The sequence below is a fragment of the Mustelus asterias genome, unplaced genomic scaffold, assembly GCF_964213995.1.
Source record: "Mustelus asterias unplaced genomic scaffold, sMusAst1.hap1.1 HAP1_SCAFFOLD_192, whole genome shotgun sequence".
NCBI lineage: Eukaryota > Metazoa > Chordata > Chondrichthyes > Carcharhiniformes > Triakidae > Mustelus > Mustelus asterias.
The window spans coordinates 734,627-806,715 of NW_027590185.1; the positions used below are offsets into that span (position 1 = coordinate 734,627).

The 72,089-nt window shown below is 43.9% G+C and overlaps 6 non-coding genes across 6 annotated transcripts; 3 read left to right on the forward strand and 3 right to left on the reverse strand.

Annotated features, from left to right (window-relative positions):
• Positions 1-11,385: 11,385 nt before the first annotated feature.
• On the reverse strand, positions 11,386-11,458 carry trnat-ugu (transfer RNA threonine (anticodon UGU)). Its single transcript has one exon. It is a non-coding gene; the product is annotated as a tRNA-Thr (tRNA).
• Positions 11,459-15,381: 3,923 nt separating this feature from the next.
• trnak-cuu (transfer RNA lysine (anticodon CUU)) lies at positions 15,382-15,454 on the forward strand. The gene has a single exon. It is a non-coding gene; the product is annotated as a tRNA-Lys (tRNA).
• A 3,749-nt stretch (positions 15,455-19,203) lies between these two features.
• trnac-gca (transfer RNA cysteine (anticodon GCA)) lies at positions 19,204-19,275 on the forward strand. The gene has a single exon. It is a non-coding gene; the product is annotated as a tRNA-Cys (tRNA).
• A 22,941-nt stretch (positions 19,276-42,216) lies between these two features.
• Positions 42,217-42,306, forward strand: trnap-ugg (transfer RNA proline (anticodon UGG)). The gene is given in 2 exon segments: positions 42,217-42,252; positions 42,271-42,306. It is a non-coding gene; the product is annotated as a tRNA-Pro (tRNA).
• Positions 42,307-49,945: 7,639 nt separating this feature from the next.
• On the reverse strand, positions 49,946-50,017 carry trnaq-cug (transfer RNA glutamine (anticodon CUG)). The gene has a single exon. It is a non-coding gene; the product is annotated as a tRNA-Gln (tRNA).
• Positions 50,018-60,760: 10,743 nt separating this feature from the next.
• Positions 60,761-60,842, reverse strand: trnal-aag (transfer RNA leucine (anticodon AAG)). The gene has a single exon. It is a non-coding gene; the product is annotated as a tRNA-Leu (tRNA).
• Positions 60,843-72,089: the final 11,247 nt, after the last annotated feature.

Sequence of the window (72,089 nt, forward strand, 5' to 3'; positions counted from 1 at the left end):
TGTACCTTTAAGACCTGGCTGGCTTTAGAGATTCGCATTCTAATTAGTTTTCTGTAACTTGATTTCTGTGTCTGTGCACTGTTTGAGAGCAGATATCCACTCCATCTGACGAAGGAGCAGTGCTCCGAAAGCCTATGGTATTTGCTACCAAATAAACCTGTTGGACTTTAACCTGGTGTTGTGAGACTTCTTACCCTCTATGACACCATGTCGAGGTAAAATATATTTTCATTAGGCCTGATATGCGGAGGTTTTTCTTCTTGGCTGCTCCACGGTACAGGAGTTAACATTGCCGCCTTACAGAGTCAGGGACCCAAGTTCGATTCTGGTATTTGGTGACTGTGGAGTCTGCACATTCTCCCTGTGTCTGAGTGGGTTTCCTCCCATAGTACAAATAAGTGCAGGTTAGGTGGAGTATCCGTGCCAAATTGTTCAATAGTGTGCAATGATGGTTAGGGACCACCTGGGTAAATTCTTGAAGTTATGGGGTTACGGCGGGTAAGGTGAACCGTTGGGGATTCGATGCACACTCGATGGGTCGAATGGCCTCCTTCTGCACTGTTATTCTATGAATCCAATGTTTGTGAATCTTTAAATTTTTTGACATCTTGTCCTGCGAATGTTAGTGTGCTTTTCAATCTGACACCGATGGAAATTTGGACTCTAAAGGCAAAGAAAATAGTGTATCCACCGAGTGCGAATTTGTTCTTTACGCTGAGTATCAACCACTACCACATAAATAGAAAGGACCGATTCGGTGGCCCATTTCACCATTACTTTTTTTTGTTATGATTTTCCTTAATTTTACAGCCCCCGACCATATAAATGGTTATTTGTGATTTGCAAAATGCTTCTATTGAGTTATTTAATGTGGTCAGTAAGTGTGTGTGGCGCTAGCTAGCTCAACTCTTTTTTCATTGCCCGGTCGTAATTTCACATTAGGAATCGTTGGAAAACCGGCTCCTGAAAATGCTCCAGGCCGTGCGATGCAGGTAGGTTTCTATGATTCTATGACGATTCACAGTGCTGTTAAGAATGGAGATCAAGGATTCTGACAGCCACAGAGAAAGAACGGCTGTATATTTCCAAGTCTGTCACGTCATGACATTCATTGCTCTGGGCCAAGTGCCGGTAAATGGGATTAGGTGGGAGTTCAGTGCCACCTCTCCTACACTGTATGATTCTCAGTCGGGAAGGCATCTGGAACTTTTCCGTTGCTGTGCCCAGGTGTACCTTCTGCCCTTGTCCCTCGAGGTAATACATGTCACAAGTTTGGAAGGGGCTGCCGAAGTGCCCTGGGTGATTTCGGTTTCACTTATTCGATGGATTGCAGTCAATGTGAGCATTGGTTGCAAATCCGCAGTTTACTTAACCACAGATTTGAGAGTCTGGAGTTACAAAATTACTTCAGATCTCCTTCCATAAAGGCATTGGCGAATAAAATGTCATCTGGTTTTGAAAATGGGATTTAATAAGAATTGTTGACTGATTTTGAGGTCATGATCTTCTGAAATAACGTTGATTCCACATTTTTTCAATTAATATTTGAACAAATGCATCGGACTAAATTCCACCAGATTTGATCCAGGTCGACAGAATTTGCTCAGCATTAAGACTCCAGTGGCATTAAACCTCCGCCATTGCTTTGCCACAGTAAACCTGGTCGTGAACAGGACCACTTCCACCGTGAGTCTGTGGTGAGTGGAGCAAATGCTTAAGAAGGTGACCGGGTGCAGATGCTTTTTCGTGGCCGAGTGGCCTGAGATACTGTTTCTTTTATTCAATCATATAAAGATGTGTCTGATCGAAGCTTAATGCTGGCAGATTGAGTCACTCCCTTGGTAAACAATTCGAAACAATGCCATTGCTGTGCAAGTGAGATACCAAAATAATGCAGTAAGGTTTTTCATTGAGGTGGGAGAAATGACATAAAAGGCACAAGTCTATATGGCTGAAGTAACAGAGAGAAGGGAGGATAGGGTATGGAAAACGCACTGAATTTAGGATAACTTGGCAAAAAAAAGAAGTAAGCGCGACTTCGCAAGTAGGGACGTGGAACTGGAAAGTATTTAAATGGCATAAAACAAATGGAGAAGTCAACATCAGACTCACCATGAGCATGGCTTCCAATTATCACTCGAATTCCCATTAGAAGGATTAGAGGGTCCAGTAAAGTTTCAGGAGAATGTGTTTGGATGCCAAGCTTAATAAGACCATAAGACCATAAGACATAGGAGCGGAAGTAAGGCCATTCGGCCCATCGAGTCCACTCCACCATTCAATCATGGTTGATTTCAACTCCATTTACCCGCTCTCTCCCCATAGCCCTTAATTCCTCGAGAAATCAAGAATTTATCAATTTCTGTCTTGAAGACGCTCAACGTCTCGGCCTCCACAGCCCTCTGTGGCAATGAATTCCACAGACCTACCACTCTCTGGCTGAAGAAATTTCTCCTCATCTCTGTTCTAAAGTGACTCCCTTTTATTCTAAGGCTGTGCCCCCGCGTCCTAGTCTCCCCTGCTAATGGAAACAACTTCCCTACGTCCATCCTATCTAAGCCGTTCATTATCTTGTAAGTTTCTATTAGATCTCCCCTCAACCTCCTAAACTCCAATGAATATAATCCCACGATCCTCAGACGTTCATCGTATGTCAGGCCTACCATTCCTGGGATCATCCGTGTGAATCTCCGCTGGACCCGCTCCAGTGCCAGTATGTCCTTCCTGAGGTGTGGGGCCCAAGATTGCGCACAGTACTCCAAATGGGGCCTAACCAGTGCTTTATAAAGCCTCAGAAGTACATCCCTGCTTTTGTATTCCAAGCCTCTTGAGATAAATGACAACATTACATTTGCTTTCTTAATTACGGACTCAACCTGCAAGTTTACTTTTAGAGAATCCTGGACTAGGACTCCCAAGTCCCTTTGCACTTTAGCATTATGAATTTTGTCACCGTTTAGAAAATAGTCCATGCCTCTATTCTTTTTTCCAAAGTGCAAGACCTCGCACTTGCCCACGTTGAATTTCATCAGCCACTTCTTGGACCACTCTCCTAAACTGTCTAAATCTTTCTGCAGCCTCCCCACCTCCTCAATACTACCTGCCCCTCCACCTATCTTTGTATCATCGGCAAACTTGGCCAGAATGCCCCCAGTCCCGTCATCTAGATCGTTAATATATAAAGAGAACAGCTGTGGCCCCAACACTGAACCCTGCGGGTGGTTAAATTGCATGAAAATGGGCACTTATCCTTGTCTCAGTGAAGCTGCGGGGTGGATTTGTTCAAAACAATAAAGAATTTGGACAGAGAAGAAAGGGATTTTTTTTCACACGGTTGGACGTTTGAAGAACAGATAGCCGCGGGTGATTCGGTTCACAAAAGTAGCAACAGTGACATGAGTAACATTTTTCAGCAGTGAGAAGTTAGCATCTGGGCTAACTTGCCTGAGAGTGTGATGGGGAAAGACCCAAACATGGATATAGATGTGAATTGGACAATTATCTTAAGAAAATGGTCAGGTCTACTGGGATAAAGACAGAGGAATTAGACATACTGTACTGTTCCTTTGGTGGTCAGAGTGAACGGCCTCTTTCCATCCAGTATCCACGGAAACGTTCTGACATTCCATGAATTTATAAGAGTTCATTTGACAATAACAGGCAGTGTGTAATCGCAGGCGAGTTATTATACACTTGGTTACAATTCATTTCAGATCACAGCACTTTCGGAATACATTCCTCATTTTATTCCGAATTAAACAGTGCACCAGTGGGATTATTTGTCCCTGCGATTGTGCCGTAACATCCCGAACGCACCTTCACCTTCTCATTTACATTCATCGACAGGCATTCATGATACTTGAGATCGAGTCAGTATAAATGGGACAAGGTTGTCGACACTTTAATATGTTGAGTGTCTGTACATCGTTCGGCCTCGGACACTACCTGGTTAAGTGCCTGTTAAGTCAATGTAGTTCAATTCCACGGGGGAGGGTGGCGTGGGGGAGGTGGGGGGAGGGGGGTGTGAGGGCGGGGTGTGGGGGGGGGGGCGGTGTGGGGTGGGGGGGCGGTGTGAGGGGAGGAGTGGGGGCGGTGGTGACCGAATTCTACTATTGCATACGTTATTGCTATTGGTGATGTAAAAAATGCAATAAGATTGTACAGAGAAAATTAAAGACTGAAAAACCAAATCATGTCTGTAATTTTTTTCGAGGATTATATTGTCACTGAACAAGAATAAACCTGACAGCCCTGGGTTGTTTTGATCCAGTAAGTAAGGCAATAAACTCATTTCGGCAATACATTTGTAAAACTAGTAAAGCAAACTAAAATACCTCGAAATGTTTGAACTGTTTACACTGTTATCAGTTCCAACGGTGAAGATCAAAGTTGACTGTAAACTATCACATAAAGCGACAGATTATTTATCACCAGCCTTCAGGAGAAATTGAGCATTCTTTTGATTTTCTGCAAAAGAGTAGGTTGACGGTCGGCTTATTAGAAGTGACATATTTTACCGCTGTTTAGACAGGGATTTGCGATCATATTTTCAATCAGTTTCACGTTTGCATTTGCTGACTCTGCATCAAAAAATGATTCCCTTTTAGATGGATAAAGAGGTAATGTCCATCAAGAAGTAATTCATCATATCGTTGTTTTGCATTTTCTGCACCAAATCATTTGTTAAAAAAGGTCTCCTAAGATGACAACAAGTATTACTGTTCAGAGATACTGCATTCTGTTTTAAAACGTTCAGTTGTGTCCTGGTGTTTAGATTAGGCACTGTTCAAATTTGAGTTTTTTTCAAATATTCGCTTTCCCTGCCTATATACATTTTTAATCTTAAGGACTGTGAAGCTAATCTGTTCCTTCCAAGTTCAATCCCCGCTGATTTATTTTCTGTGCATCGGGCTTGGTCTCTCACTCTTTCAGTGATTCTTATTCTGCCTCTGTCTCATTACATTTCTGTTGTCTATATTTTCCATCATCTCTTATTCTGGGTGTTGCAGCTGACTCTCTGGGGCACGTGTTTGATGTGGACTTCCAGTGGCAGGAGTAAAACTGCTTGGAATTGCTGAAAGGACAAACCATCTAGATACCTGTGGATGCACATCAATTCGATGAAGACATCACGCAGAAAATTGACGTTGTTGAGGAGTTCTTCTTTCAATAGTGGATGCAATCTTAATGAACAGTAATGCAACTATGAAATTAGATAACTAGAGGGCAGTTAACTTGACAACAGATATTGTGAAAGGGACAGGGCACCTTACTGAGGAAGTATCAACATTGCATTTCGCTCAGAAAAAAATAGTCAACCTGGCATTCCAAAGGGTTTTATTCTGCTTCTTAATTACCACCCATCCCCCACCGTCCCCACCACACCCTCTCCCCCCGCACTTTCATATTATACTATCTGTTAGTTCAAGGGAAACAAGTAGATGACATTTCCAAAAGTTAGTTGATAAGCTGCCGTACCGTCAGTTAAGATGCAATATAAAGGCTCATTGACTCGGACCAATATATCAGCATGGAAAGATGACAAATTATTTAGAACAAGCACAACCTAGGTACATGTTACATCTTCAAGTTGGAAGGCTATGAACAATGACGTGTATCGTGGATCAGTCCCTCTTTCCCAGCTATTTGCAGCGTATTTTAACGACTGACACGAAGAGGCAGAATAAATCTTTGCATTTTTCTGATCATGTCAGGTGAGGTGAACTGTGGACTGTAAACCGTAAGAAAGGCCCTAATGGCTGCAAGGAAACATAGACAAGGTAACTGAGTGATAAACAAGGTGGCACCTGGAGTATTATGAGCGTAAGTATGAGCGTATTCTGTTCTGCCCTGCTAATATGAAATCAAATATTTTAAAGGCCGTAAAGCATCAAAATATTGATACTTGGAGAGACTTGCGTGAGATTTATAAGTAACACGAAAACAGACTTGCAGTGCTGTTTACAGATTATGACTGGTCGGATACCCACTTGGACGTTGTGGGACGGATGGAACTGAAGTTTATTTATTAGTCACAAGTCGTCTTACATTAATGCTGCAATGAAGTTACTGTAAAAACCCCTAGTCGCCACATGCCAGCACCTGTTCGTATACACAGGGAAAACTTCGCATGGCCAGTTCACCTAACCTGCACATCTTTGAACTGTGGGAGGAAACCGGAGTCCCAGAGGAAACCCAGGTAGACACAGGGAGAACATGCAAACTCCACACAGACTGTGACCCAAGCCGTGAATCGAACATGGGTCCCTGGCGTTGTGAGGCAGCAGTGCTGCGCACGGTGCCAATGTGCCGCCCCAACTGTTGGTGGTGGGGGGAATCAGTCTTCCTTTATCATCACTTATACCACATATTTAGACAAAACTATCGTCATTCATTAGAAACATGATGTTGAAATTAATGCATTCATCGCAAGGCTCTGCGTGGCATGTTCAAATTGAGTAGGAGGTGAGTGAAGAGTGAAGAAATTGAGTATTCTTCCGGAACAACCAATCTAACACGTAGCTTGGTCAAATATAAGAATTTTATTTGGCTTTACAGCACATTCCAAAAAGTCCAACAAAATAAACACGTTCCATGTACTGTCTGTTCAAATTCGCGTTCAATAAGACTTCATAGCTCACTTAATATTTCTCCTTGATGTATTTCTCAACACTATTTTTGAATTGGACTCTCTCCTTCACGTATGGACATTGATGTCTTATTGGGCAGTACAGATCCGTGGAACTATTCGGATGGATTGAACCAGCAAATGGCCGCTTTGTCGTGTTGGTGCTTCAGTGAGCATGAAGAGCAGACGAATTCCATCCTGAAAAGAAACAGATGAGAGCCAGCACCCCGGTTTGTATCTGCCAGTTTCAAGTTGAGTTTGTAAACGTCTAAAATAATGTTTGTAGAGATATAAAAGAGTTGTAAAAAATGCTGGAGGGAAAGAAAACAGTCATTTAAATGCTGTTTCTGAGTGCTGTGCGAAAGTGTAGAGTACACACAGACTCCAGGTTGCAACATTTGTTTAAGGCAGTGGTTCCCAAAGGGTGCGGTGCGCCACACTGGTGCGGCGAGAGAGGATGGCAAGTGTGGCGGGAAGATTCAAGGACAATCAAAGAAACATTTAAACTTGGATAGATATTTTTCGAAAGTGAGAGCAAGAGCATCAAGTGATGCTGAGGACGATCCGAGTCCAAGTTGTCATCCAGAATCGCCATTCGAACAGAGTGCTGAAGAAGAGTCGTTTAATTCTACACCAGTAGCAGGCCCAAGCAAACCTCTAAAAAAGAAAGTTTGTCGACAATATATGGATAGCTATCTGAGTCTCGGTTTCATATGCACTGGAGATGAAAACGTACCGCGGCCTATGTGTTTGATCTGTGGTGAGAAGCTTTCCAATTCCAATATGGTCCCAAGCAAGATGAAAAGACATCTGTTGTCAAAACATGGAAATCTGGTAAACAAGGATGTTCAATATTTTGAAAGGCTTTTGGAACAGCAGAAATGCCAACGATCATATTTCGAAAAACGAATGACAGTCTCAGATAAGATGCAGATTGTATCTTACCAAGTGGCTGAATTGATTGCTCAACAGACAAAACCACATACAATAGCTGAAAAATTGATTCAGCCTGCCTGCAGCTTGATTGTGAAAACTTTGTTTGGTGATGATGCTGAGCGAGAAGTTATGGAAATTTCTTTATTTGATAATACAATTCACAGAAGAATAGTTGATATGTCAGCTAATATTGAGAAGCGTGTTTCTGAATGTATGAAGAATTCTAAATTTGCCATTCAAGTTGATGAATCGACCGACATTAGTGGAAAAGCACAGTTGCTTGCCTATTTCAGATTCATTCACAATGACGAAATAATCACACAGTTTCTATTTTGCAAGGAACTTGAAAAACATACCAGAGGACAAGATATTTCCAAACTTTGTCTGAGTATTTGGAAAAAGTTGAGATTTCATGGGATTCTTGTATTGGAATTTGTACGGATGGAGCGCCATGTATGATAGGGAATGTGAGAGGCTTGGTGGCACTCACCAAACAGAAAAATCCAGATGTAATATCAACTCCCTGTTTTTTACACAGAGAGGCGTTAATCACCGAGACCCTTGTAGCTGATTTGAAGTTGGTTCTCGATCAGACTGTGCGCATTGCGAACTTCATCAAAGCAAAACCACTAAAGGTGCAGTTATTTGCTCAACTCTGCAAAGACATGGAATCAAAACATCAATGCCTAATTTTGCACTCGGAGGTTCGCTGGATGTCCCGCGGAAACGTTTTAAATCGGGTGTTGGAACTGAAGAACGAATTAAGAGAATTTTTGGAACAAGAAGGGAACCCATTGTACCACCAACTGGATGACAATGACTGGTGTGCAAAGCTGGCATATTTGGCCGATATCTTTTCCGGTTGAATGTGCTCAATGCCAGTATGCAAGGCCGCGATGACAATATCCTCACAACTACAGACAAACTAACTGCATTCAAAAAAAAAGCTTCAGCTCTGGCTCAGAAGAGCGATGCAACATAACCTCGAAATGTTCCCACTGGTAAGAAGTTTTAAAACGGGCAATGAATTGTACGGCCTCATACAGGAACATCTTGCAACACTGGTAGAACAGATTGATCATGACTTCCCATCGTTGTCTACAGAAAAATTCGACTGGGTGAGAGACCACTTTGCGAATTCCAGCTGTTCCGGTCTGACATTGGATGAGGAGGAGGAAATGGCCTGCATTTCAAGTGATCGCACCTTGAAAATGAAACACGGGAGTATGCCACTGGACTCTTTTTGGATATACAACCAGAAACAGTATCCACCCATCTCTTCAAGAGCATTAGCTATTCTTCTACAGTTCTCCACGACATATTGTTGTGAATAGGGATTTTCAGCTCTGCTAAATATCAAAGACCAGAAAAGAGAAAGGCTTCTTTGTGTTGCTGAGGAGATGAGAGTTTTTTTTGTCTCAAATTAGACCTAATACAAATGAGATTACCCGACAAAAACAAGGTCACACCTCTCATTGAGTTTGTATACTTACTTATGGTTACATATGTAAGAGGCTCGTCTATAAATATATTTTGGGAATGAATCATGTTCTTATGCAGCTGCATTGTTTTATACTTTCTGGATGTCCCATGATCATATTATAAAGTAGTTGTGTTCTATGTTATGAATCAAGCACTGCGAGGAGTTGTTTTCTTTTTGTTTTTGAATGTATTTCTTATCAATAAAAGAATTGGTGTGGCGTGAGCAAATTTTTATTCTGAAAGTTTGGCGGCCCATTGATAAAAGTTTGGGAACTACTGGTTTAAAGGGACCAAACATCAGGCTCCACAGGTTTTTTTGCATTTTGTTAGGATTTGAGTTAAAGTAGCCAATCAACTAACAGCCAATGAGTTTAAAGTAAACACTCAGCGAAAGGAAACCTATGTGCTTTGATTTTTTTTGTTGTTGTCAGCATCAAACCAATCGTGGTGTAAGAAAACTGCGAGGTCATGGCAGGTAAAAAAGGCCAGAGGAACAGCCATCTCTAGATAATACCTTGGGTGAACATCTCCAGAGGCCAGGGCAGCCAGTCAAAAAAACATTTGTCTGTCCAGCAGTTCTCCACCCCTGCCAGATTAAAACTCGCTGAAGAAAACTATCTAACAGAAGGACACCGAGTTTGCAAGACCTTACAGACAGCGCACAACTACTGAAGAACACCAAAATCTTCTGAATCCCTTCGAGGCGGGTTGTATAATTTATTTGAGTGTGACTGAAATTCTGTTATTACAGTTTTGGTAATGAATGTTCCTCGTATTATTTGAACAGCATTTCATTCGAACTGTACCTTAATTAACATGTTACTTGATTACTTAAAGTTCTTGGTCATTTAAATATAATAGCTTGTTAATTATTTACTCAAAGTGAGTGACAAGCTTTTTTTCATTAATAAGCCTCTGAACGTTAATTAAAAACAGTTCGCAGTTTCACAAATAGTTTTTCCAGATTACGATGCGAGATAAAGGGGATTAACCTCAGTGTCATAACAGTATGGTAATTTACTGAATAACAGTAAGGCTGACAAAGTTTGGACAATATTTCACTGTTACAGAAGGGAACAAAGTAAATCTGTGTCGGGAATATAAGCAGAAACAGGAATAGCGGGGGTCCATTTTGCTTAGGGTGCTCTCAGAGCTCCACACTTTCAATTGGCAGGTAAGTTTCCTAAACACGTTTACTGCAGAAATAGTACAGGAGTTTAAATTCAGGGCTTTCACTGGATTAAATTCAATTCCCTGTCTCGATATTGTGCTAATTGTTGGAACTCACACTCAGTTACCAGTTTAAAACGAGTCATATTAGACTCAGAATCTTAACTCTCTGTCTGCTTCACATTTCCTGCAAGACCTGCTGAGAACTTCCAGCACTTTCTGCTTTTATTTTAACATGAATTACTAGCTTGATCAAACACATGAACACAATAAATAGGAGCAGGAGTTGACCACTCGGTCCATCGAGCCTGTTCCCGAAATTCAATACCGTTATGGCTGATCCTGGTTTACAACTTAGTTTTGCACCAGCTCCCCATATCCCTGAATTCTCCGAGAGACCAGAAACCTGTCTGTCCCAACCTTAAATGTATTCCATGATGGAGCTTCCATAACTGTCTGGCATAGAGAATTTCAAAGATTCACAACCATTTCAGTGAAGTAATTTCGCCTTTTCTTAGGCTGAAATGATCAGCCCATTTTCCTGAGACTGTACTGCCGTGGGTTAGATTTCCCGACAAGCAGAAGAAATCTCTCAGCCTCCACCCTGTCAAACCCAATCAGACTTGTGTAGGTTTAATGAAATCGCCTCTCATTCTTCCAAACTCCAGAGACTTTCAGCCCAATTTACTCAGCCTCACATCATACGACAACTCCCTCATCCCAGGGATCATCTGCTGAACCTTATCTGCACCGTTTCCAATGCAAACATATCCTTTATTAAATGTGAATATCATATCTGCACAGAATATTCAACTTGCGGTCTCAACAAAACTCTGTGCAACTTTAGAAAAACCTCATTATACTTGGACTCCAGTCTGCCGTCAATAAAGACCAAAATGCAATTTTCCTTCCAATCATTGCCTGCACCTACATGCTAGTTTTATGCATTCCTTGTACAGACGCATCTATTCTATGCTCAATATCGATACTAACCTTTTTCAGCTCTTCAAATATGTCCTGCTCTTTCTATTTTTTTTACGAAGAAGGAAACATCTATTCGCTTTCCAAAATTGCACCCGATCTGCGCCTCCACTCATCAAAGCTCTCTATTTCGTCTGCCAGACTCTCTTCCCCTTTCTGACAGCTTCTATCATCTAAAATTTGCCCATAGGCTCCAGCGAGAATTGAACTCGCGACCCCTGGTTTACAAGACCAGTGCTCTAACCACTGAGCTATGGAGCCAAATACTGCAACGCGCTTCTAGTAAGTGCAGCATTATCCGTGGATCGAGGGTTTGAGGATGAAGATTTTTGATGAATGTGGAAATGTCTGAGGTGGAGAGCCGGAAGTTAAAGGACAGAAGTTGAAAGTGACATGATTTGACATGTGTACTGTGTATGTACTTGACATGTATGTTGTGTGCGTCATGTGGTTCTTCTTCAGAGTTTATCGTCAATGTTACATCTCTGATTTTTCCAGCTCTGATACAAGTTCATCCAGCTGGAAGATTTAGCTTGTTGTTCACTTCACGGACGCTGCTTTTATTAAATGAAGAAATGAACAAAAATGTATTCACTCCGTGACTGGGAATCGAAACCGCGTCAGGGCGCCGACGCTGATCACGAGACCCTCAGTGACGCTGATGTGACAAATTTGCACTGAGTTGATCATTTCTGCACCTATTGCTTCATTTCCAATAACTTTCAATAAAAAAGTCACAATGAGGAATGACGGGAAGCGCACATGACAGGATTTGAACCTCAGTTAGAAAATCCCAATACATCCCCTCGGCCGGGACTGCAGTCTCAATGTTTGCAATCCTGCTGTTTATTTCGACAGACAGCCATTCAACCGGTGTTCCCGTTTGTATTCTCTATCGGAGCAACTCCACTCCTCCCAGATTTGAAAAAGGGTAATCTGGACTCGAAATGTCAGCTTTCTTCACTCCACAGATGCTCCCAGACCTGGTGAGATTTTCCAGCATTTTCTCTTTTTGTTTCCGATTCCAGAATCCACGATAATTTGCTCCACTCCTTCCACATCGTTCCTTTACCTCAACACCTGTTTACATTGCTCTGTCGCTCCTCTTTCTTCATGCCAAAAACGACACGGCACAAACTCTTGCATTCAATCTGAAATGCTGGACTTCAGCTGCAGGGACCAAAACTCAAACCCATTCTGGCAGTGGCTGTAGTTGAACCAACAACGACCATAGAGACTGGACTTTCAGCCACTGGCTTAGATTACTCAGCTACGTTACCACATATGCAGCTGTGTCCTTTACTGGTATTGTTATTGAAATTAGCAGCAAAGGAGCTGCGACAGTCCATCACTTGGCTTGAACCTGCTCGTTCACTGAATCAATTGATCCTGAACTGTGTAACAAGCAGGAATCACACCCAGTCAGAAACAGAATGAGCTGCAGTGAAGGACCAGCACCATTTAAACTGCCCTTAGCCTTGTCTGGTTCCCAATATCCTGCCAGAAATGACAGAAAAATACCTCCTGTTGAATTTGCTCAGTCTTCACTACAGGACATGAGGCGAGATTGTGTTTTATATGTTCCACCAGGCAATACCTGACATTTGTTTTTACGGTTTGGATGAGAGCAACAAATCTCCATTACCTGACCACCAATCGAAACAGCAGTGAAAGTGTCAAACTCTGACCACCAGACCAGCTGCTTGTCGCCTGTTTTACAACTTGCTTTACACACACTGCATGTGTTGCTTTATTTTTCGCGCCAGGCCAGACTACATTCACCACAAGCAAGTCTCTGTTGCAATATGGAACCTTCTGTTTCCATCCCAGTGATACATTCAAACAGTGACAACATACAACAGACATTCCACTTACAGTTAATAATTCCACTTCCGACTGTTTGAAACGAGAGAGAATCTTTTCCAAATATTTTCGTTGCAGAGTGAGGGAAAACTTGAATAATTCAGTGTGAATGCCAAAATCTGACCTTTTTACCATCCAAATGTTACCTTACATCACCATCTCAATTGTCAGCGCTTTGCAGCCTATCACTATCTTTCTGCTACTGTGTTTGTTCTTGACCTGTTGCACATGTGACGTTTCCAGCTGTGATGTAGACTTGCAAAACTCACTCGGCTCATATTAGTAGATCTACTTTCGATCAGATAGTAAATCACGTTATTTTTCAACAGTTTGCTGACAGCTATAAATAATCGTTCTCTCAGCGGGAATTGAAAACAAACAACACTGGGGAGTACTGATTACAACCCACTGGACTCCCAGGGCCACGGGTGAACTGTGTTTTTCAAAATGACTTACCATATATCCCTTCATGTGTCCAGTTTGGATGGAACATAAGTGGCTGCTTCAGCTAATGACAACACTGATTGTGTTTGCTGGGACATGAAATCGACAGTGAGGTCAAATAGTCCCACAAGATGCTGAAGTGATCGTGGTATATAAAATTCTAAACAGGATTGAAGAAAGTGAAATATTTTTTCTTATGCGCAATCGGGAACACCATGTCAAATGTATAGGTTGAGAGGTGGTAGATTTAAAACTGAGATGATGAGGAACTGCTTCTCACTGAGGGTCGTGAATTTGTGGAATGCATTGCCGTATAGCGCGGTTGAGTCTGAATCATTAAATGATTTCAAGAAAGAGACAGATATATTCCTGATAATTAAAGGGATGAGGGGATATTGGAACAGGTAGGGAGGTGGATTTGAGAACAGGGCAGAGATCAGTCATGAACTGATTGCATGATGGTTCAGGCTCGAAGCGCTGAATTTGCCCACTTCTGCTCCTAATTCTATGTTCCTAAGTGTAAATTTCAATTTTTCAAACCCACCATCTCATCACTGTGGCTCCAATGTAATCTACGTACATTACATCCACAGGTTCCCCTTCATCCACAACACAACTGAGTCCTGTAAGGGACTGAGGAATGGCCTCATTCTGTGGTTTAATTACTTTAAATTACTTTGTTTCCCTCATTTAATCTCTCCTGATTTACACCCGGCACGAGGCCTCAAACCCTCTTGTTATGCTGCTGGAAAACACTTGTTTAAAACTTCCTACATTTCTAAAAATTTCCAGTTGTTCCCAATGAAAGGTTATGGAGCTAAAATATAAGATTTGTTTTCCTGTGCACACGAGCTGTCTGGCTTTCTGAGTTTTTCCAGCATTTTCACCTTTCACTGCAGAAGTCTGAGCAGCTTTGGATGTCAATGGAAATATTTTCATTGAACAACATCCTCAGCAGTGGCTCATTGAACGAGAGGTATGACTCGGGCCTGGGGAGTAAATATCTACAAACGTGTGAACGATCTCGGGTTCACATGCCGGACTCGATCCCTCAATCAGCTGTTGTTTCATATTGGACAAGTCATAGGTTTTACAAATGTATTTTCAGTGCAAACGTTGGGATTGGTTTACGTGGGATTTGGTTTGAGAACCTGAGCACCGATAGCAGGCAATCTATCAACACAACACTCACACAAGAAAATCAAGACATTAAAAGGTTAATATGCTTGTGGCCATTCACTTGATCTCTGTTCACCAGTTTAGAGGACCCCATATTTGTTGGTTGAGACAGCTAGCTGTGTGATTATTGTTATTCATTCTTGGATTGTGGTTGTGTACCGCACTCGCTATCTCTGTTTTTCATTGTCTCTATCTTACTCCCTCAGACTCACTGACGATGTTTTTATTACGTTGACATCTTTTGCTCCTTGCTATGTCCATTATTTCGCTGTCTGTGTGTAACCGAGGTTCACTGGATTGATTTATGAGTTTCTCCTGGGAGCAGAGAATCAGTGGGATGAGTCTGTTCGCTCTGGAGTTTAGAATAATCAGAGGTGATCTTGTTGAAAAGTCGGAAACTGGGAAACAGTTTGACAGTGCAAATGTTGAGTTCCCTCCACCCTTGGCTAAATTATTAAGAACAAAGAAAAATAAGGTGAATGACGTAAGAGGAGTTTGGAATATTTGGGAGAGGTGAAGCTAAGAATTGGAAGATGTGAATAATGTAATTAATGATAGAGATGAATGGATAGGAACTTTGGGGATTCTGTCGGTGGATTCATTGCAAACTTTGAAATCAGAACAAGCTGAGACACCAGATGGAAAAACCGTATTTGTCTCCATGCATTTTAGGTTATGGAAAGCATTTGAGTACATGTGCCCGGCTAGCTCAGTCGGTAGAGCATGAGACTCTTAATCTCAGGGTCGTGGGTTCGAGCCCCACGTTGGGCGACGTTGATTTTTAAACTTTGTCTCATTCCTGAGTGATTCCAGATCTCCATTCCTCCAGAAGTGTCACCGCTCAAACTGAGTCTTTCTCCTTTCTGCGTTGTTTATCTCACAGTTGTGGGTTTGTGACTGAAAACTGCCTCCAGTTCACTGGAAGGCGGGGAGTTGAGCGCTGAACTCAGCGAGAGGTTTTGTTCTCATTTATTGTGAGATTCAAACCCAGATCTGCGAGATTGTGTCAGTGGGAACAATAATCATCTCCATTGTAATTCAATCACTCCAGCCTTCCATCCGATCAAAATACCGTTTGTTCTTTCCTCCTCTCCCTCTCTATTTTCCTTGACTTAATTTTTCCAGTTAGGGTCAAAGGTCAGCAACCTGAATCATTCACTCTCTTTCCCTCTCCACAGAAGCTGTTGAAGCCGATGAGTGCTTCCAACATTTTCTGATTTGAGGTGGGATTCGCAGCAAGTACAAAACCTAGTTTTGGATCACAGTGGTTCACTTTTCTCTGACTGAATCTTACCTGTCTGAACAGTTGAAAGGTTGAGGTCTTAAATAATAAGACACCAGAATATGTCACCCTGTTTGACATGAAATGAAACAAAATGAGAATTAATCATTTCTTAAAATGCGGCTAATGCAATATATATTTTGTTGTCAATGCCAGCATTTGTTGTCCATCCCGATTTCCCTCTGAACTGGGTATTTTGCTGGGCCATTTCAGAGGGCAGTTAAGAGTCAATCACATTGCCTTTCCTCTGGAGTCCCATGGAGCCAGAAAGGAGAAGGATGGCAGATTTCCTTCTGCAAGATGTGTTTTCATGACAATCAGAAAACAAAGCTTCATTACTGAGACTAGCTTTCACTTCCGTTTCAGTTCTAGGCTGCGGTGGGATCGTGACCTGTGAGCCGGGGCCACAGGATTCATACTCCACTGATTTTACCACGATGTCACCATCTTCCCGGAAGAGTGTAAGTTTAAATGCTTCACATGGAATCAAACAACTTAATTTCACATTGAAAACAAACATTTAAAGCAGTGTACTGTTGAAATCAGTGTCGTACACTCAGGATACCGGGGAATTGACGAGATATCTATTGCTTTCATTCAAAGACAGAACAATGTGGTGAATCCTCAGCGTGAGTGATGAAGGAGCTGTGCTCCGAAAGCTCGTGATTTCAAACAAACCTCTTGCACTTTAACCTGGTGTTGTGCGAATTCTTACCGGGCACTGAAGGGCATTTCATTTACAATTCGCAAAAAGATTATTTTTATAAAATTAACAGCTTTCAGCAAATCGCACCGCAATCACATTGCGGACAATGAACAAAGAACAAAGAACAATACAGCACAGAAACAGGCCCTTCGGTCCTCCAAGCCCGTGCCGCTCCCTGGTCCAACTAGACCATTCTTTTGTATCCCTCCATTCCCACTCCGTTCATATGGCTATCTAGATAAGGCTTAAACGTTCCCAGTGTGTCCGCCTCCACCACCTTGCCTGGCAGTGCATTCCAGGCCCCCACCACCTTCTGTGTAAAATATGTCCTTCTGATATCTGTGTTAAACCTCCACCGCACCCCCTCTTCACCTTGAACCTATGACCCCTCGTGAACGTCACCACCGACCTGGGGAAAAGCTTCCCACCGTTCATCCTATCTATGCCTTTCATAATTTTATGCACCTCTGTTAAGTCTCCCCTCATCCTCCGTCTTTCCAGGGAGAACAACCCCAGTTTACCCAATCTCTCCTCATAACTAAGCCCCTCCATACCAGGCAACATCCTGGTAAACCTCCTCTGTACTCTCTCCAAAGCCTCCACGTCCTTCTGGTAGTGTGGCGACCAGAACTGGACGCAGTATTCCAGATGCAGCCGAACCAACGTTCTATACATCTGCAACTTCAGACCCCAACTTTTATACTCTATGCTCCGTCCTATAAAGGCAAGCATGCCATATGCCTTCTTCACCACCTTCTCCACCTGTGACCTCACCTTCAAGGATGTGTGGACTTGCACACCCAGGTCCCTCTGCGTATCTACACCCTTTATGGTTCTGCCATTTATCGTATAGCTCCTCCCTACATTATTTCTACAAAATGCATCACTTCGCATTCATCAGGATTGAACTCCATCTGCCATTTCTTTGCCCAAGTTTCCAGCCTATCTATATTCTTCTGTAGCTTCTGACAATGCTCCTCACTATCTGCAAGTCCTGCCAATTTTGTGCCGTCCGCAAACTTACTGATCACTGCAGTTACACCTTCTTCCAGACCGTTTATATAAATCACAAACAGCAGAGGTCCCAATACAGAGCCCTGCGGAACACCACTAGTCACAGGCCTCCAGCCGGAGGATGCAGTGAGTTACTCTGCTGGCCTCATTGCATCAGCCCCAGAGGACGATTTCTCAAGAACACAAAAAGCTCAGCGATAAAGAGGTCGGTGGCTTCACTCATCAGAGATTACCCTAGAGCACGTGACCTTTCTCCCAAATCACACACGCCCACAATTGCTCAATAATTCTGAGGAAACCTCAATTTCCGTGTTGGTTTCGTTGACAGAATTTGTTGCTTTCACTGCAATGATCTGGGTTCGATTCGCGGTTAGGGAATGTTGATTCATTGCTCTCGTGCAACACATGAATTAGGGAGAGTGGGTATTGCTTCCTGGTCGAAAACGGGAGCGATACTTGTGGCAGGTTGAACAGGAAGAAGGAAATATCTGTCCCATTCCACAATCCTGTCAATTACCCATAACAATTCATATTTACATTAGGAAGTCTTACAACACCAGGTCTATTTGGAGTCAGGAGCTTTCGGGGCGCTGATAAAATAAAGCAAATTGATTTTATTATCGGAGCAAATGAACCAGTTGGACTTTAACATGATGCTGTGAGTCTTCTTATTGTGCCCACCCCAGTCCAACGCCGGTATCCCGACATCATATTTACATTGCAATTGCTGGTACCAACTGTCAGAATGAGTGAGTTACCTTCTACTGCATTAAATTTCACTGTAGCTCACCACATTCAAAGAGTAATGTTTGTTACATACCTTATTGTGTTAAATCTGTTGAAAAACTTCAGCTTATCACAGCTCTGCTTTCATCACACTGGAAGCTAATGTGAAAAGATTAATAATTTCAAAGCTGAACAACGTGCACAAGACAGGAAGGAGAATGCGACTGTGAATAATTGGCACTGTGCATATTCCTGTATTCAGTCTATGGGAGAACCAGGAGAATGAAATCCTGGTGGTCCAGTGCTTCGGATTTGGCGCTTTGAGGGTCATATATCGGCTTCGATATGCCAAGATTTAAAGTTTTTGATAATCCATTTAACAAACCTGAGTTGTTTCCTGATCGAAAACAGCTCTGACAGAAGCAGTGGAGTTAGGTCTATATTTGTGTCCGAATTGGAAATGTCACATGGGCAACAGTTCAAGAACAAACACAGATAGTGAAGGACAGTGATAGGCTGCAACGCGCTGCCAATAGAGATGGGGATACAAGGTCAAATCTGTGTGACAATGGGGTAGATTTTATCGATTAGATTGACACAAACATCTCCTAGACCTGGATCCAAATTTCAGCCAAATCACAAGAAAACATCTCGCTAACTCAAGCGCTGAGCTCTCCGACTTCACTCAGAAACCAGGAACTCTGAGACAAAGCGGGATGCAAGCTGACCACTGAATCCCCCTCCACCACTTAATAAGACTATGCTGGATCCCGAGCATCAGTTCACAGCTGAGGGGGCATAGCTCAGTGGTAGAGCATTTGACTGCAGATCAAACGGCCCTTGGTTCAAATCCGAGTGCCCCCTTCCTTGTCTAATTGTTATCTTAGTTTCAATTGTGACTGTCTTTCGTTGGTTGCAAAGCGCGTTGTGACGTCCACCAACCGGGAAAGGCGTTACATGCATACAAATCGGTCTTTCAAACATTACCTTCAATCCCAATTATTTGGTTACCACTAAATCGCAGCAATACTGTGGGGAGGGAAAAAGTCAAGGGGCTTGCATAGTATTGTAAACGATGTGGTCATGTTGTAGTCCTCGACTATGTTTTAAAAACAGAGAATTGGCGTTGGATATATACAGCACTCGCTGACACCCTAATATAGAGTGTCTTCGTCTTAGTGGTGGAATTCGTTATTGCGTTCGACTTTAAGCAAATGGTTGGTGGCTCAGTACCATCCAGAGGCGGTGGTTGTACTTTTATTTCTCCCATAAGCATTCATTGTCGCGCAGTTCCAGCTTGTGAACCGAGGCAAGAATAAAAATATTTCTCAAGTGTTGCCGCTCGACTGTTGTCAGGTGTTGTCAACATTATTTATTTAATGACTATTCATATCATACATATCACATGGTATAACATATATTCATTTCAAATGTGCAATTAAAGTTTAGAATTAGAGTCTTGGTTGGATGTGTTTGTGTGTCAGTTCTCCGGTGAGTCCTCATCTGAGACTGGGAAACAATCTCTCAGCATTCTGTAGGTTCAATAAGATTGTCTCTCAGTCTTCTAAACTCCAGGGAATTTCAGCCCAATTTACACAGCGTCTCATCCCAGGAGAACTCTCTCATCACAGGAACCTACCCAGTGGACCGTCTCCAATGGAAGGGTAGCCTTTTGTAAAAAAAAAAAGCATTGTGGATATCAGAACTGCACCGAATATTTCACACTTGCTCCCAACAAAATCCTGCACAAATGTAAATTGGTGTTTTTATTCTTATTCAGCAATCTGCTGGCAATAAAGACCAAAATGTCATTTCCCTTCCTATTGTTTGCTGCACCACCATGCTATCTTCCTGCGTTCCTTATACAAACACACCCAAATCTCCTTCAACATAAACGCTTATATTAGGAAAGACGATGGCCTAGTGGTATTATAGCGAGACTATTAATCCAGAAACTCATCCAATGTTATGGGGTCCCGGGTTTGAATCCTGCCAAGGCACGTTGTGGAATTTGTATTCAATAAAAAACTATCTGGAATTAAGAATCTACTGATGACCATGAAAACCATTGTCGATTGTCGGAAAAAAACCATGGAGTTCGGTAATGTGCTTTAGGGAAGGAAATCTGCCGTCCCTTATCCGGCCTGGCCTACATTGATTCCAGAGCTGCAGCAAAGTGTTTGACCCTAACTGTCCCAGGGCAACCAGGATGGGCAATAAATGCTGGCCAGCCAGCGACGCCCATTTCTAATTAATTACAGAAGAACTAGGTCATCTTTCCAAACATTGTCTGCTCTTTCTCAGTTTATGAACAAGAGAATATCTTTTTGGGCAACATGGTGGCACTGATGCCTCACAGCGCCAGGGGCCCGGTTTCAATTCCCGGCATTGGTTACTGTCTGTGCAGAGTCTGCATGCTTTCCCCGTGTTGCGTGGGTTTCCTGCGCGTGCTCCTTCTTACTCCCACAGAGTGAAAGATGTGCTGGTTAGGTACATTGGCCATGCTAAATTAGCTGTCAATTTACCCGAGAAGGTGCCGGTTCTGCCGACGACGTAATTGTCACAGAACTTCATTGCGGTGTTAATGTAAGCTCAATTGTGGCACTAATAAATAAACTTTAAACTGTCCAACCTTACACCCGATCTGCTGCCAACACTGAGCTATGGAGCCAATTCCTGCGCCCAGCGCGGAATTGGTGTATCATTATCGGTGGAGCGAAAAGGGGGTTGAATATTCAGGTGCGTGATATTTGGTGGATGTGGAAATATCCGAGGTGGAGAACAAGGAGTTAATCGAGGAGACTTGAAAGAGGAAGAATTTGACATGAGTGTCAGTGGCTTTTGTGATAAATGTCTGCCGTCTTATTCTTCTTCAGAGTTTATTGTTATTGTTACATCTCTGATTTTTCCAGCTCTGATAAAATTTATCCAGCTGCGGATTAATCTTGTTTCTCCCTCAACAGACACTGTGAGGCGTGTTTTCGTTTAATACTTGCCTCGGACTCTAACGCGGAACATGGCGCCGAAACCTGACCACGGCACGCCAGGAAAGCTAATATCAGAGATTTGAAATTCGTTAATAACCATCTCTGTCTCCACCGCTTCATTTCAGGTCACTTTCGCTACTGACATTGTCACACAGTCATTCCAACATTTTATAACCAACTGAAACAAATTATGTCTTCTTCCTTCATGTTCAAATACTTTCGACTCGAGAAACTCGGTACGTGCTGAGCAAAGTGCCGTTTAGTTAACAGTTTATCATCAATTCCGGGCTATAGCGGTGGAAACATTGACTATGAACCACTAGGCCACACAGGCTCCACTATCACTGGCTCAGTGTTTCCTTGTCCACCATTCCTGGTGTCATGTAATCCATCCTCCCTTGTGCTCGATCACAGAAATTCTTTTTTTTTAATTTCACTGAGTGATTCCTGACTTTTCAATCAGAAAATACTCGGAATACTCAGCAGGTCAGTTCATGTTTAGTGACAAACACGCAAATAATTCCACTAATCGAATCCCTCTGAAATTAAAACCGTTTGGATTTTTTTCTGTGAAGGCAAAATACTGCAGATGCTGGAACCGGAAACAAAAATAGAAAAATGCTGGAAAATCTCAGCAGGTCTGACAGCATCTTGGAGAGAGAGAATAGAGCCAACGTTTCGAGTCTGGAGCTCTGACGAAGGGTCATCCAGGCTTGAAACGTTGGCTCTATTCTCTCTCCACAGATGCGGTCAGGTCTGTTTCGATCGTCCAACCGTTTCTCTTTATGATGAAAGTGTTTCTGCAGGGATAAAACTGGGGACCTTTCGCGTGTGAGGCGAATGTGACAATCACAACACCACAGAAACATTGCGAAGCAATGATTCAAGGAAACTGGTTCCAAAACCCGTCAATTGCCAACAATAATTTACATTTGAGTTGCATGGAATTCGTGAGACAACAAAGGTATTTCGTAAATTTAATTAACTGGACATATAAGAACATAAGAACATAAGAAATAGGAGCAGGAGTAGGCCATCTAGCCCCTCGAGCCTGCCCCGCCATTCAATAAGATCATGGCTGATCTGACGTGGATCAGTACCACTTACCCGCCTGATCCCCATAACCCTTAATTCCCTTACCGATCAGGAATCCATCCATCCGCGCTTTAAACATATTCAGCGAGGTAGCCTCCACTACCTCAGTGGGCAGAGAATTCCAGAGATTCACCACCCTCTGGGAGAAGAAGTTCCTCCTCAACTCTGTCTTAAACCGACCCCCCTTTATTTTGAGGCTGTGTCCTCTAGTTTTAACTTCCTTACTAAGTGGAAAGAATCTCTCCGCCTCCACCCTATCCAGCCCCCGCATTATCTTATAAGTCTCCATAAGATCCCCCCTCATCCTTCTAAACTCCAACGAGTACAAACCCAATCTCCTCAGCCTCTCCTCATAATCCAAACCCCTCATCTCCGGTATCAACCTGGTGAACCTTCTCTGCACTCCCTCCAATGCCAATATATCCTTCCTCATATAAGGGGACCAATACTGCACACAGTATTCCAGCTGCGGCCTCACCAATGCCCTGTACAGGTGCATCAAGACATCCCTGCTTTTATATTCTATCCCCCTTGCAATATAGGCCAACATCCCATTTGCCTTCTTGATCACCTGTTGTACCTGCAGACTGGGCTTTTGCGTCTCATGCACAAGGACCCCCAGGTCCCTTTGCACGGTAGCATGTTTTAATTTGTTTCCATTGAGATAGTAATCCCATTTGTTATTATTTCCTCCAAAGTGTATAACCTCGCATTTATCAACGTTATACTCCATTTGCCATATCCTCGCCCACTCACTCAGCCTGTCCAAATCTCTGCAGATCTTCTCCGTCCTCCACACGATTGACTTTTCCACTTATCTTTGTGTCGTCTGCAAACTTCGTTACCCTACACTCCGTCCCCTCCTCCAGATCATCTATATAAATGGTAAACAGTTGCGGCCCGAGTACCGATCCCTGCGGCACGCCACTAGTTACCTTCCTCCAACCGGAAAAACACCCATTTATCCCGACTCTTTGCTTCCTGTCGGATAGCCAGTCCCCAATCCACTTTAACACACTACCCCCAACTCCGTGTGCCCTAATCTTCTTCAGCAGCCTTTTATGGGGCACCTTATCAAACGCCTTTTGGAAATCCAAAAACACCGCATCCACCGGTTCTCCTCCATCAACCGCCCTAGTCACATCTTCATAAAAATCCAACATGTTCGTCAAGCACGACTTTCCCCTCATGAATCCATGCTGCGTCTGATTGATCGAACCATTTCTATCCAGATGCCCTGCTATCTCCTCTTTAATAATGGATTCCAGCATTTTCCCTACTACAGACGTTAAGCTGACCGGCCTATAGTTACCCGCCTTTTGTCTCCTTCCTTTTTTAAACAGCGGCGTAACATTAGCCGTTTTCCAATCAACCGGCACTACCCCAGAATGCAACGAGTTTTGATAAATAATCACTAACGCATCCACTATTACCTCTGACATTTCTTTCAATACCCTGGGATGCATTCCATCCGGACCCGGGGACTTGTCCACCTTCAGTCCCATTAGTTTACCCAGCACTGCCTCTCTGGTAACATTAATTGTATTAAGTATTTCTCCTGCTGCCAACCCTCTATCGTTAATATTTGGCAAACTATTTGTGTCCTCCACCGTGAAGACCGACACAAAAAACTTATTTAAAGACTCAGCCATATCCTCATTTCCCACTATTAACTCCCCCCTCTCGTCCTCCAAGGGTCCAACATTCACTCTAGCCACTCTATTCCTTTTTATATATTTATAAAAACTTTTACTATCATTTTTTATATTAATTGCTAGCCTAGCTTCATAGTCTATCCTTCCTTTCTTTATCGCTTTCTTAGTCTCTCTTTGTTGTTTCTTAAATTTTTCCCAATCACTTGTTTCTCCACTGTTTTTGGCCACTCTGTACGCAGCTGTTTTTATTTTAATACTCTCCTTTATTTCCTTCGTTATCCACGGCTGGTTCTCCCTTTTCTTACAATCCTTGTTTTTTGCTGGAATATATTTTTGCTGAGAACTGAAAAGGATCTCCTTAAAAATCCTCCACTGTTCCTCAGCTATCCTACCTGCCAGCCTGCTCTCCCAGTCTACCTTAGCCAATTCATCCCTCATCCTATCATATTTCCCTCTGTTCAAACAGAGGACACTGGTTTGGGACCAAACTTTCTCCTCTTCCATCTGAATCAGAAATTCGACCATATTGTGGTCACTAGACCCAAGAGGGTCCTTCACAATAAGATCCTTAATTCTACCTCCCTCGTTACACAATACCAGATCCAAAATAGCTCGTTCCCTCGTCGGTTCCGTAACATGCTGTTCAAGGAAACTATCCCGACAGCATTCTAAGAACTCTTCCTCCATTCCACCCTTACCGACTTGAGTCTGCCAGTCAATGTGCATGTTGAAGTCCCCCATGATTATTGCCGTTCCGTTTTTACACGCATCCCTTATCTGCTTGTTTATAGCCCTCCCTACCTCAACATTATTATTTGGGGGCCTATATACCACACCTACTAGTGTCTTTCTCCCTCTACTATTCCTCATCTCTACCCATAATGATTCCACGTTTTGTTCCTCAGAGCCTATGTCATCCCTCAGTACTACCCTGATATTATCTCTTATTAATAGCGCGACCCCACCACCTTTTCCTTCCTGTCTATTCTTCCTAAACGCCTGATACCCCTGGATATTCATCTCCCAGTCCTGGTCACCTTTCAGCCACGTTTCTGTAATGGCCACTAGATCGTACCCACTTGTGCTGATTTGCACCACCAACTCATTTACCTTGTTCCGAATGCTTCGTGCATTCAGGCAAAGTGTCCTTATTCCAGCTTTTATCTGGACCCGCTTTGATGAGTCGCGAACACCCTCTCCCTCTACTCCCTTATCTAAATTACCGCCTTCATTCACTTGCACCCTCTCCTCTACCATTAATTTTGTAATTCCCCTTACCCCTGCATCCTCCCCCCCATCAATTAGTTCCTTGATCCTAGTCAACTCTTCTAGCTCCCCTCCCTCCAACCTATCTAGTTTAAATTCTCCCCAGTAGCCTTAGCCAACCTACCGGCCAGGATATTGGTCCCCGTGTGATTCAAGTTCCACCCGTTTTTTGTATACAGATCACCCCTGCCCCTAAAGAGGTCCCAATGGTCCAGGAACCTGAATCCCTGCGCCCTGCACCAGTCCCTCAGCCACACATTCATCCTCCACCTCACTCCATTCCTGCCCTCACCTTCCCGTGGCACAGGCAGTAATCCTGAGATTACTACCTTTGCTTTCCTCTTTCTCAGCTGTCTCCCTAATTCCCTGTACTCCCTTTTCATGACCCCTTCTCCCTTCCTACCCACATCAGCGGTACCAATATGTACCGCTACCTCAGGCTCCTCTCCCTCCCACCTCCCTCCCACCTCGCCCATTTCTAATTAATTACAGAAGAACTAGGTCATCTTTCCAAACATTGTCTGCTCTTTCTCAGTTTATGAACAAGAGAATATCTTTTTGGGCAACATGGTGGCACTGATGCCTCACAGCGCCAGGGGCCCGGTTTGAATTTGATGATACATTGATAGCACTGGAGGCAGTGGTGACAGTCATCGTGCTGTGGTGTGGGACTAATATTATGTAAGGGTGAATGTTGAAAAAAGTACTATATGTAACTAAGTATGCACTAAAATAAGTATGTATACATGTTATAGCATGACAATAAACTCTTTGTTTCATTTATTTTGTATTTATTTGCATGTAGCACAAGTCCGGGGGTGAAGCTCCTCTATTTATAGGTATTTGTTAGATTAATTCACCCACGGGGTCTAGTTATGAAAATTTGTTCACCCTTAAAAGGGTTAAACCAATTTTTTTTTGTTTTCGGGCCCCCCTCCCTTCCGGGCCCCTGGGTTTAAGCCTACTCAGCCTAATGGTTAATCCGCTACTGGGAGTGAACACATTTTTAAAACCGTCACACAGTCTGTTTACTTACTTTATAAATCTACATGATAAATGTACAGAAGATGGTAAAGGCTTAAAGTTGCGAGATGAAATTGACCCTTTCTGTTATTTGTGAGTGGAGACAGCTTATTGTCTGAGCTTCCGTACGTTCCAATGTGGAAGATGATCAAGTATTTTCTTTGATCAACATTTAACGAGACAGCGGATTCACTCAATGGTGGGTTCCAGTTCTATATCTGCGATCACAACATCAATTCAGGTCACTTCTTGTGAACCCAATATTTCTAATAGGTTGGACATTTAATCTAATTTACTTCATTTTACATTTCATTATTTTCATGTCAGATCTATTTCCACCAGAGGCAAGTCTCTCTTTCAAAATGTTCTGTTCAGGTAGAACATAAGTGATTTCTTCATCCAATGGCAACAACGATTACTGTTCGCTGCAGTATGAAAGCGGCAATGAGGTGAAACAGTCACACAAGCTGCTCATGTGTTACTCTCAATTACCAAAATTTATCAAACTCATCACTGCGGCTCCTGTGTCATCACTATACAGTACACCCACCTGTTCCCTATTATCCACAGCTCACGTGACTGCTTCAAAGATCTTGTGAATGGTCTCATTCTGTGGTATAAATATTATGTGATATTCTGCTTTCCTCACGCTCAGGCCGTGGACCGCAAAGTGCAGGCTCATTTATCTCTCCTGAATTGTACGCGATCACAGCCCTTTCCTGTTGTCATGTTTCCCAGCTCCTGGATTTCACCTATTTAAAACTTCCGACATTTCCAAACATTATCCGTTTAAATGAAAGGTTATGGAGGTGTAAAAAGAGAATCCTTTCCCTGTGCGCACATGCTGCCTGGCTTCCTGAGTGTTTCCAGCGCTTTCAGACTGATCAGATTTAGATGACAATATAAGTATCTGTATTTGAACAGCTTTCGCATCCGCAGCTCGTTGGTCTTGGGGTATGATTCTCGCTTTATTTGTCGCGATTCGCAAGGCTGCGAGAAATCCCGGGTTCCAATTCCGGGCGAGCCCCGTTGTTGTTTGCGATGGCCAAGTTTTGTTCATTTCTTTGCCGTGCACACGGCAGGATGCGTTTACCCGCAGTTTGGTTTGAGAACCTGACAATGCAGGCAATCCAACAACCCAACGCACTCACAACTAATTCAAGACGTTTTCAAAAGTTCGCTATTCTTGTGGACATTCTCTTTATTCCTAGTCAACGATTCAGAGGACCCAATGCTTGTGGGTTCCGGCCCCTGGTTGTTCATTCGTGTGTTATGGCTGACTACTCAACTCTCTGTCTTTTTATGTTTCCCCTTGCTTCTGTGTATCGAACTCAGTCTCTTTCACTCTCTTCAGCTCTCTGAGCCTCCATCTCCTTTCCCTATTTTGCTCTTATTTCTCTCTAAGCTCTCGCTGTCTGTGTAACCAAAGTTCACTGGATTGATTGCTGTGATGAGGCAGTTGCCCTTGGAGGAGGGATTCAGTGGGATGACTCTGTTCTCTCTAGGGTTTGGAATAATGAGAAGTGATCTCATTGAAAAGTCTGGAACTGCGAGTGAGTTTGACAGTGTACATGCTGAGAGATTGCACACCCCCCCCCGCCTCCCCCCCCCCCCCACCGCCCCCCCCCCCCCCCCCCCCCCCCCCCCGCCCGCCTCTCTCCCCCGCCCCCCAACCACCGGTTTCCCGGGTGGAGTGTCGAGAACAGGACTTACATTTTCCGAATGGTGTGTCAGACATTTAGGACCGAGGTGAGGAGCCAATTCTGCGCTCCAAGGCTTGTGAATCATTGGAATTCTGTTGCCCAGGGGTTTGTGGATCCTCAACCAATGAGAATGTTGAAGGCCTAGATGGCGAGATTTTTGAACTCTCAGGGAATAAAATGAAGTCGGGACGAGGTGGGAAATTGGTGTTGAGCTGGCGATCCAACATGAGGTTATTATGTGATAGAGGAGGCGCAAAGGGAAATATGACTCACTCCAACTCCATCGTTTCTGTTCACTGCCAAAAGCAACCGAATGTCTTTCCCTACTGGTAAAGTTGAGGAGTTGTCCGAGGCAATGAATTGAGGTTTTGTGGAGGCTTGGGATCCAATCTCATTGCTGTAGAAATTTCAATTGTTTTAGTTTAAACGTCATGAAATACCTTCGCTCGATCATATCATGGCTCAGATTTAATGTATAGAATGCATCATTATTCATTTTGACAACAGGAACCAGCAGAGACAATGGAAATATAAATTGTTGGAGGTAATTGATAGGATTGTGGAACGAGGCGGATATTTGATCCTTGTTTTGCAAACCGGCATGAGTACCACTCATGATTTCGATCAGGAAGTAGAGACGTAATTCCAGATAGTGTGGATAGTATGTCCAGATATGCGCATCTGTATCTGGAAGTAATTCCAGCTGCTGTTCATTCATGTGCTGCACGAGAACAATGGAGCTGCATCCCGGACTGGGGATTGAACGCGGGCCGTGGCAGTGGAAGCACCGAATCAGGGACGGCGTCTGTCTGCACTTTAATCTCACCGATCTGTGCTGGTTTTGCGCTTCAGCTCCATTTCAGTATTGTTTAATACCAGAGACGGACAAAATTGCCATGTTTCGATGGAACAGGAGTGGCTCCTTCTGCCAGTAACAGCGGTTGCAGTTACCTGGTACATGAAATGGACAGCGAGGTGAAACAATCCCATAAGTTGCTCATGTGTATCTTCCAAATTCCAAAATCCTCCAAACTCATCACTCTCGCTCCAGTGAAACATACAAGGCAACACAGAGCAGACAGGGCATTTAAATGGTCATCGGATAAACATATGGATGATGTTGGAATAGTATAGGTTAGATGGGCTTTAGATTGGTTTCACAGTTCGGCGCAACATCGAGGGCCGAAGGGCCTGTGCTGCGCTGTCATGTTCTATGTTCTATGGCAGTGAAAGGAACTGACGCACGATTAGTTTAAATTCACTACTTTCTATCTCAGAATTTTACGGTGCTAAATATGTCAGTCTGGTGAATGTTTAACCCTGTCCTCAATCTACTGATCATTGCCGACTTGCTGTGTGTGATATGTAACAAAAAAAACCGAGAACAAAAATATAAACAGCAGATGTTGTAAGTTCTCAGTCGGTTTGGCACCATCTGTGCTCACATCACTGTGCGCTTCTATCTCCGATGATGTCCCTGTATCGCTGTGTGCGTCCCTGAATCTGTGTAAGCCCCTGTATCCGTGTAAGCCCCACTATCTTTGTGTGCATGCCCCTGATTGTTTGTATGCCCCAGTGTCTATGTATGCTCCAGCATCTCTGTGCGTATGCCCCTGATTCTGTTTGTGCCCTTGTATCTGTGCAAGCCTCAGTATCTCTGTGTGTATGCCCCAGTATCTCTGTGTGTATGCCCTTGATTCTGTGTGCGCCCTTGTATCTGTGTATGCCCCAGTATCTCTGTGTGTATGTCCTGATTCTGTATGTGCCCTTGTATCTGTGTATGCCCCAGTATCTGTGTGCGTGCGCCTGCACCTGCATGTGCCCTGAGTCTGTGTTTGCCCCACTTACGCTGTGCATGCCCCTGAACCTGTGTGTGCCCCCTGTATCTCTGTATGCCCCAGTATCTGAGTCTGTGTGTGTGTGCTCCTGTATCTGTGTGTGCCGCTCTATCCGGGAGTGCCCCTGAAACTGTGTGTGCCCCTGTATCTGTACGGACCACGTTATCTTTGTGTGTGTGTGCGTGTGTGTGTGTGTGTGTGTGTATGTGTGTATGCGATTGTGTGCATTTCTGTGTGTGGGATTGTGTGCGTGTACGCGTGTGTGTGTGTGTGTGTGATTGTGTGTGTGTATGTGTGTCTGTGTGATAGTTCGTGTGATTGTGTGCGTGTATGTGTGTCCGTGTGTTTGTATGTGTGATTGTGTGCTTGTGTGTGTTTGCGATTGAGTGCGTGTATGTGTGTCTGTGTGTGATTGTGTGCGTGTGTGTGCGATTGTGTGCATGTGTGTGTGATTGTGTGCGTGATTTTGTGTGTGTGTGTGTGATTGTGTGTGTGTGTGTGATTGTGTGTGTGTGTGTGAATGTGTGTGTGATTGTGTGTGTGTGATTGTGCATGTGTGATTGTGTGCGTGTGTGATGGTGTGAGCGCGCGCACGCACGCGCACCTGAGAGAGTGTATGTGTGTGTGTGTGTGTGTGTTTTGGGAGAAAGTCCTCGTGCCTTCGGCAGAGTCCTGTCAGTTTCATGTTATAAAGTTTACTCTGGGCATTGAATTCAGCAATGTGAGTTGGAATTTCAGAGGAGCGACTATTCTCATCGTCCCACCTCTTGTTTGAATTGGGACAGATGAGTGAGTGAGTGACACCTACAGGTGGACCCTCTGCCCATTGTGGCGTCTCTGCCTGTGAGAGCATTGCTTTCTTGTGCAGTCGTTCGATGGGTATGATGCAATGACACCAGGAGAGGCATTCGCTGCATCATCTGCAATGTGATTTCGGTGGGATTTGCTGAGATTTCCTCAGTGTTTAAAATTCCACTTTCTGAGAATTTTATATAAAATGTCCTTCAGCAAACCAATCGCCGGCTTTAGCAAAACAAATTTCCACCGAGATTTGAACTCGGCACGCTGGATTCGAAGTCCAGAGTGCTCATCATTACACCAGTGAAGCCAGAACCCAGACGCCCGCTGCAAATGGTCACTCACAGCATTTGACGTTTTTCATTCAATGTGGCAGCTACGGCAAGTGTGACAACAATGTGTTGTTATGCGCTGACATTATTATGCTAAAAACTCAGAAGACACTGCCCCCAAATCAACAGCATTTCATTACATCCAAAACCGTATGAGCAGAAATAGTCATGTTTCACGGGGGCAAGTAGCCCGTCATAGTGACACAGAAACGGCTGTTCAGCCGGTCGCGTATTTTGACTTTGCTGAGCTGTCAGTTACGGCGTTCATATAATCATAGTAGGCAGACAGAGCAAAGGGAGGGCACTGGTCCCATTGAGGCTGCACCGACTTTGACAGAGCACCTTTTCAATGCAACAACTCCCTGACAGAGCCCTCGCCCCGCCGTAACCCAGAAACCGCACACATGGTAAATCTTGTGACAATGGGGTCCAATTTACCATGGCTAATCCACCAAGCGTGTACGTCTCTGTGTGAGGAAACCGGAGCACCCGGAGGAAACCCATGCAGAGACGGGGAGAACGTGCAAGCTTACTGCTGTAACATTACTGTCCAATGAAACAACCAGCCAACCAGGAAATCTGACCGCGAGTGAGCTGAACTTCCATAACCGCCTGGAAATGCTTCCAACTTATTGGGAGGTTGCTCACGCAGTCTTGGCTTAATCGAAGAAACGTCATTATGCATTGAAACATATATAAAATCAACCGCTCCCTAAGATTAAAAAATAATAATTTTTAGTATTTCCCTTGATTTCGTGCCCAATATCCATTAATATTCCACTCATTGTGAGTCTGCCCAGCCGCACGTAGAGCTCAGCTCCATGTCACATACCCTCCAGTTATTGTACGAGTGTTGAACAGGCTGTTATAGCTGTGAGAGTCAGTGCGCAGGAGTATATGGCTGTATCAGAGAGCCGCAGTTTGGAGACGGTTAAGGTAAAGATTCCACTCGAACTGTCCAGCCCAGAGGAGAATCGGCTTCGAGCAAAATCCGCTTTAATTTCGTAACCAGCCGAAAATCTGCGAAGTAGCATTTGTGGTTCTCTCCCAAGGAATTGTCGGACCCAGAATAAACTGAAGGAATTTTCTGTTGTAACGTAGATGCAGTTTAAAGTTGTAATGTCTCCTTCTGTCCTAAGCACTGTTGGACGGCGTTGGGTAACAGAGAATTCTTGACTAAAACCTGGATGAAATGGGAAACAAAGTCAAACATTAAACCGTTACTACATATCAAGTGCTGTTCACGTTTAGTTCAAAATTGCACCCAAATTAATTACCTGTAATAAACGCTCCAAACATGGCACAGATACCGAATAACCGCATTGCTGTTTGTCTTTACGTGTATTTACTGAGAAACCTGCAGACACTGGCAATATGTCACCGCTGGTTATCCCCGTAGTGAGGCTCGGTGTCTCCTCCTGTTCCCGCTCATATGTCATAACATTCAGTGTTTTTCGTCGGGGACGGCCGCCAGTCTCCTGACAATCGGACAGTAACTGATCCAATCGCACAAACTGCAAAGATTGAAATTTCAAACGGGATAATGATATTCAGAAGGAAGTAACATTTATCATTCAATGGCATCAATGTACAATGCCGCGATTCACACACTGAGTGTGTGTGAACGCACAGTCATCACGGACACTGCTGAAGATTCGAATTGCTTTAATTTAACAGCAATATATTAGAATTCACATGTACGACATAGCGAACACAGAATGTGACACACATTGATAAAGTGCAGGGAATATGTTATAAATAACGGATCTTTTATGAATGTTCCGTTCATGCAGGATTTTTAGAATCCGGGATTAATATTTTACAAATTCAAAGGGATTTATAAGTTTACAGTTTCACTTATGGACAATTCTGCTAAACTTTCAGTTAGCACTGATTCAGCAGCTTTTTTTTTTACCTTACGTCCTCGCTGTGACCATAACTTGCAAAATCAGTCGTCCAATTAATGAAATGCTTACTTTGTCACCTTTACCCGAATGAAGACTCCTTGAGAAAAGAAAGTGCACCGTTGTCAGTTTAACCGCTAACGTAATTATAAAGCGAGCTCGGGAGGTGGAGCTTCTCGCTGCTGCCATCACCTGAGATTGGCAGTTGCGGTCCCAGTTACCTCAGTCAGATACAGGTGCACATCCGGTTCTAACGGCATTTTCTCATCTACATGTAACTCCTGATAGAAACAGTGACCGAATGTAAGGATGTGTAATTCTCTGTTGAAGATGATTCATAGAAAAATGTTCAGCTCCTGCAAATCCTACTGAGACCACAGATTTCCGCTCCAAGTTCATTCTGATGATCAAATTATTTAATTCAATTTGAAGCAATTGAAAAATAAAGTGGAGTAATGAAGATCAGAACAGAGAAGGGGAAATGTTTTAATAGGGCATATGAAACACCAACACGTTGTGTAACGTCAGAGTTAGAGACTAAGAAAAGCTTTCAGCGCTTTATAGTGTTCAATATCAGCAGCAAATTCCTCAGATAAATCATTGAAAGTTTAGCCATTTTGGAGAATTGGAAACTGGAAACAAATAAATTTCAGCACCACCAGTTATCCTAAAGCATGTGACAGCCAATGCGGCACTTTCGCAATGCAGTCATTGTTGCAATGTCTGGAAAATAACATCCCTTACAGAGGAAACAGTGGGTACGTGACAATGTCACCGCTAATTAGTCAGAGGGCCATGTTAATCTTCCACACCAATTGATTCAATTCTAACATTTGAAACTGGTAAACGTTATATTAACAAAGTCAGTGATTTAAAATTAATATCAATAATGGTGATCGTGAATTTTCATCGTTTGACATGGAAAATTAATTTACTCAGCAATGTCCTTCAGGGCGTCAGGGGAGGACATCGCCATCTCCCCTTAACCTGACCGACATGCGACTCCAGATTGACTCTTAACTACTCTCTGAACCCAGCAGCAAGCCATTTACTTTCAGGACAATTAGGGATCCATGGAATGCATGCGATCCCTGCAGTGCAGATGGTGGCCACTTGGCCCATCGCGTCTGCGCACATTCTCCGAAAGTGCGTGTTAACAAATCCACCACGCGGTCATGCCACAGACCACCTCGAATTGTTAGCTTTTGTACGAGTGTTAAGGCTCGATGTAACGTGGTGCTTCATCGCCGCGCAGTAATACATGGCTGAGTCAGAAAGCTGAGTGTCTGTGATGTTCAAAGGGATGTTTGTGTTCATTTCATCCTATACAGCACAAAACCGCTTTCCAAATGCCGGCGCGTTCTCTTCATTACCAGCAGTATGTCTGAACAGCATCTACTGAAGGCCCTGTCCCGAGTACTGTACGTACCAATATAGGTAAGCTGCTGTGTATGTGGCGAGGTAGTGACAGGACAACACCACAGTACCCCCTTCACTCACTGCTACTACTGTGGGCTTTAGGAAAAGTTCATCCAGCTGGCTGTGCGCTGGAAAAAAATAACAGAATGTGATAAACATAATTTTTAGATGTGTTTTTGATTAAAATGAAACACGTTTTGAGCACAATTTCTCTCTCTCTCAAACGCATACACTCTTACAGACAAAAATACGCGCATTATCTGTCTCTCTCACTTCCAACACAATCACAAAAACATATTCTCTCTTTCGCCACATAGGTTCTCTATTACAGATAAAATTAGGTACAGTTATACACAGACACACACAGAAACTCACAATACACAGGGACACAAACACAGGGACACAAACAAAGACACACAGACATCCACACACAGTCAGGCACACGCAGACACACAGTCAAACACATAGATACAGACAGACACACGCGCACACACACACACATACACAGAAAAGACACACATACGGAAAACACACTGACACAGATATATGAATAAAAACGCGGGTTCTTATTCATTTATCTACTGAAATTTAGCGATGGACTCCATTCTGAGTAGAATTAAAATGGGGGAATGTCCAGATATGTATTTCCTGAGTTAACTGGCCCCAGGCTATGAACATTGCAATTGTCTTCTGATTATATTCATCAACCAAGGCTACTCTGCTGGGGGAAACAACCGCCCCCCCCCCCCCCCACAAGCCGCCGCACCGCCCCCCCCCCCCCCCCCCCCACCCCCCGCCAATCCAGGCCTGCCGTTCTGACAGAAACAGTTCAGTTTTGATTTTCCATTAAATGGAATCGGGGCATTCATTGGTCCAAGAGCACAACGTGAGGAGCCAGGCGTCACAAATGAGGGGAATAAATATTAGAGAAAAATCGAAAAAAAACATCAATGAAATAAAACGGTGATAATCGCCGGAAATGCTCATTCGTTTGAAGAACCATGAGCAAAAGCAATAGATTGGCGGATATCTTTCTAGGCCAGCAATCAAAGTGAAGATCAGAAGGCATGTTTGTGCTCAATATTGCGTCCAAATACCATACTGTACGGAAATGTGCGCTGCACATTCAATCAATTTGATACATCCTATTACCGTATTTACCAACACATGACCATGAATCCCATACACAACATGCAAACTGCGATTGCCAGCTAACTTTTCTGACGTGTCCAGGCAGCCAATTGGTGCGTTGTTGCGGCTTTGTGTGTGTGTTCTGTGTGTGTGTGTGTGTGTGTATGATTGGGCGGGAGGTGGAGCTGTGATGGCGGGGCGGGAGGTGGAGGTGTGATGGGGTGGGGGAGAGCGTGGAGCGGTTGGGGGCTAGACGGGTGGGGTTAAGGGTAGTCATGGCAGGAGAGCTTGCACCTCTCCTATGCTTCGATTGTTCGATATGGCAACAGTGCAAGTTTCAGGTGTCACGAGTGACCACGTGGTCAGGAGGCGTGTCCAAATGTAGCTACTGGCTAACCACATTTCGAAGCTGAGGCTGAGGAGTTTCAGTGTGGAGCATTCGCATAACTGAGCAAGTCGTCGATAACATGTTCCGAATGTGATCACACCGCAGGTGAAGGTTGAAAAGGCAGAAAGCCCATGGGTGACCGCTAGGCGGAGTAGAGGAAGGAAGGTAGTTCAGGAGTCGCCTGTGGGCATCTAGCAGATATAACGTTTTGGCTACTGTTTCTTTCGTGGTGTGGGGGAGGGGGTGCTCTGCTGTTTACTTCGTGGTGGAGCGGGGGTGGGGGGCTTACTGCGCCGGGGAAAGCAGTGACAGTCAACGTCGCGGCAACATGCATGGGTCTGCTGCACAATAGGGGAGTAGGAAAATGACATTGCTATAGAGGAAGGGATTCAATTCTAAGGGGAAAAGACTTACATTTCTGGGATGGTGTGCTGCCTCCCTCGTACTAGGGTCAGAATGTCACTAAAGGACTGCAACTTTTTCTGAAGGTGGAGGGGTTAAGGGGGGGGATTGGCGGGGGGAGGGGGGAGAGGGGGGATCACGGGGGGGGGGGGGGGTGCGAGGGGGGGGAAGGAGGGGGCTGAAGGTGGTATACAAAAATCGTAATGAGTATTGAATTGAACAAAATAAGATAACAAGCGAGGAAATCCTGCAAACAGTGCTCATGGAGCCAAGAAGTAGATCAAACAAAAAAAAGAAGTTAGCCATCTCAGCCTTACGTGTTAGTGAGTTTAGAAATAGGCGGTTAGTTGAGAAGAATGTGTGTCTGGAGAATAGATGCAGAATTGAGGACTTCAGACTTCTAGGACACTCGGACTGTTTTCGGAGACTGTGGGACCTGTGCAAGAAATTCGGTTTGCAACTGAACCGAAATTGGAATGGCTACCAATATATTGGCTTCAATAGTGTAAAATTCCCTCGATGCAGGAATAGTTCTGGTGGATTGAAAATATGCAAATACAACGTCCTAACTCTTTAAACTCGGTTTGACTGACATCATCAAATCTGAAAATGTTTATCTCACTCACGAGTGCAGCTTATTTTGTTTCAAGTCAGAACCCAAATGCATTTATTTTTCTCAATTAAAGGAGCTTCTCATTATCAATCCACACCAGACTGGAATGTAAAACTGTGAATGCCATGTCCTCAGCAGATCAGACTCGGCTCTGTGAAGAGAGAAACAGATGATCAGATGACAGCTCTCTGACCTTTCATCTGAACTGAAATATAAATGTAATACGTTATTATCAAATGAAAAGGGGACACGATAAAGCCAGGATAAATCAAAATTGAGTTCAACATTTGATATATTAATCTCTGTCTTATTTTCTTTCGCTCTTTTTCCCCCATTTATTTCTCTCATTCTTTATGTTACTTGAATCCCTTCCCGCAATCCCCGCATTATCACGGTTTCTCCTCAGTTTGGTTGTGCCTTTTGTTTCCTTGATAGGTCGGATTATCAGCAGAGGCGTTGGTCACTGACAGAGGACATGTTGCATTTCTCCCCACTGTGAACTGTGCTTAGTCATAGAGTCGTACAGCGCAGTAGGGACGGTTTGGCCCATCGAGTGTGCAACGACAATAACTGCCACAAACATCGCGCTAATCCCATTTTCTAGCACGTGTCCCATATCCTTGAATGCTATTATTTTTCAAGTGTTCATTCCGATACTTTTTAAAGTTTGTAACTTTTCTGGCCTCCAATAATACCTTCGCAGGCGCTGTACTGCACATGCCCAACAACCTCTTCGTGAAAACAATACCTGCCGAATCTCGAGCCCCTTAGCTTAAAACTATGCCCCCTCGTGATTAACATCTCAACAAAGGGGAAGAGCCGCTTTCCCTTCACCCTGTTCATGAACCTCAAACTTATATGCCACAATCAGCCCCCGCACTCCTTCAGCTTTCTCTGCTCAAAGGAAAACAATCCAACCCTCTCCACTTCCCCCTTTTCGCTCAAATGCTCCGTCCCAGGAAAAATCTTGGTGAATCTGCTCTGTCCCCCTGTTAGTGCAATCATATCCTTCCTATAGTGAGCTGGCCAGAACTGCGCACAGTACTCCAGCACTGGCCTAACCACCGCTCTGTACAACACCAACGTTAATTCCTTGCCCTTATATTCTGTGCCACGACTGATAAAAACAAGTGTCCCTTATGCCGTCGTAGCTATCCTATTCAACTGCTCTGCCACCTTCAGGGATCTGTTTATAAGTATTCCTAATCCACATGTTCCTCTGAACTCCCTAATGTCCTGCGATTCATTAAATAGTCACCTGTGTTATTATTTCTTCCAAAGTGCATCACCTCGCACTTATCTGGTTAATACACCATCTGTCACTGTTCGTTCCATCTGACCAACCTATCGAGATCTTCTTTTAACATAGGGTTTTCGTCTTCAATATTAACCACGCCAACAATCTTTGTACCAGCTGCAAACTTCTTATAATTCCCCTCAAATTATTATCTGTATTATTTATGCATGTAACAAACAAAAAGCGTCTCAGCACTGAAACCTCTCGTAGGCCACTGTGCTCTAACCTCCATTCATTCGAACGGACTTCTACCACTACACTATGTGTCCTGTTATGAAGACATTTTCCGATCCATCTCGCCCAGTTTCCTGAATTCCAAGTGCTTCTATATTCTCAATCAGTCTCCCTTGTGGGACCTTCTCAGTGCTTTGCTAAAACAAAACAAACTACGTCAACTGCACTTCCCTCAGTCACAGGGGAAGCAAGTTAAAAGACGCAACTTGAAAGTGGCAAGATTTGACATGTGCGTCGTATGTATCATCTGACTCTTCTTCAGAGTTTATTGTTAATGTTACACCTTTGATTTTTCCAGCTCTGATACAAGTTCATCCAGCTGGAAGATTAACCTTGTTTCTCCCTTCACAGGCGCTGTGAGTCGTGTTTTCATTAAATGAAGAATTGAACAAAAGATGATGGACTCCATGACTGGAAATTGAACGTGGGGCCACTGCGCCGAATCCTGGTCACTATGCTCTCAGGGAAGCTGATGTGACGCATTGGTAATGAGATGATCATCTCCGTACCCATTGCTTTAATTCAAATAACTTTCCCTAAAAACATAGTCACAATGAGGAATGATGAGAAGCGTACATGACAGGATTTGAACTTCACTTGGAAAATCTAAATTCATCACATTTCTCCCTGGAACCAAATGAGAAAATGTTGGAAAACCTCAGCAGGTCAGGTCGCATCTGTAAGGAGAGAAAAGAGCTGTAGCTTCGAATCCAGATGACTCCTTTTCAGAGATTCCAGCATCCGCAGTAATTTGCTTTTATCCAGAACTTAACCCCTGGGCCGGGAATACAGACTCACTGTTGCTTATATCGGCAGCCAGTCATTCAGCCGGTGTATCCGTATGTTCCCCCTATAGGAGCAACTACACTCCTTGCACACATTCTCCATTACCCCAGCAACTGTTTAATTGGCACTGTTCCTCCTCTTTTTTCCTACCAGGAACGACACCGCCCACACTGCTACATTCAATCTGAGCTGTTTATCTTCAGCTGCAAGGGCCAAAGCAAACAACAATTCTGTCAACGATGGGATTCGAAGGAACTTTTCTGCAGAAACTAGAGTATTATGTCCAGCGCCGTAGACCACTCGGCCACGCTAAACAACATGGTAAGTGTGTTATTTACTGTTATTGTTACTGAAATACATTAGAAGCAACGGAGCTGGGAAAGGCCATCAGAAGGCTTTAATCTGCTCCTTCACTGAATCTGGTAATTCTGAACTGTGTAACAAATAGAATCCATCTCCAGTCTGAAACAAAATGAGCTGCAGTGAAGGGTCGGCACCATTTAAACTACCTTAACCTCGCCTGTTTCCCAATCTCCTGCGAAATGAAAATAAAACGTCCTGTTGTATTTGATCACGGTCTTCACTTCAAACAGGACGGACACGAAGTGAGACTGAGATTTCTCTGTTCTTCCAGGAAATATCCTATATTTATTTTCACGGTTCGGACGAGAGCAATAAATCTTCATTTTCTGACCTGCAATTAAAACAGCAGTGAAAGTATCAAACTCTAACCACCAGACAAGCATCTTGCAGCGTGTTTTACAATTTGATTCATCCACGTTCTATTTGTTATTTTGTCACCATCCATAATTGAATGTGTTCAGATAATGACAACAAACGCTCCACTGCAGTTATCACGTTTGGTTCCGAGGGTGCGACACCAGACATAAATATTTCCAAATATTGTTCATTACAGAGTGAGATAATTTTCAAAGTTTTACAATTCAGTGTCAGTATAAACGGTGAAATCTGATCCATTCTCTTCCAGATTTTACCTTGCTTCACCATCGCTGTCCTCAGCGATTTGTAATCTATCACTTTTAGAAGTCTCACAACAACCAGGTTAAAGTCCAACAGGTTTATTTGGAATCACCAGCTTAGGGAGCGCTGCTTCTTTGAGCTATTGATTCCGAATAAAGCTATTGGACTTTCAGTTGGTGTTATTAGATTTATTTCTGTGCCCACCCCACAATGCCAGCAGCTCCACCTCATTACAATCTCTCACTGTTCTTCTCTTTCTGAGTTTGTTCTTGACATTTCCAGCTCTGAAGTAAACTTGCAAACTTCACTCTGCTGATTCTACTGATCTGCTTTACATCAGAGTTTAAATCAGATTACTTTTAACCGTTTGCTCAGAGCAACGATTAACTTCGCAACCAACGGGAAGAGGTGCTTTCCGCTCACCCTGTCCATGAACCTCAAAATTGGAAACGGCAAATGATTCTTCTTTTCCTGAGCGGGAATTGAAAGCAAACATAACCCGGGGATGGGGTGGGGGGGGGGGGGCAGGGGGGGGGCAGGGGGGGTTGGGGGGGGGCGGGGGTTACTTACACAAACCACTGGACTCCAAGGGTAACGGGTGAACTGTATTTTTAAACTGACGTACCCTATGGGACGGTGGTGTAGCGTTTGGTACTGCTACCTCACAGTGCGAAAGACAAGCATTCGATACTTGGCTTGGATCATTGTCTGTGTGGAGTCTGCACGTTCTTCGTGTTTCTGTGTGGGTTTCCTGCGAATGCTCTGGTTTCTTCCCAGAGTCCAAAGATGCTCACGGTATTTGGATTGGTTATGCTAATTCTTCTGCTAATTACCTAAACAGGTAGCCAAGAGTGGTGACCAGCGGATTTTCACAGCAACTTCATTGAAATGTTAATGCAAGCCTTCTTGTCACACGACTAAATAAACTTTAAAATACATCTCTTTGCTTATTATTTTCATCTCAGATCATTTTCATCAGCGACAAGTATTTCCTTCAGAATATCCTGTTTAGATGGGACATAATTGGTTCCTTCAGCGAATGACAACGCCCAATGTATTTGCCAGGACATGAAGTCGACAGCGAGCTGAAATAGTCTCACAAGTTGCTGAAGTTATCGAGGTGTACAAAAGTCTAAAGGGAACTAATGGAATAAACGTCGACCAAATGATTCCTCTATGGGGCAATGTAGAACAAGAAGACGCAGGTTTAGGTTGAGAGGCGGTGGATTTAAACCTGAAATGAGGAGGAAGTACTTCTCGCAGAGAGTGTTCTCGCAGAGTGGTGAATCTCTGGAACTCGGTGCCCCAGAGCGTGGTGGGTTCTGAAAGATTGAATGGTTTCAAAAGGAGATAGATATATTTCTGATGTTTCAAAAAATGTTTAAAGGGGAAAGAAGAACAGATGGGAAAGTAGACTTGAGACCAGGGAGAGATCAGCCATGATCTGATTGAATGGCGGAGCAGGCTCGAAGGGCTGAATTTGCCGACTTGAGCTCCTGATTCCTTTGTTTCTATATTACTGAGTGGAACTTTCAAAACTCAAGACCCACCAACCTCATCAATGTGGCTCCAGTGTAATCTATGTACATTACATCCACCGGTTCCCCTTTATCCACAGCACATGTGTGCCCTGGAAAGAACTTCGGAACGGCCTCATTCTGTGGTTAATCGCTTTGTGATTCTCTGTTTCCGTCATCTCACCTCTCCTGACTTCCACCCTACAGGATGGTATGCTTCCTCCGTCCTGCATCTCATTTGCTCAAAACGTTCTACATTTTTAAACATCCCCAGTTTCAGTTAAAGGGCATAGAGATGAAAGATGAGCTGTGTTTCCCTGCACACACGCTCTCTGACTTTCTGAGCTGTTTCAGCATTTTCAACTTTCAATGCAGATGTATGATCTATTTTGGATGACAATGAAAGTATAATTATTTGGCAGACCTCTGCAACGAAGGCTCGTTGGTCTAGGGGTATGATTCTCGCTTTGGGTGTTGAAATTCACAAGCTTGCGAGAGGTCCCGGGTTCAAATCCCGGACGAGTCCACATTTTGCTGCTGTTGCATATTGGACAAGGTACTGGTTCTGTAAATTTATCTTCCTTGCACACGGCGGGATTGCTTCACATGGGCTTTGGGTTGAGAAACTGAGCACAATCTAGCACCATAGCAGGCTCACAAGTAAATCGAAACATTTTCAATGGTTGACACTGCTTGCAGACACGAATTGAGAGGACCTCATTCCTTCAGACGACCTCCCACGTTATGGGAGACTCGGGGGAAATAGCGGGTCCCCTTCCAGAGATATCTGAATAATCGAAAGCCACAGGTGGTCTGCTTGAATACTGGAGGGTGGGAAATGTCGTGCTTCTGTTTAAAAAGGGTTGCAGGGAGAAGCGTGGGAGCTACAGGCCGCTGAGCCTCACATCTGTAGTGGGTAAGTTGTTCGAAGGCAGTCTGAGAAACAGGATCCCGAGGCATTTAGAGAGGCAAGGACTGATCAGAATGGCTCTGTGAGTGGAAAATCATGTCTCACGAATTTTTATTGAGTTTTTTGAAAGGGTAACCAAGAAGGTCGATGAGGGCAGTGAAATTGATGTTGTCTACATGGACTTTAGTAGGCATTTGACACGATACCGCATGGCAGGTTGTTGCATCAGGTTAAATCTTACGGTATTCCGCGTGAGGTAGCCAAATGGATGTAAAATTGGCTTGATGACAGAAGACAGAGGGTGGTTGTAGGGAGTTGCTTTCAAATTGGAGGCCTGTCACCAGCGGTGTGCCTCAGGGTCGGTTCTGGTTCCACTGTTATTTGTCATTTATTTTAATGATTTTGATGAGCATTTAGCAGGCATGGTTAGTAAGTTTGCAGATGACACCAAGATTGGAGGCATTGTGCACAGTGAAGAAGGTTATCGAGGATTGCAGAGGGATCTTGATCAACTGGGCCAGTGGGCTGACGAATGGCAAATGGAGTTTGTTTCAGATGAATGCGAGGTGATGCATTTTGGTAGATCGAACCAGGACAGGACTTGCTCAATTAATGGTCGGGCGTTGGTGAGAGTTTTAGAAAAAAAGATATCTTGGGGTACAGTTCATCGCTCCTTCAAAGTTTAGTCACAGGTGGACGGTGGTGGAGAAGGCATTCAGCATGCTTGGTTTCATTGGCCAGAACATTGAATAGAGGAGTTGGGACGTCTTGTTGAAGTTGTACAAGACATTGGTAAGGCCACACTTGGAATACTGTGTACAGCTCTGGCCACCCTATTAAAAAAGGATGTTATTAAACTAGAAGGAATGCAGAAAAGATTTACTCGGATGATGCCGGGACTGATATTTTGAGTTATAAGGAGAGGATGGATAGACTTGGACTTTTTTCTCTGGAGCATCGAAGACTGAGGTTGTTCTTATAGAGGTCTATAAAATAATGAGGGGCATAGATCAGCTAGATAGTCAATATTTTTCCCAAAGGGAGGGGAGTCTCAAACTGGAGGGCATAGGTTTAAAGTGAGAGGGGAGAGATACAAAGTGCCCAGATGGGCAATTTTTTCACACGGAGGATGGTGAGTGTCTGGAACAAGCTGCCAGATGTCGTAGGAGAGAGGGGTACAGGTTTGTCTTTTATAAAGTGTTTAGACAGTTAAATGGGTAAGATGGTTATAGAGGGATATGGGCCCAACACAGGCAATTGGGACTAGTTTAGTGTTTAAAAAAGTGGCGGCATGGACAATGTGGGGCGAAGGGCCTGTTTCCATGCTGTAAACCTCCATGACTCTATGCTTGTAATTCGGACAGCTGGCTGTGTGTTTATTATTGTTCATTCGTGGGTTGTGTGTCCATCCCAATCTCTGTCACTGTCTGTCTCACTTTGTCTCTATGTTTCCTCCGGGTACTCCGGTTTCCCCCCACAGTCCAAAGATGTGCAGGTTAGGTTGATTGGTCAAGCTAAAAATTGCCCTTAATCTCCTGGGATGCGTAGGTTAGAGGGATTAGTGGGTAAGATGTGTAGGGATATGGGGGTAGGGGCTGGATGGGATTGTGGTCGGTGCAGACTCAATGGGCCGAATGGCCTCTTTCTGTGCTGTAGGGATTATAAGATTCTAAGATTCTAACTGTCCCATTCTTTTCTCCCCTCAGTCTCTCTGTCTGTGCATCTATCACTGTTCATTTTTTGCTGTTTTTTCCTGCTGTGTCTGTGAGCTAAATTCCCTGGATTGATTTCCGTGATGAAGCAGTTGTCCAGGGAGGACACATTCAGTGGGATGAGTCTGTTCGTTCTATAGTTCAGAATAACCAGAAGTAATCTGATTAAAATTTCTGAAACTGGGAGACAGTTTTACAGTGTACATACCGAGACGCTGATTCCACCTAGCCGGGGTACTTGGAACAAAAATATTAAGGTGAAACATGTAAGAGGAGTTTGCTATGTTAGGATGGAGATGTAGAAGTGGAGGATGTATATGAAATTATTGATGATTGAGAGGCATACATTGAAACCTTGGGGATTTTGTCGGTCGATTAATTGTAAACTTTGTACTCAGAATAAACTGAGACAACAAATGGACAAGAAACAGGCTAGTCTTCACATATTTTAGGATATGGAGTGCCGCTTCTTCCATGTTCCTGGCGAGCTCAGTCGGTAAAACATGAAGCTTTAATTTCAGGGTTTGAGCCCCAGTTAGGTGTCATTACTTTTAAACGTTGCTGCTTTCCTGGGTCAACTCCAGCTCTACTTTCCCCCGGCAGTGTCAACGCTCAAACTGAGACTTTCTCCATCCCACTTTGTTCACATCACATTTATTGCTTTCTGCTTTAAAGCTATCTCTATTTCCCTGGAAGTCGACGAGTTTAGTGCTTTATTCAGCGAGAAGGGTTCTTCTAATTTTGCGCCAAATTTGAAACCAAATCTGGGATATTGTGTCAGTGGAAACAATAATCATTCGCGTTGTCATTCAATCACTCCAGCCTTACATTTTATCGTAAGGGCGTTTGATCTTTCCTCCTCTCATCCTCTGTTGTCCTTGACTCTGTATTTGTTTGTAAACCATTAAATCTCTAATTTCTTCCAGTTTAATCCCACATTGTATCTGTTTCTCTGCATCTCCGTCGGTTACAGGACCACAACTTTTTTTCCAAGTATTCTATTTTCAAAACCAATGGAGGGTTCTCCCTCATCACAGCTCAGGCTGTGAGTTCTATAAGCCACCGTCTGGGTGAAATGCATTACTGAACCACTCCCTCTAATCCTGCCATTAATTCTGTTACATTGAATAGTTTAATTTCCTGTGACTCTGTTGGTAACGATTTTGGAATGTCATTAGGCCAAATTGCATTCCTGCCACTTGAACACAACAATATAGGTTAAAACTCCCGCAATAACTGAGAGTTTGCTGCACTGACGGATATTTTAAAATGATGTCCCCTCTGTCCCATCAGGTGTTGATGGAATATCCCATGAAGGAATATTTGTTCGGCTGCAATGATAAACGTTTTCCATTTACTCCCAGTGAAGTTGGGGGGGAGGTGGGGGGGGGGCGCAGTTTTAAGTGACTGCTTCAGTGGATTGATAAACAGAGCCAATCAAGTGGCGCAGAGACACAATGCAATTCCAATGAAAGAACATAGACTGGACATGTGAACAATGTTTCACTCTTCACAGATGCACTCAGATTGGCTGAAAGTTCCAGGATTGACTGTTTTTATTGCAATGTGAATCATCTGCAGCAGGATAACAGTGTTTAATTGGTGAGTTCCCGCAATAAGGAATTATTGCAAAGAAAGCTCTGAGATCCCCCTGTGAGCTGAAAACTGATTGGTAAAATCAAAGTGTGAATAAGGTCATTAGCAGCTGAAAGTGAAAAGGGATTCACTCGGTCATCCGATTCACTGATACAATAGCAGAGTCACACTGGATTGGGACCATTCAAATACTTCACGGTTGTGATCGGATTCACACCAAGGCTGGTTCTGAACCGGGATTTCTTAGAATCATCGAATAATACAGCGCAGAGGAGGCCCTTTGGCCGATCGAGTCCACACCAACACATTAGAAACACCCGAACTGCCACCTAATCCCATCTGCCAGCATTGGACCATAGCCATGAATGTTATGGTGTGTCAAGTGCTCATCCAGATACTTCTTAAAGGATGTGAAGCAATCCGCCTCTACAGCCTCCCATGTAGCGGATTTCAAACCGTCACCACCCTCTGGTTAAGAAAGGAAATCATCAGATCCCCTCTTAGCCTCATCTTAACCCCGTGTCCTCTTGTGGCTGACCATTCAGCTCAGAAGAACAGCTGTTCCTTGTCCACTGTTTCCATGTCCCCCTTTCCATGTCCCCCATAACTATAAGGACCATGGCGAGAGTACACAGGAATCAACTTTTCCATTTGGTGGAGAGACCAATGACTAGGAGTAAAGATTTAATGTAATTGGCACGAGGTTTAGTGGGGATGCGAGGAAAACAACTTTTCCGCCAGAGGGTGATGGGAGGCTGGAAATCGCGAGCTGAAAGGATGGCGGGGCAGAGACCTTCTTAACATTGAAGACATATTCCGATATGCACTGTGAAGCCAAAGCACACATGGCACTAGACCAAGTGCTGGAACATGGGATTAGAATTGAGAGACGATTGTTTGACTGGTGGGGACGCGATGGGCCGAAGGGACGTTCCTGAGTGATTTATGACTGGGCATTTGCCCCTGTGAAAAATGACTGTTTCTGGACACTGAAGCCAACGATCTGAGTTCAAATCTTGGTGAAACCTTGCTTTTCTTTGCTGAAGCCGATGACCGGTTTGCTGAAGGACATTTTATTTCAAAGGCTCAGAAAGTGGAATTCGGAACATTGAAATGTTTTCAGCAAATTCCACCGCAAATACATTGCAGACGATGCAGTGAATGTGTCTCCTGGCGCCATTGCATCAGCCCCAGAGGACGATTGTTCAAGAATACAAAGGGCTCAGAGGCAGAGGTGCCACAGAAAGCAGGGGGTCCACCTACAGATGTTATTGACTCACTCATCTGTCCCAATTTACATAAGAGGTGGGACGGTGACAGTCCAGAGTGCTAACCGTTACACCATAGAAACGACAGCACTCTGACCTAAATCACTAGACCATTCTTCCAACTCAGACACACACACTTGCACAATAATTGTCTGTCTCCAGTTGAATAGTTGTTGTTGTGTGACATCAGCTGCTCCTTTCTTTGAACAGACGAGTGAAAGAGAAGAGAAAAGACTTTAAAAAACACTGATGTTGCAGGCATCTGTCGCCAGAGGCTCAGCAATGTGCAATGTAATAGAAGTTAAACTGGCTGACAATTTGTCCTCTCGCTTCGTACTTGGTGAAAAATTTAAACGAAAATCCTTCAGTAAACCAATCATCAGCTTTTGCAAAGAAATCAAGAATCCGCCTCTGGATCCAGAGTGCTCACCATTCGACCAGAGCACATAGAACAGAGCAGCCAGCTGCTAATTCTCACTCAAAGCATTTCACCCACTTGGTTTTGCTGCCATATTGAATGAAAGAGGTCACATGCTTTGAGTGATCATTTGCAGCTGACTGCTGTCCTCCTGGATCTATGGTGTAATGGCGAGCACCCTGGACTCTGAATCCAGCGATCCGAATTTAGATCTCGGTGTAACCTTGCTTTTCTTTGCCAAAGCCGATGATGGGTTTGCTGAAGGGCATTTTATTTAAAATTCTCAGAAAGTGGTATTTTAAACACTGAAGAAATTTCAGAAAATTCCACCGCAATCACATTGCAGACGATGCAGCGAATGACTCTGCTGGTGCCATTGCCTCAACCCCAGAGAAAGATTGCTCAAGAATACAACACGCTCAGACACAGAATCATTGAATCCCTACTGTGCAGACGGGAGCCATTCAGTCCATCGAGCCTGTACCGACAACAATTCTACCCAGGCTCTATCTCTGTAACCCCGCGTATTTGCCCTGTTAGTCCCTCTGATGCTGTGGACAATTTAGCATGGCCAATCACCCGAGGCCGCACATCATTGGATTGTCCGCCGGGTGCTCGGTTTCCTTCCACACGGGGAGAAAGTGCAAACTGCACATAGATAGACACCCGAAGACAGAACTGAACCCCGCTTCCTGGCACTGTGAGGCAGCAGTGCTAACCACTGTGCCACCGTGCCAGAAAAGCCACATAAGTCAGGGTTCCCCTACCGATACCATTCATTGAATCACTTGTCCCAAGTTAAACAAGAGTTGGGATGCTGAGCATACTGGTTCCCCCGAGATTCAAACTCGGATTGCTGGATTCAAAAACCAGAGTGCTAACCGTTACACCATGAAACCAACTGGGCAGCAAGAGGGCGCATGTTTAAGGCAGGAAACCTTTCACCCAGATCTCTCACTTGCACACTCTTGCTCAATAATTACAAGACTACTTTCGAAGGATTGTTGTTGTTTGGCACCAACTGCTCCTTTGTTTCGACAAAGCGTTAAAGAGTAGCGAAGAGTAAGGGAGAAAACACAGATGTTGCAAGCACCTGGCACCAGAGGATCAACAATGTGCATTGTAATAGCAGTTGAACTGGCTGACAAATTGTCCTCTCGATTCACACTTTGTGAAAAATTTAAATGAAATGCCCTTCCGCAAAGCGATCATCAGTATTGTCAAAGAATTAGAATGCCCCGCCGAGGTTTAAACGCAGATCGTTGGATTCAAAGTGTAAAGTGCTCACCATTACACCACGGAACCCAGGATACAACAAAGCGCTGCAAATGACCTGTGAAACAAGACTATTTATTCTGATATCTCCCCATACGGCTTGCGAAGGAAATGACTTGATGTCGATCTGGGGGACTGTGCCTTCGCATAGTGAGGCATTTCTGTTGCACTTGCTGTTGCTGCCACATCGAATGAAAGAGGTCAAATTCTTCGAGTGATCATTTGCAGGTTGTGGGCGCGTTTTGTGCTCCGTGGTTTACCGGTGAGGACTCTGAACCTTGAATCCAACAATCCGAGTTCAATCCCGCCAGCGCATTGCTTTTTTTTTGCTGAAGGGCATTTTATTTCAAATTCTCAGAAAGTGAAAGTCTAACTCCTGAGGAAATCTCAGCAAATTCCACCGCAATCCCATTGCAGACGATGCAGCGAATGACTCTTGGCGTCATTGCATCAGCTCCAAAGGACTTTTCCTCAAGAATACAAAGCTCTGAGAGACACGGAAGCCACAATGGGCAGGGGGTCCACCTTCATGTGTCGTGTCATTCACTCACTCATCTGTCCCAATTTAAACCAGACTTCGGAGGCGACAGGCCAGAGTGCGATCCGTTACACCATGGAATTGACAGCACTCTGAACGAAGACACTATACTTTTCTCCCAAAACACACACACACACCTACACACACACACACATTCTCTCCTTCAAACATACACACAGACACATACACTTGCTCAATAATTACCAGACTCCAGTCGCACTGTTATTTTGTGACACCAACTGCTTCTTACTTCCAACAGATGATTTAAACTGTAGATAAAAGATGAAAAACACTGACATTGCAGGCATCTGGCGCCAGCGGCTCAGCAATGTTCACTGTCTTAGCAATTGAACTGGCTGACAGATTGTTCTCTCGATTCTGATTTTGTGTGAAAATTAAGCGAAATGCTTTTTAACCTATCAATCATCTGCGTTGACAAATTAAAGCATTGTTCCGCCGAGATTTGAACTCGGATCGCTGGATTCAGAGCCCAGAGTGCTTACCATTACACCACGGAACCAAGCACGGGACAGTCTGACAATGTTCGTTCAATGCCTGTGCCAATTTGAACAGCAGAGAGAAATATCAGTCCCACTCACAATCCCACCAATTACCAAAGCAATCCATATTCACAGTGCCCTTGCTGGTTCATTCTGTCAAAATGTGTAAGCTACCTTCAACTGCATTAAATTTCACTGTAGCTCACCACATTCAAAGAGCAATGTTAGCATCGAACTGATATGAACCTTACTGCGGTAAATGTACTGAACAACATCAGCTTATCACAGCTCTGCTTTCGTCACAATGGAAGCCAGTGTGAAAATATAAACAATTTCACATCTTAACAGACAGGAAGGAGTTTGTGCCTGCGGATAATTGGCACTGTGCACGTTGCTGTAATCAGTATCTGGGAGAATCAGGCAGATGAGATCCTGGTGGTCTCGTGGTTAGGATTCGGCCCTTTCAGGGTCGCAGACTGCCTTCGATATATTCAGATTTTTAAAAATAAGCAAGTCAGCAATACTTCCTGTTCCAAAATACCTCTGCCAGAATCAGTGCATTGAGATTTGTAGTTTTGCTTCAGAGTTGGAAATGTTACATGGGTGACAGGCTGAGATCAAACACAGATAGTCAAAGGCAGTGATAGGCTGCAAAGCGCTGACGATGGAGATGGTGATACAAGCTAACTTCCGGGTGGTAATAGGTCAGAGTTAACCGTTTACATTGACAGAAATATCACTTATTTCTGGATAAAAATCTCGGGCTAAATGACTTCTAGAAAACGTCTCCCTGAATGAAACACTAAACTATTTGATTTCTACTGATTGCAAACAGTTTTTATTCAGAAATCCGTAATTGTGAGATGAACAACGCGGGATGGAGAAAGCCTCAGTTTGAGTGGTGTCACTGTCGGAGGAATGGAGAGCTGGAATTTAACCAGGAAATCAGCAAAGTTTAAAAACAATGGCGCCTAACGTGGAACTTGAACCCAAGACTCTGCAATTACATTTGCCATGCAACCGACTAAGATAGCCAGGCGACTGCTGTGATAACCCTTGACCGATTCTTAATATGCATGAACCCAAATGTTGTTCGAATCTGGTGTCTCAGTTTGTTCTGATTACAAAGTTTACAATTAACGGACCACAGCATCCCCAAGGTTACCAAAAGAGAAAATGCTGGAAAATCCCAGCAGGTCTGCCAGAATCTGTAAGGAGAGAAAGGAGCTGAAGTTTCGAGTCCAGATGACATTTTTCCAAAGCTCAATTAGAAATGTCAGCTTTGAAAAGAGTCATCTGGACTCGAAACGTCAGCTCATTTCTCTCCTTACAGATGTTGCCAGACCTGCTGAGATTTTCCAGCATTTCCCCTTTTGGTTTCAGATTCCAGCATCCGCAGCAATTTGCTTTTATCCCCAAGGTTACAATGCGTTCCTCTCAATCATCAATAACATCATTCAAATCTTCTACTTCTTATCTGCAGTTCCTTCAAACATTACAAAGTCCTCTTACATCTTTCATTCTGATCTTTTCTCTGTACCATTTAAGATTCAACGTTTGAACGAATATGAATCATTTTGTGACGGTAACAAGCTGTTCGTTCCCATCGGGAACTGAAGCACATTGAGACACAGAGAAAACGAAACAAATACACACACCGGAGAGACAGGGACCTAAGGAGAGACAAACACAATGAAAACAAGCCTGACACGAACATGGTTCTGATGGTGTTCCAGTTCCGGCTGCCGCATCCGTGAACGTTTCTGTGAATTAACGGAATTGGGAACACGCCCGAGTTTTTGCATGGATTTGATTTAATTGTCTTTGTAGACATACAATTAAAAGCAGGAATAATGAAAAGCGGGATATCCCAATGGATTTTAACTCGATCACGTTAATCACTCGGACACGATTACCAGTTTCTAAGCTATTAAGCCAACAGCAGGTCCAATGTAAGTTATTCTACAATTTACTTTAAACGTCATTACTTTTAACGTCATTAATCGAACATGTAAGCACGAAAGATTCATGCAGTAGAATGTAGCATTATTCATTTTGACAGGAGGAACGAGCAGAGGCAATGCAAATATGAATTGCTGTGGGCAATTGATCGGCTTGTGGAACCAGCTTCGTTGCTCCTCCAGCAAAGTCGATCCGCCAGTTCAAAACCTGTAATCGTGTATGTGCAGTGTAGTGGTTATCAAATTCGCCTCACACGCGAAAAAATCTGTTTCGAAACCCGCCAGGAGCACTTCCAATGCTTCCGTTTCAGAAAAGCTCCGATTTCAGTCTGATTTGCATTCGTCATTAAGCATCAATTGCGTTGCTGCGTGTAATCAGCATTTTCTGCTTTCAGTCTGTGTCTGTGAAGGGCAAAACAAGACTCACCTTCTCGCTGGATATCTTGTATCAGACTTGGAAAAGTCAGAGATGTAACAACAACAACAAGCTCAGAAGATAAATCACATGGCCCAAACATTGTTCACTCAAGGATCTGATACATGCCCAAATCTGCCGCTCTCAAGTCACATTATTTTAACTCCCTGTTCTACATCTCAGACATTTCCACACCCATCAAATATCAACCAACAAAAATTCAGCCTGCTCCTCACTCCAGTTTGTGGTAAACTTACTGTCGATCTTCGCAAGTAGTTGGCTTCATTACAGCACTGTTTTTTTGTAAACCAATGGTCGCGAGTCAAATTCCCGCTGGAGCCTGAGGTTACGTTTGAGATTCCGGCAACAAGTTCGATGGTGAAGTAAGTTGTGGGGAGGAGACAGACATTTTAGATTAATGAGCAAGAAGATTTAGTTACAGAGGGAGAGAAGTAGAAAGAACAGGACCTACTTGAAAAAGTTGAGAAAGTTATGTGTTGATGTTCAAAGTGGTGATGGGTATTTTGGTCTTCATGATCAGAGGAGTGAAATGCAAGAATCAATAAGTCTGCCACAATTGTAACCTGGTTCTTCTGAGACCACAGCTGCAACACTCTGTGCAGTTTTGATCCCCACGATGGAGAACTGATAGACTTGCATTGGAGGTTGTAGAGGGAATGCTCGAAAGATTGGATCCTGAGATGAGGGAGTTGTCCAATGATGAAAGGCTGAGTAAATTGGGTGTTTATTCTCTGGAGTCAGACGAAAGAAAGGAGATTGTTTCCGCTGGTCAGAGAATCTAAAAGACGGGACACATTCTCAGGATGTGGAGCCGGTCATTTAGAACTGTGTAAGTTGCTATATCAGAGATTTGGTTCAGAATTGGTAGGCCGCATGTCCTGATTCTGCATTGCAGGGACACGATGATAGGAATAGATTTAGCAATGTCGAATTCAAATAAAATTAGACAAATTATATCAGTCCTGCACATATTATCAAACCTATTTTCATTCTCAATAACCGATAGAAATTGATGCTGTGATTGTAGATATAGAACTGTGACGCACCATCACACCGAGTAAATCCACTGTCCGTTTAAATGTTGATCAGTGAAATTTTAATCAGCTTCCGCTATGAAACATGCGGGAACTGACCCAATAAAGTCTCCATTCAAAAAAAAAGTGTCATTCCCTCTTACAACTTCAAAGCTTTTGCTATTTTTTGTACCATTTAGCGTGAAGATTTATACAGTAATTGAACAGAGATTTGATGCCAAGAATATGTCCACGTGTTCCTTCCGGGTACATAACCACAGTGACGTACACAGAGGAGCAAACGTAAACATAGACGGTGAGCGTGACAGAGGAACGACAAAGGCGGAGGCTTGACGCTCAGTTGTCGAGCATTTGACTGCATATCTCGAGGTTCCTTGTTCAATTCGGCATGTCCTCTTCAGTGTATTTAACTGGATATTTTTGTAATTCTGACAGTCCTTCAGTGGTTGTAAAGTTCTTCATGACGTCCACTGGTCGGAAGAGGCTCTATATAAATGCAAGTCTGACTGTATTTAACGATCTTCAATCCCAGTCCTTTGTTTACTGACTCAAGTCAATGGAAATAGTTTGTCCATATCTGCTCTATCAAACGGCCCTTTTTCCATTTTTAGCAGAAGGAATTAACCACTGCATCAAAACAACACCGTGGAGGTAAAGTAGTCCAAGGAACTTGTTTAGATTTGAAAACTATATAGATGGGATGCAAGACTGGGCGGACAAGTGGCAGATGGACTTTAACCCAGATAATTGCGTCGTGGTCCATTTTGGTAGGTCAAATGGGATGAAGGAGTACAATATAAGGGAAATACTCTTAGTACTGTAGAGGATCACAAGGACCTTGGGGTCCGGGTCCATAGGACTCTAAAATCGGCCCCGCAGTTGGAGGAGGTGGCTAAGAAGGCATATGGTGTGCTGGCCTTTATCAATCGAGGGATTGAGTTTAGGAGTCCGGGGATAATGATGCAGCTATATAAGACCCTGATCAGACCCCACTTGGAGTACTGTGCTCAGTTCTGGTCGCCTCACTATAGGAAGGATGTGGAAAAGATTGAAAGGGTGCAGAGGAGATTTACAAGGATGTTGCCTGGAATGAGTGGCATGCCTTAGGAGGATAGGCTGAGGGAGCTCGGTCTTTTCTCCTTGGAGAGACGAAGGATGAGAGGAGACGTAATAGAGGTGTATAAGATGTTGAGAGCCATAGATCGGGTGGACTCTCAGAGGCTTTTTCCCAGGGTGGAAATGTCCGCTACGAGAGGACACAGGTTTAAGGTGCTGGGGGATAGGTACAGGGGAGATGCTAGGGGTAAGTGTTTCACACAGAGGGTGGTGGGCGAGTGGATTCGGCTGTCGTCAGTGGTGGTGGAGGCGAACTCAATAGGGTCGTTTAAGAGACTCCTGGATGAGTACATGGAGCTTAATAGGATGGAGGGTTATAGGTAGGTCTAGAAGGTAGGGATGTGTTCGGCACAACTTGTGGGCCGAAGGGCCTGTTTGTGCTGTAGTTTTTCTATGTTTCTATATCGTCATGTGGTCTTCCTGTATCAGGTTTGGCGCAAATCGAACTGGCGTCAAAGTTGCAGAGAAAAAGCTTTCAGCCTGATTAAGAATGTCGTGCGGTGCTACAGCCGTCTCATCCTCTCTGGCGCGATCGGTCAGCGAACATGGTTATGAACCGAAAGATTGGTGATTCGAGACCGTCCAGAGACGGCACTGCCGCTGTGTTTCATTTTCCCCCACCAGCTTTTATTGTTACACAGTTTTTCTTTAACATTTCGTCCATGGGCCTCAATGAAAGTATTTCTCATGTGCCTCCAGCTCTGCTGTTAACCGGTGTTATCGACATTACTAATTCAGTGAATATTCATCCCAAACACATTTGTAGTAATTTATATATTTCAAATACTATTAAACTTAATAACTGAACGCGAAACTTTAACTCATGGTTAATCCTGGGTTTCAATTTAATTTTCCCACCCATTCCACTTCATTCCCGGTTCATTCAGAAATCTGTCCATCCCAGCCTGAAGTGTGTTCAGTGAAAGAGCTCGTCTCATTCCAAATCTCTTGCGAGTGGTTCTGGAGAATAGAAGAATGGTTAGTGATTAGCACCACTGTCACACAGCTCGCTGGACCCTGTTCGATTTCTGGCTGGAACCATTGGCTGTGTGGGTTTTTCCCATGTCTGTGTGGGTTTCTTCCGAGTGCTGCGGTTTCCTACCGCGTTCTGAAAGACTTGCTGATTAGGTGCATTAACATGAACTGTGACGACTCGGGTAGCTTCACTGCAGTGTTAATGTAAGCTGGAGTTGTGACGAACAAATAAATTAAAGAATGAGAGGGGATGTCACTGAAACTTACACAATTTTGACAAGTCTTTATAGACTCGAGAAACTTATGAATGTTGATACCGATTTGGTTGCGTTTGTACAAGAAATGCAGCTTTAGTCCATTTCTGACAAGAAGTTTGTAAGTAGCTCAGATTTAATGCAGCAAAATAAATGGTATTCATTTTGACAGGAGGAACCAGCAGAGGCAATAAGTTGCTGGGGGTAATTGACAAGATTGTGAAAATGAGCGATTTTGTTTCTCACCGCAGTTCAAACTGGGTCAACTATTATTCCTGTTTTCAATCAGGAAATAATTCCAGCTCCTCTTCATTCATGTGCTACACGCATTCAATAAATTTTCATTCCCTGACCGGGAATCGAATGCGGGTTGTGGCAGTGGGAGCGCCGAATCCTAACCATTAGACCATCAGAGAAGATAACGAGGCAACGTTTAGCCTGACTTTTCCACTTCAGCATTTTTTTAAATACACAAGAAATATTTGTTGGACAAAAATCACATCCAGAAAGAACACGAGTGACTCCTTCAGCCAATGAAACACTAATTGTTGCTGTCTGGAACAAGGAATCAACAGTGAGGTCTCACAGGCTGTTCATGTGTATCTTGCAATTTCCAAAACCGACCAATCTCATCACTGCTGATCCTGTGAAACGGATGAGGGAACACACAGCAGATGTCCATCGCTTCAAACTATCTGCTTTCCACCTCAGCATTGTGTAGGTTTAAAAGCACCGTTCTTTAAAAGTTTAAGTCTATCGTCATTCCACTGATCATTACCGACTTTCTGTGTATTTTATATTGTGATAAAACCTGTATTTATAATATAAACAGCAGATGGTAGACATTCTCTGCTGATTTGGCAGCATCTGTGGACATATAAAAATCTAAATATTTCCATGCGTTAGCTGTTTCTGAATTATAGCGATTATTGCGTTTGCAAGGCGGCAAAATATTTTCAAAACAACTGACTCATTTCAAATTGTTTTTTGTTAAATATTAAGGCATTACATTTTCTCACAGCCATAGGACATTTACACTTCGCCATGTCTTGAATAATATTGTACAACTGCAGTCATAGAGAAAGAAAAAAAAATGGGACAAGTCTTATTTTCTGAATCTTACGTTAGATCACTGAATATGCCACATGGCTAAGGTTTTCAGCCGAATTGGAATAGGAGGAAAACAAGGTTCTAAACTGCAATCAGACTGCACGCTTTGATATTCTCGGCCGGTCACATTGGTCATGAGCAGAGTTTCTATAGTGTAGGGGTTATCATCTTCATATCATACAGGATAGGCTCCCCGATTCGAAACGGGGTTGAACATGATCGAAATTTACTGCTGGAAAGTTGCCCGATTGTAGTTCGTTGTTGGATGTGAACTGAATATGGATGAACCAAAATATTAATTTGTTATTCACCAATTATTGGAAAAAGTGCTCTCGGTGTGCAGCTGATGTCGGTTTGATGGGTTAGCCATGGGAAATGTGTGGGCTTAAGTGGGTGAAGGTGGCGACAACAGTCTCGGTCAGGCACCCTGGGCTTACATTCTCTGGATCATGTGTCAGCCATTTATGACCAAGGTAAGGAGATATATCTTCTCTCAAAGGCTTGTGAATATTTAGAATTCTGCAGCCGGCCAGAGGTGTGTGGATCCTCAGTCGATGAGGACATTGAAGGTTGAGTTGGAATGGTTTCTGAAATCTAAGGGAATGAAGGGCTGTTGGGATAAGCTGGGAAATTGAGGTTGAGGTTGCGGATCTGCCTTGAATCAGTCGTGGAGGAGGCTCAATGGGACATGTGACCCAGTTCTACTTCATTGATTCTGTTCACTATCAATACCAGATCCAGTATCAATGGCTTCTGCTGACAGCATTGAAGTCTCAGGCACTGAATTCAGGGTACTCGCATTAGTTAAGGCGTATGATTGAAACCCATCACTGCTGAATGTTCAATTAATTAACTTCATGGAGTACCTTTGATTTGATTTTTTATTGTCACTTGCATTAGCATACAGTGAAAAGTATTTTTCTTGTGCGCTACACAGACAAAGCATATCGTTCATCAGGAAGGAAACGAAATATTGCAGAATGTACTGTTACAGTCATAGCGAGGGTGTAGAGAAAGATCAACTTAATACAAGGTAGGTCGTGCATGTTAACACGTGAATTCCATGCAGTAGAATGTCTCGTGAAACATGCCAACAGGAGGTACCAGTGGACACAATGCAAATATAAATTGCTGTGGGCAATTGACGTGTTTGTGGAGCCAGTTTCCTTACATCGTTGCACCGCAGCGTTACTGGTAATTATCACGTTCGCCGTACACACGCAAGTTTCCTGGTTCAATCCTGGGCAGAAATGTATTAAACAGGAATAGAAAATGTTGGAAAATCTCAGCAGAACTGACGGCATCTGTGGGGAAACCAACGTTTCAAATCTGGATGACCCTTCATCCGATTTCCTGATTCGACACAGAGCGTTCTCTCTTCACAGATGCTGCCAGACCTGGTGAGATTTTCCACTATTCTTTTGGTGTGTTTCAGGTTCCAGCATCAGCAGTATTTCACCTTTACAGAAACATTTCCAAATGTTTTCAATTTCAGAGTAATTCAGTTTTCAAAATTAATCACGCATTTGCCACGAATCATTAACTGCCGAATATTTCCAACATTTTCTGATGGTAACGCCATGAATCAACCTGTGAAAAGAACAAACGGGATGGTCTGTGATAGAAAGCAAGGGAGGATGATTCAATTAATCAGGGGGTGAAGGATCAGGCAACATTTATCTGATGATGGTGGAGGCCGGATGGTCAAGTCGTTCAGAGTCAGTCTGTCCAAGGCCCGGGATTGATGATAAACTGTCAACTAAACAGAACATTTTACTGAGCGTGTAATCAGTTTCTGGAGGTGAAAGTATCTGAAAGCAAAGGAAGAGTATATCATTTGCTGCAGAAGGTAGAATGACTGTGTGACTATGTCTGTAGCGACAGTGACCTGGAATGAAGCAATGGAGACAGTAATGATGATCAACGAGATACAAATCTCTGATATCACAGCAGAGCTGTGATCAACTAATGTTGATCAGCAGATTTCCCACGAGAAGCTATAGAAGAGGCAGAGGTTACGAATGATCTGTGAATGTGGTGAGCTACAGTGAAATTTAGTGGGGTAGAATGCATTATTATTCATTTTGACAGGAGGAAGCAGCAAGGGGAATGTAATGAAAAGTTGCCGGGGACAATTGACGGGATTGTGCAAATGGGTTTATTTTGTTTGTCCAGGGAGTTCAAACTGGCACAATTATCACTCCTGTTTCAGATCAGGAAGTAATTTCAGCCCCTGCTAAATCATGTGCTGGTCGGCAGCAATAAAATCTACGTTCCCTGACCGGGAATCGAACCGGGCCGCGGCGGTGAAAGCGCCAAATCCTAACCACTAGGCCACCAGGGAATATGCAAGCACGCATTTTAATCTGACAGATACATTGCAACGTTTTTCAAATACTCGAGAAAGATTTGTCGGGAAAAAACAACCTCATGTTTAGATCGAACACGAATGACACCTTCAGTCAACAGCAAATTACTGCAGATTCTGGAAATTAAAAGAAAAACTTAAAATGCACGAAAATCTCAACAGGCATGACGGCATCTCTGGAGAGAGAATAGAGCCAACATTTCAAATCTGTATGGTCAGTCATCAAAGCCGAAGACAGGAAAAGAGGACAAGATTGATACTTTAAGTGTGGGAGATGTTGTGTGAGGGTGGGAGCCGTGGGGAAGATTTGACAAAGTTGTGATGGAAAATAAATCAAAGGGAACGTAAATGGTGGCGGTAAAAGCAAAATACTGCGGATGCTGGAATCTGAAACGAAAACAGACAATGCTGGAACATCTCAGCAGGTCTGGCAGCATCTATGGAGAGAGAATAGAGCCAACGATTCGAGTCTGGATGACCCTTCGCCAGAGGTCTGTAGATCCTCAGTTAATTAGAATATTGAAGTTTCAGGGGGAGATATTTTTGGAATCAAAGGGAATGAAGGACCATCAGGATACGTTTGGAAATTGATGTTGATTCCTGGGATTCGTCATGATCTCCTTAAATTGTGGAGGAGACTCCATGGGACATGGGAGCCAATCCTACTCCATTAATTCCGTTCCCTGCAGCACCAGATCTGATAGGGATCACCTCTGTTAAAAGCGTCGGTGAGTGTTCGGAGGCATTGAATTCGAGGCAGCAGCATTTGTGGGGGAAAGTGATCAAATGCCGCAAATTTCAGGTGTTCAGTTGATTTGCTTTAAACATCATGAATACTTTTTCTCGAACATGTTATTACGAAACTTTAATGCAGTAGGAAGTATCATTATTCATTTTAACAGGACAAAATCAGTAGAGTAAATGTAGCATCAATTGCTGTGGGCAAAAGATGGGCTTCTGGAGCCAGTCTAGTTGTTTCTCCAGTAAACCGGATCTGCTTGCCCTGAGGTCATCACCGTGTTTCTGTAGTTCGGTGGTTATCACAAGAGCCAGGTTAATTCTGAAAATATCTGGTGAGAACAAGGAATGATGGGAAGTGTACATGATAGGATTTGAACTTCAGTTAGAAAATTCAAGTCCAGCACCTTAATTCCTGGGCAGGGAATACAGTCTCACTGTTTGTAATCCTGTTATTTATATCATGATGCAAAGATTGGCATTGGACTTGAGTGGGTACAGTAAGAATTCTCACAACACCAGATTAAAGTCCAACCAGCTTATTTGGAATTGCGAGCTTTCAGGAGCACTGCTCCTTCATCAGGTTGTTTAACTCGGCAGTCAGAAATTCAGCCTGTGTGTGCTCTCGAAAGGAGCCACTTGCACACACGCTGCTTTACCCCAGCAACGTTTTAAATTGGTGATGTCACTGCTCGTTGTTTCTGACATAAACGACACCGCACACACTCCTGCATTCAATCTGAGCTGTTAGACCAAAACTCAAATCCATTTTGGCAGCGGTGGGATTCGAACCCACGCCTCCGCAGAGACTGGAGCCTTAATCCAGCGCGTTAGACCGCTCGGCCACGCTACCACGTTAAACTGCATCGCAATCATGTTATTTAATGATAATGTTACTGAAATTCATTGAAAGCAATGGAGCTGGGAAAGGCCATCAGGAAGCATGAGCCTGCTCCTTCCCTGATTCAGGTAAGTCTGAACTGCGAAACAAACAGAAATCATCTCACGTCAGAAACACAATGAGCTGCAGTGAAGGGCCGGCATCATTTAAACTGTCCTTAAGCTCGTCTCTTCCCAATTTCCTGCCAGAAATGACAAGAGAACCTCCTGTTGAATTTGCTCAGGGTCTTCACTTAAGGACCATATTATGTTTTATATCTTCATCCAGGCAATAACTCACATTTGTTTTCAGAGTTTGGATGGGAGCAATAAATCTTCAATTCCAGACCAGTAATCTAAACAGCAGGGAAAGAATCAAACTCTAACCACCAGACCTGCAGCTTACAGCGTGTTTTAGAATTTAATTTATCCCCGCTGCTTTTCTTCCTTTAATTTTCACGCCAGACCACTTTCACCACAAACAGCTTTCTCCTGCAAAATGGCACCTTCTGCTTCAACACCATGATGTGTTCAGCCAATGACAACAAACCACCAACACTCCAGTGCAATTATCACTTTCGCTTCCGACTGTTCGAAACCGGACAGAAACATTTCCAAATGCTTTTCAATGGAGAGTGAGGGAAAAGTTTCATTATTCAGTGTCAATATAAACAGCAAAATCTGACCCATTACCAGATAGATTTTACCTTGCAACAACAACTCAATCGTTAGTACTTTGCAGCCTATCACTGTCCTTTTTCTGTGTTTGTTCTTGAACTGTTGCACATGTGAAATTTCCAGCTCTGATATAAACTTGCAAACCTCACTCGGCTGATTCTAGTAGATCTGCTTTCGATCAGAGAGTAAATCGGATCATTATTAATGGTTTGCCGAGAGCAAATACTCTTATTTTCCTCAGCGGGAATTGAAACCAGACATCACTGGGGGAGTGCTGAACATGAACCATTGGACTGCCAGGGAAACCGGTGAACTGTGTTCTTCAAACTGACTTAACATATGTCCCTTTGCTTATTATTTTCATCTCAGATCTTTTTCACTTGTGACATGTTGCTCCTTCAAAATGTCCTGTTTGGATGGAACATGATTGCCTCCTTCAGCTAATGACAACACGGATTGAGCTGGGTCATGGAATTGACAGTGAGGTTATATGGTCCCACAAGCTGCTGAAGTTTAGAAGTTTGAGGGGGGATCTGTTCGAGGTATATAAAATTATAAATGGATTGATAAAGTGAAGGTAGACCAAAAGTTTCTTCTTATGGGGCAATCTAGAATAAGAGGTCACGTGTACAGTTTGAGAGCCCGTGGATTTAAAACTGAGATGAGGAAGAACGACTTCCCGCAAAGGGTGGTGAATTTGTGGAACTCGCTGCCCCATAGCGCGGTGGAGTCTGAATCATTGCATGATTTCAAGAAGGGATAGATATATTTCTGACAAAGAAAACGCATTAAAGGAATATGGAGAACAGGTGGGGAGGTGGATTTCAGTTCAAGGAGGTGTCAACCATGATCTGATTGAATGCAGAGCAGGACCAAAGGGCGGAATTTGCCTACATCTGCTCCCAATTCCCATGTTCCTATGTTTCTATGTGTAAGGTTCAATTTTCAAGCCCACCAACCTCATCACTGCGGTTCTGTTGAAATAAATGTACAGTCCGTCCTCTGGTTCCCCTTCACCCACAACGCAGGTGAGTCGTGCAACTAAGTTTGTAATCATCCCATTCTGTGGTGTAATCATTCTGTCATTCTCTGTTGCCCTCATTTATTTTCTCCGAGCTTCCAACACACCAGATGTTGTTATGTTTCCTCCCTGCTGGATTTCACTTGTTTTAAACATCCTACATTTCTAAACATTCCCAATGTTAATGAAAGATCATGGAGGTGAAAGTTTATCTCTGTTTCCCTATGCACACACGCTGGCTGACTTCCTGGGTTTTTCCAACATTATCACTTTTCAGTGCAGATGTCTGATCCGCTTTTAGATGGCAATGAAAATATATTTACCTGATGCGTGTTTTCCCACGATGGTTGGTCTAAGGGCACGATTCTCGCTTTGGGTGTTAAAATCCGCATGACTGTGAAAGGCCTCCCCGGTTCAAATCCCAGACAACCTCTTGCTTTGTAATGGATAAGTCGTGGAGTTTGTTAGTTTATTTCCAGTGACATGGCGAAATTGGCTCACATGGGGTATGATTTGAGAACCTGAGCACGCTCTGCAAGTCTTCTGTAAGCACGACACACACAGAGAATCCAGACATTTTCAAAAGGTGACAATGCTTGCGGACATTCACTCAATCCTTATTCACCCATTCAGATGACCCCATGCTTGTGGGTTCAGACAGCTGTTGTATGTATATTGGGTTGTGTGTGTCTGCTCCACTCTCTGTCCCTCTCTGTCTCTTTTTGTCGCTGGAGACCTATCTGAGACTGTCAAACTCTCAGTCTCTCGATCTGTGCATCGATCACTGTTCCCTCTTTTGCTCTTTGCTCCCGAGATTCTCTCGCTGTCCATGTTTAACCAAGGTTCACTGGATTTAATCCTATGATGAGGCGGTTGTCCTGGGAGGAGAGATTCAGTGGGATGAATTTGTTTTCTCTGTATTTTAGAAGAATGCTCACCATGAGACAAGAGAACCTACAACATAGCAGCCGGCTGCAAATGGTCACTCAAAGCATTTGACCCACTTGCCGTGACTGCCACATTGAATGAAAAATGCCACGTGCTTTGAGTGACCATTTGCATCTGACGGCTCTGTTGCTGGTTCTGTGGTGTGATGGTGAGCACTCTGGACTCTGAATGCAGCAATTGGAGTTCAGAACTCGGTGAAGGATTGTTGTTTTTTTGCTCAAGCCGATGATGGGTTTTCGAGAGAGCATTTAATTTTAAATTCTCAGAAAGTGGAAATATAAACATTGAGGAAATTTCAGCAAATTCCACCGCAGTCAATTGCAGATGTTGCAGCGAAAGACTCTCCTGGCATCATTGCATCAGCCCCAGAGAACGATTGCTCAAGAATACAAAGCGCTGAGAGGCAGGGAAGCCACAGTGTGCATGGGGTCCACCGACAGGAGTCATTCACACAGTTATTTGTCCCAATTTTAAAAAAAGAGATCGGAGGCGAGAGGCCAGAGTGCGAACCGTTACACCATGGAATCGACAGCATTCTGACAGAAGACACTAGATTTTTCTCCCAAAACACACACACGTATCTAGTCTCTCTCTCTCTCTCTCTCACACACACACACATTTGCTCAATAATTCCCAGACTCCTGTCGAATTGTTATTGTTTGACACCAACTGCTTCTTCCTTTCAACAGAGGAGTTAAAGAGTTGTCGATAAGATGAAAAACACTGACATTGCAGGTATCTGGCGCCAGAGGCTCAGCAATGCGCATTGTAATCGCAGTTCGTACTTCGTGAAAAAATTTAGCGAAATGCCCTTCAGCAAATCAATCATTAGGATTTGGCAAAGAAAGGAATCCGGAACAAGGTAGATGAACTTGGGGCGTGGATTGCTACTTGGGACTACGATGTTGTGGCCATTACGGAGACGTGGGTAGAACAAGGACAGGAATGGTTGTTGGACGTTCCGGGGTATAGATGTTTCACTAAGTGTAGGGAAGCTGGTAAAAGAGATGGAGGAGTGGCATTGTTAATCAAGGGTAGTTTAACGGCTGCGGAAAGGCACTTTGAGGGGGATCTGCACACTGAGGTAATATGGGCTGAGGTTAGAAATAGGAAAGGAGCGGTCACGTTGTTAGGAGTTTACTATAGGCCCCCAAATAGTAATAGAGATGTGGAGGAAGAAATTGCGAGGCAGATTATGGATATGTGTGGGGGTCACAGGGTAGTTGTCATGGGGGAATTTAACTTTCCAAATATTGATTGGAACATTTGTAGGTCAAATAGTTCGGATGGGGCAGTTTTTGTGCAGTGTGTGCAGGAGGGTTACCTGACGCAATATGTGGATAGGCCGACAAGAGGTGAGGCCACATTGGATTTGGTACTGCGAAATGAACCGGGCCAAGTGTTAGATTTGGTTGTGGGAGAGCACTTTGGAGATAGTGACCACAATTCGGTGTCTTTTGTTATTGAGAGAGGGATAGGGCCGTACGGCAGGGCAAGGTTTACAATTGGGGGAGAGGTAATTATGATGCGATTAGGCAAGAATTAGGGGGCATAAGATGGGATCAAAAACTGTCAGGGAAAGGCACGAATGAAAAGTGGAACTTTTTCAAGGAACAAATACTGGGTGTCCTTGATAGGTATGTACCTGTCAGGCAGGGAGGAAATGGCCGAGTGAGGGAACCATAGTTCACGAAAGAGGTGGAATGTCTTGTGAAAAGGAAGAGGGAAGCTTATGTAGGGATGAGGAAACAAGGTTCAGATGGCTCGATTGAGGGTTACAAGTTAGCAAGGAACGAGCTGTAAAAGGGGCTTAGGAGAGCTAGGAGGGGACATGAGAAGTCCTTGGCAGGTCGGATCAAGGAAAAGCCCAAGGCTTTTTACTCTTATGTGAGGAATAAAAGAATGACCAGGGTGAGGTTAGGGCCGGTCAAGGACAGTAGTGGGAACTTGTGCATGGAGTCAGTAGAGATAGGCGAGGTGATGAATGAATACTTTTCTTCAGTGTTCAAAAGGAGAAGGGCCATGTTTTTGAGGAAGAGAAGGTGCTACAGGCTAATAGGCTGGAGGAAATGGATGTTCGGAGGGAGGATGTCCTGGCAGTTTGGAATAAACTGAAGGTCGATAAGTCCCCTGGGCCTGATGAAATATATCCTAGGATTCTTTGGGAGGCAAGGGATGAGATTGCAGAGCCTTTGGCTTTGATCTTTGGCTCCTCACTGTCCACGGGGATGGTGCCAGAGGACTGGAGAGTGGCGAATGTTGTTCCTCTGTTTAAGAAAGGGAATAGAAATGACCCTGGTAAATATAGACCGGTTAGTCTTACTTTGGTGGTTGGTAAATTGATGGAAAAGGTCCTTAGGGATGGGATTTACAACCATTTAGAAAGATGCGGATTAATCCGCGATAGTCAGCACAGATTCGTGAAGGGCAAGTCGTGCCTCACAAATTTGATAGAATTTTGTGAGGAGGTAACTAAGTGTGTTGAAGGTAGGGCAGTTGATGGCATATACATGCATTTTAGTAAGGCGTTTGATAAGGTCCCCCATGGTCGGCTTATGATGAAAGTAAGGAGGTGTGGGATAGAGGGAAAGTTGGCCGATTGGATAGGTAACTGGCTATCCGATCGAAGACAGAGGGTGGTGGTGGATGGAAAACTTTCGGTCTGGAGGCAGCTTGCTAGCCGAGTGCCATAGGGATCAGTGCTTGGTCCTCTGCTCTTTGTGATTTTTATTAATGACTTAGAGGAGGGGGCTGAATGGTGGATCAGTACATTTGCTGATCACACCAGGATTGGTGGAGTAGTGGATGAGGTGGAGGGCTGTTGTACGCTGCAAAGAGACATAGATAGGATGCAAAGCTGGGCTGAAAAATGGCAAATGGAGTTTAACCCTGATAAATGTGAGGTGATTCATTTTGGTAGGACTAATTTAAATGTGGATTACAGGGTCCAAGGTAGGGTTCTGAAGACTGTGGAGGAACAGAGAGATCTTGGGGTCCATATCCACAGATCTCTAAAGGTTGCCACTCAAGTGGATAGAGCTGTGAAGAAGGCCGAGAGTGTGTTAGCTTTTATTAACAGGGGGTTGGAATTTAAGAGCCGTGGGGTTATGCTGCCACTTTACAGGACCTTGGTGAGACCACATTTGGAATATTGTGTGCAGTTCTGGTCAGCTCACTATAAGAAGGATGTGGAAGCGCTGGAAAGAGTGCAGAGGAGATTTACCAGGATGCTGCCTGGTTTGGAGTGTAGGTCTTATGAGGAAAGGTTGAGGGAGCTAGGGCTGTTCTCTCTGGAGTGGAGGAGACTGAGGGGAGACTTGATAGAGGTTTATAAAATGATGAAGGGGATAGGTAGAGTGAACGTTCAAAGACTATTTCCTCGGGTGGTTGGAGCTATTACAGGGGGGCATAACTATAGGTTTCATGGTGGGAGATACAGGAAGGATATCAGAGGTAGGTTCTTTACGCAGCGAGTGGTTGGGGTGTGGAATGGACTGCCTGCAGTGATAGTGGAGTCAGGCACTTTAGGAACATTTAAGCGGTTATTGGATAGGCACATGGAGCACACCAGGATGATAGGGAGTGGGATAGCTTGATCTTGGTTTCAGGTAAAGCTCGGCACAACATCGTGGGCCGAAGGGCCTGTTCTGTGCTGTACTGTTCTATGTTCTATTGACGGTCAGCAATGGCCTTCCCACAGACCTCAATCTAAATGCTGATCACTGGGAATGGTTGAGGGAGGAGAACATTGCAACTTTTACAGGAAATTTAGCTAAATATCTGAAGTTGTAGAATTTGTTAGTCAAATTGAAATGGATGGAATTAGAATATTGTGAGAGCGAGAAATGCATTGAGTGGAGTCAAAACAAAGTCAGTGTTAGTGCAGGGTGAGTGTGAGACATGGCTGTGAGGGCACAATGATGTGGCTGAGTGAGCACTTTGGCTTTTCAGATTACGATGTAAGGAAGTGTTCGGAGAGACAGGAATGAATGGAGGTGTAAGGGTTGTTGTTTTGTGGAGTTGTGTTGGGAAATGCTGGGAAAGTAAGAATGTGAGTCTCGGCTCCTGAACGAGTTATGGCACGCACTTTCTCGAACTCCTGCGGTCCTTGAACTTGTTGAAAAACTTTTCCCATGTTTGAGAGACCACAATGCTCCTGCTCACTTTCTCAGGTACTTCCATTCAGCCTCTTCCTTCCGTCGTTGGAAAATATGACTTCATTTGAATCACCAGATCCCACAGCAAATTCTCCATCTGAGGACCCGATTTTACCATTGCGTCCAAAACTTGGTAAAATCAGGCCATTAGTGCGATTCACACCTTCATCCGTGCAGACGCCCACTTTAACAAGGCCCGAAAATGGCCACGATTCGAACCACGCCCGAAATGGGTGCAATGGCGATTCAAATGAATTTGCATGCATTTAAAATCAATGAATTGGCTGCCCGCCCAACTTTACCAGCATTTCCCCCTTTACCATCGCTTTTGCCCGTACAGATTCGGGCGCGAAACAGACATGCTTGGCAAAGGTCTGTTTCAGCCGCTCCAGCTCCTAACGAGGTCGGTTCAGCGCTTCCAACTGCTCTCTGACTCAGATCGATGGTAGGTGTTGGGGGCGAGGCGCGCCAGGTCATTCTCTGGTGGGGGGTGGGGAGAGAAGGGGGGACAGTTTATTCTCTGGTGGGAGGGGGAGGAAGGCTACATGGATCTCTGGTGGGGGGGTTGGGGGGCAGGGACGGGGGGAGCACTACCACTCTGCGGGCGATTGGTGGGGGGCGATGGAAGGGACTGCTGCCATTCTGTGGACAATCGGTGGTGGAGGAAAGGGGGCAGGGGGTCACGATCTTTCTGGGCAGCGGTGGGGGGGGGGCGGGGGGGGGGATTGGTGGATAAGAGGGACAGTAATGTAGTGGGAGTGGGGCGAAGTCTGTGAGGGCCACCGCTGCTGCATTTTGGTCCCTGGCCGCTTATCCACTTTTTGCGGCCCGGGAGCGATGTGACAGGAATGCGTTTTTCGATTTTTTTTACTGCTTATATGCATTTGAAGATTCCGATTGGAGCTGCAGCGTTTCAGGCGCGATAAGCCCCGCCCACAGCGCGATTCAGACTCGCAATTTTTTTTTCAGGCTGACTACGTATGGGGGCGCCTGAGAGTAGATTTCCTCGTCGGATCTGAATTGCGCCCAGATTCAGCACTTGGAATCAAAATGGTAAAATCGGGCCCATTAATTCAAACGACAAGAACTATAAGAGCGGCACGGTGTCACAGTGGTTGGCACTGCTGCCTCACAGCGCCAGGGACCAGGTTCAATTCCAGATTTGGGTCACTGTCTGTGTGGAGTTCTCCCCGTGTCTGCAGGGGTTTCCAACGCGTGCACCGGTTTCCTCCCGCCGTCTAAAGATGTGTGGCATAGGTGGATTGGCCATGCTACATTCCCCCTTCATGATAGGGGGATTAGCTAGGGTAAATTCATGGGCTTATGCCTGTTTGGGATTGTGGTCAGTGCAGACTCGATGGGCCGAATGGCCTCCTTCTGCACTGTAAGGATTCTATGAGTCTATGAGAAGATAGTCACACTAAAACAATTGATTCTGAAACTACCAACAATGGCAAAATAGGCTTGAAGCATAAAAACTACTTCAGGTCAATAGGCGGAGGCAAGGAATCCCATTGATGTCCATTATCCGCACTCCCTGTTCTCTGGAATGTGACCACATGGACACCAGTTCTTGCATTGCAGCGCAGGTAAGTCATTGTCATTTAAATGCAGCCCAAGGATTTGCCGAACGAAATGCCATCACACATTTCATTAGTCCCCATCTGGAGTTTAGAGTTCAAGTCTGAACATCACAACTCAGGATATATTGGCCCTGAAGGGGTGTGTAGGAGGTTCTCAGCAACTAACAGGTTTAAATTATCACAACATATGTTGCATAGACGATCAGTCTAGTGTTTATAATGTGTTTGTAACATGATAGATTAGATTGGAAGAATTTGTTTCCTCCGTTGAAGGAATCAAGTAAATGGGCTTTTAAATTTAATTAGAGGGACATTGATCTATTTCATTGGATGTGGGTGTCAGTGGCAATCCCAACAATTGTTGCCCACCCCTCATTTCCCTTGAGCTCAGTATCTTGCCTAGGCCATTTCACACCGCAATTGCGAGTCAACCATATTGCTGTGGGCCTCGATTCACATCGGCCAGATAAAGATAAGACCAGGTTGACAGCAAATTTCTTTCCCTGAAGGGGATTGGTGAACCCAATGGGATTTGTAGCAGCCTGCGACTGCTCGAGTAAAGTAGAATAATCGGAAGGGCACCTACTACAGACAGCCATGAGGCCAGAAACACAATCACAGTGAGCTGACATAAAAACTGACACAAGGGCACAGAAATAGGCCGAAATGGAAGATATGCTGGGATTACCTCAGTCCAAATGCACAGAGACAATTCTGCCTGGAGACAGGCTTTGTGCAAGATTCAAGATCAGACAATTAGAAACCAGAGATGCACCAGGACACAGTGGCAAGTGTAAAAGTGTAGTTATACATTTCCTGACAAACAAATCACCACTAGATACATGGGGCAGACGCGTATCAGTAAACCAAAGACTCGATGCTTATTAGAAGCTGAAACTAGACATTTAGGTACGCAGCACACAATCACAAAGGGTCCACCATTGAAACTCATTAACACCCATTGAAACCCATCAAAGATGATGTGAAACAAATCAGACCAAAGCACATGATACAGCGAATCTTCAGAAGATTCTAGAGGGTAGCCAGAAAGGTATAAGAAGCCTATGCTAGCAGGGTTCGTCCTGACCCCCTCTCCAGCCGACCCAGTAGCATATCCGGACATGGCATCAACTACAGCAGCTCACTTCCAGACCAGAGAGAGAGGGAGAGAAAAAGTGATGAACTCGAGAGATCAACACACTGACGGGATCACGACGATTTCTAAATGATCGATTCATTAGAGAGAGAATAGTTAAAGTTGTAAAACCTAAGTCTTTTACTGTTTGGAACAAAGTTTCGAATTGGTTACTTACTGTCAGTTCATGTGCGTAGTCGTTTTGCCTGTCAATATGCAGAGGTGTTTGTGTAAAACCCATGATATACAATGCTAGTTGAGTGAGTCTGCAGTGTACTAGAAATACCGTGGACAAAAGATTTCACAACTACCAACAAGAGTTTTTCATACTAAGTCAAGCTTTCAATTCCCAACTTCACTCATTGAAAAATTCCACCATCTGCTACGATGGCATTTGCACCCACGACACCTGGGCTTGAGTTTAAACCTCTGGATAATAGCCCATTGACATTGCCACTACGCACCATCTCCCCCAAGGTACAGATATCCCCTAAGGTACAGATCAACCGTGGTCTAAATGAATGGGGAAATATGCTTGAGGAGTTGAATAGCCGACTCCTGGTGCTGTAAATGTATCAAACTGAGATCAGGAGAAATCCCATTGCTGCCTATTATCCATGCTCACTGCATCATCTCTGGGATGTGATCACATGGAAACCTGTTGTTGCATTGTAGCACAGTAAGTCATTGTACCTTCAATAAAATCCACAGATTTGCCAGAATAAACTTCGTCAAAGTGTGACCCCTTGAAAAAATGCATTCAGCCATGATATCACAGTGCAAGTCTCCCCATTACAATGTGTATCACGGGGCAATCAGACATCACAATAGCTTTGCAAACGTTTCAGTTTGAGTTCGGAGGCTAAGTAATCAGTTGATGTGAAGGAAGTGGAGCTACACTGACTGGCTGGTCTACCTCGGAGTCAATGTGGGTGGTTGGAAGATCTGAATAAGTGAAAGGAGAGTGACCAATGCCAACGTCAGGTAAATTCAATGGGACATTGAAAGGTTTGTCTCACTATAGTTGTACTTTATTTTTAATTTTCTGAATGCACAACAAATTCAGTTAAACTGCTGCAAGATGAAATAGTTGTGTTTTATTGTCTCGAGTAAATTTTTCGTATCATTGCTCTTCGGTCGTCGGGTGCCCAGAGCCTCGTATTCTGATGGTCATTCACCGCGCTCTGCGGACCTTGTTTGGAGACCCTGACTGACCATCTCGCTTCTAATGTGAGTTTAAACCTCATGCCTTGTTCCGTATTGGATTCAGCTTCCTAACGTCATCTCCTGTTGGATTAGCTGGGAGATTTTTAGAGCTTGGCAGAAATGTTCAATGTTTGCTGGATTCACTCTAAAGTTCGAGGTAGATATCTGTGCCCTGCTCACTGAATCTACACAATGGAGCTCAATGAAAATGATTCATCTTCCATAGCCTTTCTCTCGGTTGAACTTGTTATGAATCCGCGGCTACAACAACAAATATATTCCAGCAAGATTTTGGTTCAGCTCCTCCCAACAGCACTGATTGGCTCCTCTGCCTTTGGTACCAAGCCAGCACCAATGGATCATGATCAATGTTAGCTGGCACCACTGATTACCACGAGTATTCTGCCCTACAGTGCTCCAAATCCCCAAAACGGATTGAAAGGATATAGAAGAAATTTTAAACATTGTTTACCCAGCAGGAGGTCATGGAAAA